This window comes from Sphaeramia orbicularis, chromosome 11 (genome assembly GCF_902148855.1).
Source record: "Sphaeramia orbicularis chromosome 11, fSphaOr1.1, whole genome shotgun sequence".
Classification (NCBI taxonomy): Eukaryota; Metazoa; Chordata; class Actinopteri; order Kurtiformes; family Apogonidae; genus Sphaeramia; species Sphaeramia orbicularis.
Window position 1 is genome coordinate 412,024 of NC_043967.1, and position 72,089 is coordinate 484,112.

At 38.5% G+C, this 72,089-nt stretch overlaps 1 protein-coding gene and 1 long non-coding RNA gene across 2 annotated transcripts; one reads left to right on the top strand and one right to left on the bottom strand.

Annotated features, from left to right (window-relative positions):
* Positions 1 to 611: 611 nt before the first annotated feature.
* Positions 612 to 48,694, bottom strand: LOC115428615 (Y+L amino acid transporter 2). Its single transcript, XM_030147746.1, has 12 exons — positions 48,587 to 48,694; positions 35,941 to 36,313; positions 35,128 to 35,303; positions 27,335 to 27,477; positions 21,886 to 22,011; positions 21,643 to 21,787; positions 13,309 to 13,432; positions 11,134 to 11,237; positions 10,305 to 10,401; positions 10,024 to 10,173; positions 5,573 to 5,756; positions 612 to 1,603 (listed from the first exon to the last, which is right to left on the bottom strand). The coding sequence occupies exons 2-12, from the start codon at positions 36,067 to 36,069 to the stop codon at positions 1,509 to 1,511; spliced, it is 1,473 nt and encodes a 490-aa protein (XP_030003606.1). The 5' UTR covers positions 36,070 to 36,313; positions 48,587 to 48,694; the 3' UTR covers positions 612 to 1,508.
* LOC115428616 (uncharacterized) lies at positions 15,258 to 16,196 on the top strand. The gene is made up of 2 exons (XR_003936663.1): positions 15,258 to 15,522; positions 16,111 to 16,196. It is a non-coding gene; the product is annotated as an uncharacterized LOC115428616 (long non-coding RNA).
* Positions 48,695 to 72,089: the final 23,395 nt, after the last annotated feature.

The following is a 72,089-nucleotide window of genomic DNA, read 5'->3' on the forward strand; positions in this document are numbered from 1 at the left end:
AAATGAAATGGTAATGTGCAAAATTGGCACACTTCACAGGTTTGTTCAAGTCCATAATAAAGCTGTGAGAGACTTCCGTGTCCAATTTTTCATCAAATCTGTCAAACCTCAGTCATATCCTCAGTATCATGAATCCGTTTGTCTGTCATTACTCACCTGAATCTCTTGCATTACGGTGAACAGTTTCTTAGTTCCATCCACCAGAAACAAACCATGTGTTTACAAACAGAGCTGGGAGGGAACTCGGGCATCTAAGGAATTTTGTCACAATGTGCATTGTGGGAAATGGAGGCTCGCGCAGCTGCCTGCAGGGGCACCAGCAGTGACACCATATGATATTATATGGATGAAACAAACATGCAGAAACGTCTGAAACGTGGAAACGGCTGGAGGAATATGCATAGAGGGAAGGGAGCTCCTGTCGTTTCCACATCGTGTCTGTTCTAGCTGCTGCTGTCAGGTGGCTGCAAGAACCTCAGTTTCCCACAATGCACGTCGCGACAAAATTCCTCAGATGCCCAGTTCCCTCCCGGCTCTGTTTGTAAACACATGGTTTGTTTCTGGTGGATGGAACTAAGAAACTGTTCATCATAATGTAAGAGATTCAGGTGAGTTATGACAGACAGACTGACAGATTCATGATACTGAGGATATGACTGAGGTTTGACAGATTTGATGAAAAATTGGTCACGAAAGTCTCCCGCACCTTTAAACTGGGGTGTTTCATGGAAACAGATCCTGGATCTACTGAACCTGCTTTGTGAGACAGGCCTCTGAATAAAGCTTTTCTATAACTAAGGTAGAAACAAACGAAATGGTAATGTGCAAAACTGGCACACGTTACAGGTTTGTTCAAGTCCATATTAAACTGGTGACAGTGAGAACCACACAATGGTTTAAAGTTACTACCTATAAACACCTATTCTGAACTGAAGCACAACCACAGGATGTACAGTAACTCATACTGGTGACCTGCAACACACCAGAAGAAAACAGAAGGCATTTACAGATCTGATCCCAGCCTCAACTCCACATTTTTCTGTAAGACCTCCTGCCTCGTGAGTACCTTGGACGTGTTTGCTGAGTCGACTGCCTCTAGATTAGGTTTGTTTCCGTGTGCTGCGGTGTCACCCTAAGGCTTTTGGTTAGCTTATGTGCATGTGTGAGCTGAAGTGTACGTAGCACGTGTAGAAGGTTCTGCCAAACCCACACTGCATTGTGTACTCGCAGATCAGTGAAGTGTCATGCGTTCGTCTGTGTAGGGTGTTGTTTTTTGGGCAGTTACGTATGAGAGCATTTTTTTTCTTTCGTTTTTCTCCGACCATTTATGAGGCGCGAGAGGGAGGCAAAGGTGAAGAGGGCTTTAGTGAGCTTCTTTTAACTTTCTCTGTCCTACTTTCTTACAAACTGAATCCTTGATTGTCTGTGCTGAATGGCGTTGCTTCTTCTGCTTTTCCTTCCTCTTTACACCCAAACAGTGCTTCACACCAAGTCCTTTGTCATTTCCACTATTCCATTTTTTCTATGTCTATATTATCCAAATCGATGTCAGGCGAGGCCACACAACAAAGGCACAACTTCTGAGTGAACAGGGAGATCTTCTCTGTGGGGAGAAAATCAAAGAAAAATTAGGGGTAGAGAAAATCTTTGAAACAGGAAAGAACACTGTACAATGTATACAGGCGATGGGAGCTTCACAGCATTCTGAACAGTACCAGGAGAACACCGAGTTAGAGCTGAAACGATGAATGGATTAATCGACTCGTACCTTCCTTAAAGGGTACCTGTAGTGAATTTTCATTGCTAGCTATTTCAAAAGATCACGTATAATTTTTTTTTTCTTTTTTGGAATGTTCATGGGTTTGGGTTTGGGTTAAAAAAACCAAAAAACAATGGCTGTATTTTGCTTTTCTGTGACTGGATATGTAATAAAAACACTTTGAACAAAAAAACCCCAAATAGATCACATATAATACTAGCAGTTCCATCAGGTAACTTTCATCATAGCCCATTGTCAGGTACGTGCTTACCAAGTCGCTGCTCTGTCAGTCAAGCATGGTCAGCGACATGTTGCCTCCTTCACGGGCTGTTCCAGCACCAGTAGTGACGCAGACTCGTTTATTTATCTGATTAGCTGGGCTATGATGGACTGGTCACTGACTGCAGCAAACACCAGTCTAATGCCGCATTTCCACTACATGGTATTGGCTCAGCTCGACTCAACCATTTTGTGTTTTCATTACGCAAAAGGACCTGGAATCTGGTACCTGGTACTACTTTTTTGATATCACCTCCACCAAGGTTCCTGGACTGGGGACCAGACACTAAAAGGCGACGTGTGAACACTGCAGACCACTGATTGGTCAGAGTCGTCTCTGTGACCCGCCGTTTTACAAAAAACAGATGCAGAAGTTTACAGTAAATGTTGTGGTAGGTTAATCAACATGATGACAGCCCGCAAAATTACACCATGGTTGGTCCAGGAGATTCAGTCCTTGGTGGACGACGTAAAAATTCAGCATGAGTTTGATGAGACAACGGCCAACGAGCGAGTTTATCAGCAACTCTGAGCAGACGACATGGAAGTAACGTGCTGCATCGCTATGACGTAAAGTACTGTAAAGTCTGTAGTAGCCTGTAATGAAACGGTCTCCAGGAATAGGACCTGGTACAAGCGTCGAGTCGAGCCGAGCCGGTTCCACATACTGGAAACGCGGCATAAGATGACACATTCTCAGCCAGTGCTGGGTCACATCTCTATGACGATGGTGGAGTGCAAAGCTTACAGCTGCACCAACAAGCACAGAAATCCAGGTGATCCGCTCAATCTCACTTGCTGACTGCTGCTCGTTTACTTGTACTCGATCACCTGGAATCAATGATGGCACGTCACTTCCAGCCGGCAATGGCTGCTCCCCATAGATTCTGCATTTATGGCAATTTTTATGGCGATTATTTTTTAAACAGAATTTGCTTATATGTTATACACAAAGCCCAGTTAATGTGGTAAGCATGACCAGTACAGGTACACTTTAATTTCACTGCCACTAAACACTTGTTCCGCTGTTTCACACGGATGGGATCAACCAGGATCAACACAAACATGTTTCGTTTCAGCTCCACATCAGAGTAGTTGTTTTCTGCTGTAGGATATATTGTTTAAAAGCACAGAACAAGCCTCAGTCTTGAGTATGTTGATACACTCATTTTTCTTTTCTTTGTTGGAACCATTACTCACTCCTTTAAATTTTTAAGCTTTCAATATAAAAAAAATTTTGTCTCCTTTTTCAGTTGTACATTTCTTCCATCTTCAGTTTGTAAGTTGGATCCAAATGTGCTGCAGACTGCAGTGCACATATTGTTTGGACTTATTTGTTGTCGTCATTTCTTCATACTATAGGACTAGAAATCAGATACATTAGATTTTTTATAAATACTTTTATACTGTTATTGTTATTTTTTTGCAGATATTTTTTTAAACACTTTTGTGGTTTGTGATTTTCAAATTTTGCCAATTTAAATGAGTTAATTGAATTGAAGAAAAATAATTGATAACTGCAGCTCTACAATGAACATGCTGAGCTTAATCCCTAATCTGAGATAATGCTATGAAAATTCTCTACATGCCTGTGGTAGTTTTTTAAAACAAAATGACCTGAGCACTTAATGATTCGTTAACAATGGCCTGTACCAACGTCTCCAGGGTTTCTACATGCACAATCCTTGAGACCTTTTGAAGACCCTCATGAGCACAGTTTAAGACCTAACTGCTTGTCCAGTACAAGGCTTCTGTACAGTTCTACAGGCAATATATCAACCTTTTACATGCTCTTGACTGTCACTGAAAAGTGCAAATTTTTTACAGTATTACACATTGTTTTGTTGTAGAAAATCTGTTTCATAGGTTCATCTTCTGTTCCAGACAAGACAACATATTTTGATCTTGAAGCAGCAAATACCCCCTTTTTTTTTACCAAAAGGTGAGAATTTTACATCTGTAAAAAAAAAAAAAAAAAAAAAAGGTATTCCATGACTTTTTTAAAAAAATTCCATGAATTAACCTTAATTGGTCACTTTTGTGGCCCTGAAAAATGAGATTTTAAAATTCCATGACTTTTCCAAGTTTCATACACCAGCATGATCAATTGCCTTATTTTCTTTGTCCTTCTTGCACAATATACAGCAGTTTTTTTTTGTTTTTTTTTTCCATTTTCATTTTCAAACAAGCACTCAAAGTTCTGTTCTGGAGACAGACAATGGTAAAATTAGACTTATCATAAATAACTTAGATTTATATTATAATAACAGTGTTAACAAAAATTATTTTGACATGTTTTTCTAAAGGCATTTTTTTTTTTTTTGTTTATGAAAGGCACGTTATGAACACAACATCATGATACACTTGGACACTAAGATTCTGACCAGACTGTACAGTTTGTATCAGTGCTTATGGGTTGTTATTGGTGGTTTCATTTTGCAGCTTTGGTATAAATCTAATGAAGTGTTTAAGACATTTGAAGGCCTTAACCTTCCGGTATCCAGGCAAGTATATAATACACACCTTGCACTTCCTGTTATAAAAGGTCATATTATTTTTCACAATATGTATAAGGTCAGCGTTCAAAAGTTGTTGAGTTTTGCATGATTTTTAGAATTCTAACTCAGCCACTAAAATCAGCACATGGTAAACATTGGAAAATTACTACACTAGCATACTTCTCCGATGTGAGTATCATATCATATCAGACCTCTTCTCTGTCTGTTTTTAAATCCCTTCTTAAAACCCATCTTTTCTCCTCTGCTTTTGAAACCATGTGAGATGTTTGAAGGTACTGTCTTTATTCTATTGTTTTTATTTGGTAGTGGTTTATTGTTCTTATTTATCTATTTATTTAATTAATTTATTTATTTTGTTGTTTTTAATTGTGTGGCTTATTTTTTTAATCTATTCTTGTATTTTATTCTTCTATTTGGGTTTTATTTATTCTTCTGTATAGCACTGTTTTTCTTTTTTGTACAGTTTCTATGTCTTTAAATCTATTCTGTATTTTATTCTTCTGTTTTGGTTTTGATTATTCTTCTGTCCACTGTGGTTGTTTTAAAGTGCTTTACAAATGAAGTTGGATTGGATTGAGTAAAAAATGCATGTTGACACATTTTAGCACCTAACATTTGACCTAGCACAAAAAAACCATATTAAATAATAATAATAATAATAATAATAATAATAATGTCACTGTTAATCACTGATACACAACATGCAGCAGAAATATAAAAATAAGTGTAACTGTAGTAACTATGAAAAAAATGTTGACATTACTATGGTGCTGCACAGATCACACACTTTTGGTGGTCAAGAGGGACCTCTCTGGGCAGGATACCGGAAGGTTAAATATGAATTATTGTATTTAAACTTTAAAACCTGTGTAAAATATAAATCCAGGAGTACAAAACATTCTGTAATTAGAAATTAAAAGTGAAATGAAGGCAGCAAATTAAATATTGCTTTTGATCTAAACAGGAAGGCTATCAACACAAAATCATTTTGATGACATGTATGACTGGATCTTACGGAGAATCTTGGCAAGAAAGGCTGGTCTGGAAGTAGGTGGGAGGTGGAGACAGATGTAGTAGACTGGAGCTCCAGACAGCGCCACAGCGATCCCCACCAGAGAGTTGATGGTGTCACTGTAGAGGGGCACCACCACCAGGAATATACTGCACAGACAGTACACCACTGGGAAGAATAAAGACAGCTGGAGGAAACACAGAGACGACAACAAGATCAAGTTCTATCCATCTGAAGTAATAATGGCATGCTGATACACTTTTCCTTTTGTTAGATCCTGCAAAGTGGATGAATAACCAATTAAGTTATCAAAGACAACTATATTAGTTTCAACTCTATTTCTCTGTTAATGTAATTATGTTCTACTTATCCTGCATTGCCAGTATAGATTGACCTTGATTGGCTGGGGGGGGGGATCAAATTAAACCACATTATCAAATTGTAAACATCATGGGGCTTTACTATTGTCATAAGTCATCAGTAAAACTCATGATAAACAGATAGAAAGTGCTCAGCAGACCTACAATTGATGGGAACCATCTAAACAACAGTCTATACTACAAAACGGCTCATAACCCTAGAATAAGAAGGAACCAGCTCCTGGATCTGCCCCTTTTAAAAAAAAAAAAAAGGTTAAGATAGCATCTTACCTCAAAGTCCAAATCAAGGCTCACGGATTTTGACCTGATTACTTTTCTTTTCATACTGCAGTTCTGGAATCTACAACATCCCATCAACATCATTGCCCATGAGCTACATTTCCTTATACTTGACACTGATTGGTTTATAGACACATCTGATGTTAGTACGTTAATAATTAAGCTCATGTTTAACCTCCGTGTGTTTTCTTTGGGTTTTGTTTAAACCAGCTGAACAGACTTTCTGCATGATCTTGAAAGAGTCTCATTTTTATATATATGCCTGACTGTAGTCTGCAACTTGAAATGAGATTATCAGCACCAGAATAGGTTATTTCCAAATGCTATTTCCAGCGTCCCTGGTCAGGTTGGACAAGACTGGGCTTGCTTTACGGCAGACTTATGTCACTATGACAACACCACACCAACTGCAGAGGTTAGCAGTGAGAAGTAAGCTGAACGAGTGAAGAGTCAGATCTGTCCTTTTTCCTAAAGAAAGGGATTTCTTGGATTTATTTTGTTGTAATGGTGGACACTGGAACTGGAGCTGGACTGGCAGAAAGAAAAAAGAAAACTGAAAGGGAGAGCGATAGAGCACTGGCTGAAACACCTCTGTATTGAAAGGATGGATAGAACTAAGGGAGTTAAATGAATGAAAACAGAGCTGCAGTTGTCCCTCTTCCTTCTACACTGGTATAAAATGCGTCTGTTCTTTCTCCATATGCACTGGAACATTGGACTGGACAATAGTGTCTGTTGGTAGCTCAGTCAAACACTTAGTAAATGCTTCTGTGTTAGCCACAGGGCTAACACAGGGCTCTGTGATGTGGGTAATCTGTTTGATTTGGAGCATTGTTTCAGTCCAAACTAAGGGCTTTGTAAGGTCAGACTGAAATGGTGCTGTATAGATTTTAATGTTCATGCCGGGGCCTGGACACTAAACTGTCCTTCAGGAACAGGACAATTCTAACAGTAGAATACTGTGAATGCAGAAGGCTGAAGCAGCTAGTGCTGAACTGCTAATGCAGAGTGATGAAGATGTTGAATGACAGAAGTCATTTATGAAAATGACTGAATACTTTGTGTTAAACCGAGAGCAGATGTATATTATTGGGACATATTTTAGAACACCGGTCTGTGAGGAACACTGAGGAGCTCCACAGTAAAACAGACACAGAAGCAGGAGTCGGACTTCCAGTTTGGTTTCACTTTCATTTTCACACCAGTTACTAAACTACACTACCAACTGACTTTATGAAGATTGTTTGTTGTCTCGTTTCAAATGTCATTTTGCACCTGCAAGTTACTGTCTGGAAAAAAGAAACGCTGAGTTGTAAAGAGGATCCGCTCTTCAGTCATTAGCTTCAAACACACGCCTTGCCTAGAGTAATGCCTTTACGACACTAGGCGCTAGTGCTCGTGGGTAGCGGAGTCTTTGTCCCTTATAAACACCACTGATCCCGACTGAAGGTGTCAGTGAAATCCACTTTAAAGGAATTCTCTGTACAGGACCTTTAATGGTGATGCTAGGCATGCCTAATTCTGGTCTAAGAGTCTGTACCAACCATGGCCCGATTTTAATCTACGCGTCAGTCCATCTCAGTTCACCCAATGAGTTAAACCTCACCTCCTCCAATTTTGATGGAAGTTGGTGTATAGGTAATTCATAGCCAGAAAACCTGAAATTTTAAATTTTAAATTTATCAGACCAATGATTTTCGAGATATTTTTAATTATATTTTTAATTTATATTTTTATTATTATTTTTTTTTTTTTCACTTTTTTGCAAAAAAGGCTGCGGCAGCCAAATTTCAGATTGCTGTAACTCAGCAACCACTGGGCCAATTTTGAAAAGCAAGGTATTTCTGTAAAGAGGAGACCATAAGAAATCTAAACCTGGCATTATTTTGTGTATTTGGGTGCTTTTGAGTTGGATGATCTTTTAATATATATTTTGACCTTGAAATTGACACTGTGGGACATGCCCAAGCTCTTTGACACCAGTATGAAAAATGTAGTCCTATGTGTGAACTACAACATATAAAACAATTGGAGGGGTTTTCTTTTTCATTTTCATGCATTTCCATGTAGAAGCTGACATGCCCATTCCGTCACAGATCCATTCAGTGTCCTTTCTGTATACTTTTTTTTCCAAGTAGAAGAAAAAACTAAACTTTTATGTGTACAAGGAACTAATAGCAGAGCAAATATATTAATAAACAGAGGAAAATATAGCAATTGACATGTACACTAGTAATAACAAAATAACAAGATAAATTCAATAAGTACTGCTCGAAAAGGAGTGGGAAGAAGAAAACATTAAATCCCACCCTCACCTGTCATTTATGCAACATAACACATGACTTTTGCTTCCTTAATGATAAAGATATATCTGTTTAGAGTCCTAATAATGTAAATAACAGATAGTAAACACATTAGGAAAACTGATGTATATTACACATAGGAATGATCTAAATGATAGTCTGCATAACTTAAAATACAATATACAGTATTTCAAATGTAACCCCATACCAACAATGGTAATGAAAGTGACACATATCAACATGGTAAACATCGACAAGCACAAAACAACAATGGTAAGAGAGAGCCAAGGATGGAATGGCCCAGGAATTAAGCCCTGCCCTTCTTGTTTTAATATATATTTTGACACTTAAATAAACACTGTGGGACACACCCAACCTCTTTGACACCATTACGAAAAATGTAGCCCTGTGTGTCAACTACAACAATGTTCTTCTGTTTTCCTATGTACCTTCCGTTTCCTATGACTTTAATTGTTTTTACATATGCGCAGATGTAAAAGAACAAAGAAATCAGATTAACTTTTATACATGCAGGAAGACATCGGAGTATTGAGGAGATATCCAAGTGTGTTAATCAAATTTCTCATAATCATTACTGCTTACATTATTGATTACTGCTGTTACCTAATAAAGCATATCAGATTATTTGCTTACATGATCACTAGAATAATCCGATAAAAGAAAAAGTTTTATTGTCACCATATTAACGCAAGGCATCAACATTACGAAATTCAAGTTGCTCTTCAGGTCAGTGCAAATTGAGCTCAACATAAAACAAGATATATACTATATCCAAAAATAAAGGTAAGTAAAAACAATTAAAAGCAGCTAAGACAATAAAAGTATCTTAGATAGAATAAAAGTGGCTAGACAATTAAAAAACACACACCTATCAACACTTAACTACACTGAGGCAGACATAAACACAGCATAAAAACAACATAGGTGTGATTGGCAAAGGACAGAAAAAGCAGAAAAATATACGGCGCACCTACTAGTGGTGCAACGGAACAGGTAGCCTATGGTTCTGTCCATACCGCGGTTTTTGGGCCACGGTTTTGGTACGCGTTTTGTGTGTAAAGAGGACTGTTTTTTTTCCTCCCAAAATTATATTTTAATTTTGCTTGTCAGCAAAAACTGATTTTCACAGTAGGAACAAATTCTATCACTGTACTGAATAAAATAACACCTTCTGTACTGAACAATAGAACCCTTTCTTATTCCTTTACTACTTGTATACAGTAGTATAAAACAGGCACATGCACACATACATATATGAGAGAGAGACAGAGAGAGAGCCCGGATTTATCCGGAGGAATCCCACCATTTAAAAGCTTATTGGTGGTATTTCTGTGAAACAGGTAAATAAATAGGAGGTATTATTGCACATGAGGAGGGACGTAGCAGCAGACTACACAAATCAGATAATGATCAGCGTATTAGTGCGCATGTAAATTGGCTGTTTGTTAATCATGCTGCATTTTTCTGATACCTTAACAGGTCGTTGTAGATCAGGGGCTTTGAAGCGAAGGTAGATAAGACTGCCTATTGACAGGCCAATGAACAACCAGTAGTTAAAACTGAAGTAGTTGATCAACTGGAAAACATCAGGAACGGACAGGTAGAACAGGGACATGCCACCCTGAAAACATATGACAAAAAACGTGTGAAAATACATTGCAATTAGTATTATACCACACTGACATTTCCCATCCCAGTCACATACAGTTCACTAAGTGCATTTTAAAATCCAGTAAAGTATTTGATACGAACATTGAAAAGCAACGCCGGAATTGGAGTGTAACGGGTGATGTGGATCATACACAAGACGTTTGGTAGGTGGCCTTCTCTGGAACCCACAAAAAACAACCTGCAAGCAGAAACAATGGAAAGACTTTGCTTATAGTCTAGACCAGAGGTGTTAAACTTATTTCAGTTCAGGGGCCACATCCAGCCCAATATGATCTGAAGTGGGCCGAACCAGTTTAATTCACAGATCACAGTGGATTTACAAATACATACAACAGACAAACTATTGTTAAAATTGCATTGACTTCTTTTAAGACATTTCAGATTGTTCATATTTGTTCAGGTTATTCCCATTTTTTGTGAAAGGGTAATTTGTAAATGTAAACATTTTCATGTAAATTTCATTGTGATTTTTGGCACTAAAACAAAGGGACAATCTTTGAGTTGTCATTATTTATAAGTTATTATGATGATATTTTACTGGTCTGATCCACTTGAGATCACACTGGTATGTATGTGCCCCCTAAAATAAAATGATTTTAACATCCTTGATTGTTAATATCTTCAGTGTAATTTTGGCATCTCACAAATTCATCCAACAGGCCAGAATGGACCCTTTGGCGGGCCGATTTTGGCCCGCAGGCAGTATGTTTGATACCTGTGGTCCAGACATTGAACCTTTAAATATCCAGGGCCACGGTAATAAAAGAAGTCGTCTAAGGACAACATTCATTTAAAGGTGAACATGGCACTGGGTTAGCTGTAACCTGGTACCTAAAGTTCTAACATTACCAGCAGAAATGATTTGATTTAAGTAAGAGGACTAGTTCCAGACCTGGTTGTGTCCACAAACCTGGAGGCAGCGATGATTGATGAGTTGAGGCCACCGTAGCAGGATATGGCCACAGACAGAGGAATGAGCCATCTGGCCCAGCTGAGCACCTCATCTGCAAATGTCTGAGGAAACAGTCACCAGAAGAAAACACTCACAACTACAGACTGGACGTTTTAAGGAGAATCATGATGCACAACCTGAATTATCATTTCAGACGTTTTTTTATATTCCCTAGGATTCAGGAGGCTTATGCTCTGGTGTGTGATAACTTCTTCTTGTTACTTGACTAAAAACTCACATTTGCATTTTGGAAAGACATTAATTGCAATATTTAGACAATAGGTAGAAGAAACAATTACAATGGTAGTCAGTCTAAAGTAACTAAAAGTGGAAGAGCAAAGTTTGGACAGTGCTTTTATTTATATTTATGTCACAATTCCATGATCCCTGTGAAATACAGATCATATGACCAATTAAGATCATCCACAATGTAAGACCACTAATGTTTTGGCAAAATCAGATTTGTTTGGTCAGTTATTGAGCAGGTTGTAAGATGAGACAACAATGATTAAATAACTAAATACCAAAAAATACTAAGTAAACTGGTGATAGTACATACTATAGTACATATCTAATGGGTCTGAGTAATTTTCATATAGATTACTCATACAGACACATTTCCAACCACTTGTCATTAACAACTACCAAAGACAGTGTGGTTCCTGATAAACCTTCCTACAGTTGAGTTCCGTTTCAAAAGAGATTCTTCTATTGAGCAACTCTAAGTTCTGTTCTCAATCTCTATTCAATCCATTACATTCATTAATAAAGGCAATATTTAGAAATAACGAGGCAAAAATAGTGGCATCCATTAACATTTTCAGAAATTATGCCAACTGTGCAGTAAGACAACTACTGCGTGGCAACTGGCCCAAAGCAAATGGTTTTGAATTATGCTTCAAATTTCCTCTACCAAACATGATAAAACAGAGGCAGAACCATCTACCCCTTTGTTAAGATTACAATACCATATACAGATTTTCAATTTCATATATAATTTCAAACATTTTTGCACATTTGTCATACTTAAATCTTTCAGATGAAACAAATATTATTAGACAATGATGACCAGAGTACAAAAAAATGCAGTTTTTAAATAATGATTTCATTTATTAAGGGGGGGGGGGGGGGGGGGGGGATCTGTAAACAAGCTTGGCCCTATGAGAAAAAGTAATTGTCCCCTGTCGTTACATCAAAAATCAACTGTGACCAGGATAACATTTAAAGACTTGCAGGCCTCACTTGACTCAGTTAAGGTCAATGTCCATTCAGATACCCCAACCCAGGTATCTCTGGTCTTTCAGAACTGGATCCCGGGGCCCATTTACTACTGGGGTTCAGTACCTACCCCTATACTGCAGTCTTTTGGGATAATGTAATTGCACAGGCTGACATTGTCATTTGATTAATGGTGCAGCTCTAGCCATCTATCCTGTTTTTGAAATGATGAAATTCAACCCACAGCAACACCCACTGAAATGAGGCTGCTATTGGCTTTCTCAATAGTCACATTTCCCAGTCAGCTGTAGTAACTGCTTAAAAAATACAGTCATACAATCTTCAGTTTAAATACGACATCATTAGTATGCCTTGAATCTCCACAAGTGAAAATAATTACCAAAGATTCTGGTCTTATTATGTGACAATTTAATGCCAGTTTTGCTCTGATTCAAACAGAGCCCATGTCTTCCTTACACTATTAAACTCAAAACTCTGATAGGAATGATGATCAAATATCACTGTCTACAAGCCTGAGCACAACTCTTCCTCCTCCCTTGTACTAATTACATCATGAACTTCTTGTTCCTGTGTGGGGCGCTAACCTATTTAGCCTAATGAGGTTCCTGTCATCACTTTGACTCCTACAGCCACAGAGGACCTAAGGGGAGTACCAGACCAGGCTTGTGCCAATGGCTGCATGCCAGACTGTCCTCTGCTGACAGCAGATGACAGCACAGACAGATCCAAACCTATGAGGGTGAGCAGATGCATTCAATTTGGCTAAATCTTGTAATGTACTCACAGGGTTTATCAGAGGACATTAGTATACATATATTGGGGCTGTCAGTTCAGTTCTTCCAAAGTATACAGTTTAAGTTGGAGCTGAAAGCCACAAGATGTTCAAATACTCACCACGGCAACAGCTTCACTGCTCAGCACCCTGTCTGCATCCAAGACGACGTAGTAAGCTATATTGGTCAAAATGTAGATCACTGTGACGATGGGCATGGAAATTGCAATAGACAAGGGGAGATTCCTACAATGGAAAATGATTGAATAATGAATACTCGAGTTAACAAGGACAAGTGGTGGTTGAGCAAAAAGCAGACTGAATGGGGGCAGCAAGCAACACAGCAAGAACAAAGCAATGAATTATTATTATTATTATTACTACTACTACTACTACTACAACTACTACTACTACTATAAATGTTGCAATTATATCATGTTTAAACAAAGATTAACCCTCTGGTATCTGGGGCGAGCATATTATGCACACCTTGCATGTGATGTTATCAAAGGTCACATTTTTCACAATTTGTATTAGGTCAGATCCAAAAGTTGTTCATTTTTGCATGACTTTTAAAGTTCTGACTCAGCCACTAAAATCAGCACATTGTAAATTATAGACAATTACTACACTAGCACCCTTCTCTGGAGTGAGTAAAAATGTGCATTGACACAATTTAGAACATTTGACCGGGCACAAAAATCAATAACGCATATTAACTAATACTGCCGTTGACATACCAGGCTTCAAAAATCCATAAAAAACTAACAACATAAAAAATATGGTTTGTTAACATTACAAACATGGCATTTAAAAGGTCAAAAATATGAGAGATTAAAAAACACATTGTATGAAAAATATTTTGACATTCCTATGGCACAACGCAGATTATGCCCTTCTGGTGGTTAGGAAGGACCTCTTTGGGTGGGATACTGGAGGGTTAGGAGACAATGTTTTGTTTACAAGTTTTAAGTTTCCTTTCATAAATATTGAAGAAGCAGAAAGCAAGGACTCTGCCAGCTCTGATGGACGTTGTAAGCAACATTAATTCCCTCTTATATAGCATGCAGCAAACAAGGTCATTTATGTTGTTTAACTGTTTTATGTTTGTACAGTGAATTTTTACTATTATGCTGTGCATGTCATTATTTTATTTTTGCTTACAGTGTACGTTTATCATATTTTGCCATCTGTATATTGTTTAGTTTTCACAGTGGATTTAGGAAAGAAGTTTCAAATAAACCTGCTGCAAGAAAGCCACTTGTGTCTGCCCGTGTTTGGAGGGAATTATTATTATCATTACATTCGGATTCAGAACACTTTATTTATCCCCAAAGGGGCAATTCAGTTTGCAGACATGGGTCGTGGCAAAAGCACAGAACATCAGACACACATTCCAAAATTTACACAGATTGGTCAATGTACAGGACAGCTGAAAGGTCCAGCCATAAAGTGCAGCAGTTTCAGCATCAGTGACGAAGTGCAACAGTAGCAATAAATAGATAAATAGATTTTAAAACCTAAAAAAACAACACATGTACATGAACAGTGTACACCTCACACTAAGCACTGTCACTAGCATTTAAAAGCCTGATGGCAGGAGGAATAAAAGAATTGGCATATCTATTTGTTTTCCTGCTGGGGGCAAGATAGCGCCTCCCAGAGGGCATCAAGGCAAACCTCTCTTTGAGCACATGATCTGAGTGAGCACTAATGCTCTTTGCTTTCTAGAGCACCTGCCTGCTCTACAGAGTGTAAATCTGGAATCTGCACACCCATGATCCTGGCACAAGTTTGGACAATGCTAGACAAGCTGTTTTTGTCTTTCACTGACAAACCCATAAAACCAACACATAAAAGAAAAGGTTCAAAGACTCTCAATTAGAGGTTGGCGATATACATCACCTATGATAATATCGTAAATGTTGATTTGGCAATGTGCAATTTTACATTATCAAGTATTCATACTGTCTCGAAAAATAAACAAAAAGATGGTGCATAGACGGTAAAGGAGAGGTGCATAAAGTCCTCATTGGCCGAATGCGTGCCTCAGAAGTCAACCAGCGGACAGGATTCAGTCTGGTGATGACTGGGCAGCACCCAAAACACAACATGGTCTCACATGGAGGAAATCTGCAGGAGTCTACCGTCTCAGCGGATGATTTCATAGTGAGACGTGGGTCCACATCACTAGTCTGGAAATGGTTCGGTTTTGACAAGACTGATGTCAGTCAAAATAAGGTTATATGCAGCTGGGGCAACGTAAAGGGGGGTTAACATGACAAATTCATGTGGAGGGGGTCCAGTGGATACAGGTTAGAAGTTTTGAAAATTTTGTGTAAGATCCTCTGTATAACAGAGGCATAGAAGCTGGGAGTCGGCTGTGAAAGCATGATACATTTCACTTTCGTTTCACCCCAGCGTTAGTTACGATAGTTATGGACCGCACACCCACATCTATAACTACTGCCCTTACCCCACGTACATACCCCACACCCCCACCCCCACATGTTTTGCAGACGATGTATTAAGCACTTTAAAAACTAGAAGAACTCAGAGAGCGCAGACCTCTGCCAAGACAGATCAGTGCCCCGGATTTGGATGAAAATTTCAGGAAATGTTGATACTGGCACAAGGAACAAATGATTAAATTTTGGTGGTGATTGGGGGTGAGGGGGCCACGGGGGCCCACTGATCTGCCTTGGTGGAGGTCTGCACTCTATGAGTGCTTTTCTAGAAAAGACAGCGCACACCAAATCCAAATGCAAATCCAAATCTGTCCATAACTTTTTGAGTTATCTTGCAAACAAACAGACAGACAAACCAACGCCAACAAAAAAATAACCTCCTTGGCGGAGGTAACAAACAAGAGCTGTTGTTCTGAAACACTGTGTCTATCCGTAAATGTCCTGGTAAGCACGAAGTTTTACACCATTTTTTGTTAAAAAAAAAAAAAAAAAAAAATTCACATTTTAAAGGATATCATCAAATTACCGTTATTGGGAAATTTTAAAGAACAATCAAGATTTTTTTTTTTTTGCCCATATCGCCCACCCCTACTCTCAATAAAAGAATGATAAAAACACATAAAATGGATTTAGATACATTAAAAGACTTCAATTTCCACAGCAGGTAGATACATTGTTGGCCTTTTTTTTGCAATAGCCTTGGTGTTCTTGTCAAATTTGAGTTCGGAGTCAAATATGGTGCCAGGTATTTATAGGCATCAATATTTGGACCTCTTCTCCATTGATGATACTGACATCATGCTTTAAAGGTTTTTTCCTGAAGTCAATCATTTCTTTAGTTTTTGTCACATTTAGATCCAGATAATTGTCTCCACACCATGTGACAAAATCAGGTAGGAATCTGCCACGCCCTGATTCAGGGCCCTGTAGAAGAAACAACAGAACGCTGCTAGAAATAACAGATATTGGCCATTCACTAAAGCCCACTGAACTCTGTCCATCAGAAATTTTTTAAAGCAACAATAAAATCTGCTCCGATAGATTAAAATAACATGCTAGACGTTCAACTAAAATATGTGGTTGTATCTTATTAAAAGCAGAAGAGAAATCAGCAAATAAAATTCTGACATGGGACCAGGGTTTTCCTAAACGTTCATAAATTTTGTCCAAAATAAAACTCTTGGCATCATGCACTCCTTTACCTGCCTGGTATGCAAACTGCAATGGATCAAGATTGCCATCAATAAAGCCAAGGATCATTTCTTTAAGGATTTTCTCAAAGTTTTTCCATCACAAGGGATGTGAGATCTATGGGCCTGAATTCATTCAGTTCTTTAGGTTGTTTAGATTTAGGCAAGGGACAAATGTTGGAGGTTTTCCACAATTTTGGGACATATCCACAGGCATAATTGAAACAGTTTTGTGAACACCCCACTGAACTGTTAAGAACAGTGGTGCAATATTCTCCCACAGAAGAAATCAGGGCAAGCAGCTTTACAGACATTCACCTTTTTAAGTTGTAGTGACCAAAAGAATGAGAACGCAAGTTCAAGTGGCTGAAATGAGTTTCTTTCGTATGGTGGCCAGGCTCAGCCTTAGAGATGGGGTGAGGAGCTCGGACATCTGGGAGGGACTCGGAGTAGAGCCACTGCTCCTCCATGTCGAAGGGAGCCAGTTGAAGTGGCTCGGGCATCTAGTGAGAATGCCTCCAAGACGCCTCACTGGGGAAGTGGTTTTTTTTTTTTTTTTTTTACATGTCAGTTGCGTAGGAGACCTTGGGGGCCGGCCCAGGACACACTGGAAGGATTATATCTCTCAGCTGGCCTGGGAATGTCTCAGGATTCCCCCGGAAGAGCTGGAAGAAGTGGCTGGGGAGAGGGCTGTCTGGGCTTCTGTGGTGAGGCTGCTGACCCAGCGACGCAGACCCGGATAAGCAGACAAAGATGGAATGGTATGGTATCTTTCAAGCTGTTTGGTGACACTTTCCTGAATTATCACAACGTCATTTATCATTTCATGTTCAAGACCATTTTTGAGGTTTGAACAATTTTCATATAGGTCTGTCCTTTCAAACCTACAAAAGAATGAATTAAAGACATTTGAAAGATCCCTGTCATTTATAGTGATCAGCCGTTTGGGCCCACAGTCAGAATGGTTGAGTGATGCCATGGATTTGATGTCCTTCCAGGCAGCTCTAAGATCACTCTTAGCATACCGATTTTCAATCTTCTTTTTATAATTTATTTTTGCTTTCTTTATATTATTCTTAACTTCCCTTGAGAGAGTCTTTCTTTCTAAAAGATCACCAGAGGAAAAGATTTGCTTCTTTTTGTTAATTACAGATTTAAGTTCCTTAGTTATCCAAGGTTTGTTGTTAGGATCACTTTAGTCTGAATTTCAGAGTCTGCACAAAAAGTGATATAGGAAGAGACTGTATCTGTCAGTTCATCCGTGCCATCGCACGCATTGAAGAAACAGTCCCAGTTGGTCCACTCCAAAGAGGCCTGGAGACTGGCTACATTCTCCTCAGTCCAGACATTGACCATCCTCTCTTCCCTCTCCAAGCACCTGAAGGACAGCTCATACACAGGAACTAAATGCACTCTGTTGTGGTAAGATGAACCAAAGAAGGGCAGAGTCAATGACTTGAATTCCCCCAGTACAAAGCCATAACAGAGATCCAGTGTAGTGTTCCTGTGCGGGTTTGGACACTTAATGTACTGCTCGTGGGTCCTGAGCATTTCGGCCAGAGTACAATGGTTAAAATCACCCATTATGAATTTTGGTGACTCTGGGCTGATTGTGTCCAGTTTGTGCATGACGTCAGTGATCAGCTCGGAAGCCGCTGTCACATTGGCACATGGATGAATATACATGAGTGTGTAAAAAACTGCTGAAATTCTCGAGGAAGGTAGATAGGGCATAGAGAAATTGACAATAGCTCAATGTCAGCAGTGCATATTGTTTCCCGAACCACCATGGTGTTACAGTAGTTTGATTTAAGTAAAAGCACACAGCCTCTCCTCAGCTCTTCCCAGTTGCCTCTGGGTCCTAGTCCAAACGTATGGGGCTTCCAAATCTGGTTAAAGTTAGTTCAGAATCTTGATCCCATTCTGACAGCCACGTTTCAGTAAAGGCAAGCACACAAGTGTCCATGAATTCGCTTTTAAACTTAGTGTGAGTCTCCAACTCATCAGTCTTATCCCTGATGGACTGAACATTTGACAGCAGGACAGAGGGGAGGGGCAGAAGCTTATGGCGATGGTCTAGCCGAAAAGTTTTAATCTCCAGCGAAAGCCGCGTCTCCTTCCTCTTTTTCAATGTTTAGGCTTTTGTCCTGGTCTGCAGAGCTCCATAGGAATGTTTGGTGGTATGATACCAGTTGTAGATGTTAGTAAGAGAAAAGAGAAAGTCTGGGCTGTGAGTGACAGGAGAGCAGACACCAGGCTCTCCAGCATGACAGCAGAAGTCACAAAAAAGCAAAATTACACATAACAGTGTGTAGATCTCAAAGTTTTTGTCACATCCTGAACATTGACAGTTCCAGTACTCACTCACAATAGTACACACCATGAGACGTCTAAAAAACAGACATAAAGACGTTAAAAAGCACACTCGCTGCGAGCAACAGACTGTGGGGTCACACACTCACTCACACACTCACACCTTATTCTGTCATTGCAGTTGTATTCTAAAAAAGAAAAATAAAACACACACATACCTTCACAAAATTCAGGATCACAGGAATGTTCAAGAGATAATATGAAGCCTGCTGGGTGTGTCGCCTGTAGGTCTGTTAGAGGCAAAAGGCTCAAAGGACTGTGTATTGTTTGTGCTTTGCGCTGAGTTTTGTCTCATAGACAGAAAAGTGCAGCAAGTGAGAGGAGCAGAAAGAGGGAAGAGTTGTGTAACCAGCGTCACCTCATTTTTATATTATTATTTTTGCCCATGCTGATTTTGATTGCCTGGAAGTACAAACCTGCTGCCTGAAGCCAAATACCCAGAAATGTCCTGAACACAGTAAAACATGGAAAAATGAAAGAATCCAGGCAGAAGACAGGGCCTCTACTGGTAAGTAAACATACATAAGGTGCATTTCCACTGCAGGAACTTTGGGGTAAAAGCAGGTAAGGGGGCAATTTACAGGAACGTCCTCTCACTTGTCCCTCATGGCTGCCGTGGTCTCCACTGCAGTTGGACCCACCACCGACGTAATTAACTGCGTAGAACACCAGCAGTGTCCCCACATCTGCGTCAGTCCACTTATAATACCTTATTCTTTCGACTGTAAAATCTGTCAATACTCCTGAAATCTACTATTTACTAAGAAAACAAAAAAACTATTTCACAGGGAGCCACTGGTACTCAACAAACCAAAGGTGCCCATGAAGAGGGCATGAACCTGAGCCCCCTGGAATCAGTTTTAAAAGAGCCCCTACCATCAAGGAAAAGTTAGTGAGGATTACCTTCCAGCCTCAAGGCCCAACACTTGGCTCACTTGTCCAAAAGGAAACCTTTGCTGTTGCCATTGTAGGTATCGTGAGAACATGGTCAAGACTGATGCTTTTAAGGACACTGTTAATAATTGGACATATTCAATTAACAGTTCCATAAACTGCCACACAACTCATGTAGTGTACAGCCGTGAATGCCCCTGTGGGTGTTTTTACGTTAGTCTAACTAAAAGCAGGCTTAAAGATAGGGTGGCTGAACATAGGTATGCCATTCAGTCTAGGAATCTCAATGACCCTATGGTAAAACATTTTGTGGAGGCTCATCATGGAAATGACTCAACTCTGAAGAATCCAACGCCTCATAGAGAAGCCAATTGGATTTATGTTCTCAAGGCCACAGGACACCCGGGCCAGAATGAAGATTTTGATTTATCATGTCATTTATGAGTTCAAAATTCATTCATTCATTCATTCATATTCTGAACCCGCTTTATCCTCACTAGGGTCACGGGGGTCGCTTGGAGCCTATCCCAGCTACATAGAGGCGAAGGCGGGGTACACCCTGGACAAGTTGCCAGTTCATCACAGGGCTGAACATATAGAGACAAATAATCACTCTCACATTCACACCTATGGGCAATTTAGATTAACCAATTAACCTATTAGTGCATGTGTTTGGATGGTGGGAGGAAGCCGGAGTACCCGGAGAGAACCCATGCAGACACGGGGAGAACATGCAAACTCCACACAGAAAGGTCCCACCCCCCGTCGACTGGTGTTGGAATCGAACCCAGGACCTTCTTGCTGTGAGGCACGAGTGCTAACCACTGCACCACCGTGTCAGAGTTCAAAATTAATTCTTCAAATTTAGAACTCTATTATTGTATTTTTTTCCTCATTTCAATAAATTCTGTCCTTTAAATACAAGAAAATGCCAAATTACTCTCATCTAGTGCCTAAAAACCTTTTTACAGTTGCCTCACTGGCTGCCACATCAGCAGTCTGTGAGTATAAATCAGTGTCTTCCCCTCTCTTTATAATACCCTGAAGAAGGCGCATGCCAACACGCATTGGTGTGTTTTTAACTCCATTCCCTATGAACTAATCTACGGGCCTAATGATATAAAGGCTTTTTTAAAAATTTTCTAACCAAGAGAGTGCCTGAACTTTTGTCTTTCTACCAATTACTACTTGTCTTCTGCAGGGCTTTAAAAATACTGCTTGTTTCCTTTCCTGCTGTGGGTCTTTCCAATCAGCATTAAATAAACCTTTAAGCTCCGCCCAGGAGTTTTCAGGGCCATTTCGAGTATCTGCCCCGGAGCAAGGACTTAGTTGGAGCCTGTAAATATTCCTGTAATTTGATCTGTGGGGGTGGTTCTTGCAGTAGAGACACACACCAATGGTACTACCCCGGTAAAACTACCCCAAAGTTCCTGCGGTGGAAACGCATCTATACTTTGCCTTTAAATAAAGCAAGACTCATCAGGTTAAAAATAATCATTGTGACAACTGTGTGAAAAGCCAGACTTATTACCTCTCTGGGTTCTTGATCTCCTCTGTGATGAAGTTCAGCGTGTCCCAGCCAGAGTAGGAGTAGAGCGCTGAGTAAAGGGCCAAGGCCATGTCACCAGCGTTCAGTTTTGAACCTTTGAACGAGTCCTCAAAATTCTGGTCAAAACCTACAAAACAAAAATGTGGGCACAAAAACAAACTAAAGAAGTGTTGGGGTTTTTCCTCACTTTAAGTGTCCTAGAATGGACATCCTTAGTGACCCTACCTTGTGCCAGCTTAGCCAGACCAGCAATGATGATGACGATGAGAGCCAGGACTTTTGCTACAGTGGAGATGACCTGAAGAATTGCCCCCCATTTTACTTTCATACAGTTCACACAAGTCAGCAGACCTGATTTGTAAGAGAAAAACAAGAAAGAAACCCACTGAACCAAAATTATAGTTACATTTTATGAAAAAAAAAAGACTTAATACAAAATTAAACATCCAGTCTTAAAATGAAGAACTCCGATAGAAAATATTAAGATTTTCTTTCACCATTATGTGGTAAATTTATGTGTATCAGGTCATTTAAATGGTACTCATGGAAATATAAAGCGCATTTGATATACTGAAACGTTAATCAGTGAAGTGGATGTGCTCAACAATTAAATGCACTGCTGATCCTGGGGCCCAGACATCCAGGTCCTCTTTTAGTACTTCACATGTAACTATAGGTCACATCCAAACAGCTCCAACAGCTTTGAAATTCAACAGCTATGTTTACCCTGGACATGGAGGCCTTGGAGATTAAATGTTGTTACTGCAGTTTTTATCTGTATATGACCTCTTAACACTGCCTGAAACAACTACTGTACTTGTTTACCTACTGTACTTAGTGAACAGTAATCCTTATTCCGCTTGACCAAAGGCAATTAAGGGTTCGCTATGCAAGATCTGTGCATGCTTGTGTGTTTATGTCAAGTTTGTGTTGCAGTCTCTATTGTGGTTGATGTCTGTTGATGTTACCTGACAGCATTTTTAAGCTAACAGACGTGAGCGTTGAACACTCTTGAGGCTGTGAAGAAACAGAAGAGAGACGCTGGAAAACTTGAGAGCAAGTGTTAGGAAAAACCTACATGTAGAAATTAGTGCATTGTGGCTATGGACAACTGTTACCTTAGGAAAGGTGTCAGCTCATGTCTACAAAAACAGGATCACAATGCAAAACAGATTAAATTTGTTTGAAGTGCACACAAATTTCATACAGTGCGTCTGCAAATTCCTTGCAGAGTAGATTCAAAGGCAAACCCTGCAAACCTCACCTTACATTGTATGTGCGACAGGTCAGGTAGGCATGCATACCACATGTGTCCACACCAGCAGTGCGTTTCTGCTGTGGAGATGCCATCAACCATACTTTAAACCAGGGGTGTCAGCCTGTGGACCAAAACATGCCCGCCAAAAGGTCCAATCCGGCTCTTTAGTGCAAAAATTAAACTGAAGATATTAACAGTCAAGGGTGTTGAACTTGTTTTACTTCAGGGCCATATACAGCCCAATGTGATCAAGTTAAAAAATAACATAATAACAGGGGTGGGCCATATACCAAATATTAGGGGTGTAACCGTACTGCAAAATTTTGGTTTGGTACGTTTTCGGTACGGGGGTCGGTGGTCCACTACATTTTCGATACGTTTTTGGTGCAGTGAAGGAGACCAGTGACGGGTGCACTGTAACTACCAAAAACCGAAAGTGAAACTTAACATGTTTCGAACGTCCAACCCGGCTTCTGTGCCTCTGTTATACTCTCTGTTGTCAGGTTTTTTGGGTTTTTCTTCGGCCGCCACCCCGCTTCCTGAGTGTTTACGTTCTTCACATAGGCTAAATGTATTCATTCGGTACACCTCCGTATTGTATCAAAGGCCCCAAACAGAAACAGTTTGGTACAAACGAGTGCACCGTTACACTCCTACTCGCAGCACTTGCTCCCCTGCCCGTCCAGGAAAGTGTCTTGCACATGTGCATTTGTATATCAGGAAAGGAGAGAGAGCAACATTGAAAGTGCGGGAAAAGTAAAAGATACCATTACAATGCTTCCTATGCTACATTGGGGTAATCACGACTACAAAGCTAAGTGGAAGATTTTAGAACTTAACACTTCTCTGGATATCCCTATACAGGCCATGATAGCAGACAAAAGGCTCATAGATCAGCTAAAAGAACTAAATCCATGGCTACAACATACCCTGAAAATATGACAAAAAGTAATAAAAATATGTGAAATTGAAAACATGTTAAAAACCTTCAGGTGGTGTCCATATTACATGGATTTCCTACCTAATAGAAGCAATAAAAGATTCCACTCCTGGGAAAAGAAGGGACTTACAGCATACTTATCTTTTACACATAAGGGGACATTACAAAGCTTTCAGGCCCTATAAACCAAATAGGGGTTAGAATAGATGGACTTTTTCAGGTTCCTCCAAATGCGTGATTATTTTAATAAAGAATGTAAAATCACAAACTTAACACCAACTGAATCTGTTACAAAATCTTAAAACAAGCTTATAGCTCCACACTAAAGAGGGCCATCTCTCAGTTATATAATGTGTTAATGCTGGCAACCAATGATAATATTCTCCATATCAAAAATAAGTGGGAAAAGGAAGGAATTTCGGATGAGAAATGGGAAGAAATCGTGGAAGAAAAACGCAGTTCGATTTTTGAAGACACCCCATCAGGGTAAATACAGACGTGGTTCTTCTGAGTGTTGGAGACAGTGTGGATCAAAGGAGGCCAATCATTATCATGTGTTCTGGGACTGCCCCAACATGCACCAATATTGGAGGGATATTCACGGGACTTTAATGTCGGTCTTCAAGGTTCATGTTCCCTATAACTTTGTAAATCTATATCTTGGGGATGTCTCAGTACTAGAATGGAAGGAGGATACAAAATTATTACAGGCACTTTCAGCAGCCAGCAAGAAATCTATTACAAGAAGGTGGTTAAAGCCAACTCCACCAACATTAGAAGATTGGTATGAGACCATCTTGCAAATTTTCAAAATGGAAAAATTGACTTACTCTATCCGTATCCAGATGGACAAATTTTACCCTATTTGGGACAAATGAATGAAGTTTGTATCCTCTAGCCGCCCTGAATTCGTATCACTCCTCTAAAAATTTCTTCTTTATAATCTCCCTGTCTTTATTCTTTGTTTATGTTTTACTTTTGCATAAACGTGTAATGTTTAAAGAGCACAGCTTAAGAGCTAACATTGATTACAACAACAATCATCTAGATTCTAGACCTTCACTTGTACAAGAGACAAGTATCGTACAACACCAGCTAAGATCCAACATCAAGGCTTGTTGTTATGCCAGTTGCTATTCAGATGAAACAAATTAGACATGGGTCATATAATGAACTACATACATCTCACAAAAACTAGATTCAACTGACAAAATTCTGTAGCTAGTAATAAAAACACACTCCTGAGTAGGGCTGAGTAAAAAAAAAAAAAATCAGTTTAATCAGTTTTGGATTGACGGCTTTTTCATTTTGCGTCATCGATTAATACTGGATGAGATCAATTTTTCAGAGCAGGACCCTGAGTAAATGACCCCGAAACCGCTGACGCGGAAGCGCAGCCGGCTCCATCTCGCGGGGCTCGTCTTGGTCATGCTTGCGACAGTTCTGGCACAAGAGGAACATGGAGGAAGGGTGGGGAAAACCCCTCTGTGGGAGGTCCTCCCGGCCTCAAACTGGAACCCACAGTGCGGAGGAACTGGCCGGCGGAGGCGGGTCACTGAAAGCCAGTCGTTCTAGAAATATTAACTTGGATCACCTGTGGCTGAGGGCGGAGTTAGAGGAATAGTAAAGCGGAAATCATGAAGCTCCGCCCACCCTCCTCCTCCAGTGAGTTTCTTGTACCAAGGGCCCAACATGAGTGTATCTCAGGAGGGGCAAACTGGTGTCAGTGCCCCAGGGTGATAGTAATGTGCCTGAAGGCTAGAAGCAGCAGGTACAAAACAGAATAAAGATGACGAAGAAGTCTGATCTGAGCCACTGGAGAAACATGGACATGTTCGTGTTCATTATTTCAGAGCAGATCCATCTGTTTACTGCTGAAATGTCATTTATTTCCTTTCTAATATCAGTACTGATTCTGTGTTGCATGGCTGCAGTAGTCAAATGATCAAGTCACTACTCAAAATTGTACTTTGGTATCACTAAATGAATCTGAATCAATCAATTAATACTGAATCGAAATTAATCGATTCAGAATCTTACGAATCGAAATCAAATCGATTAAGGAAATTGGCCATGATACATAGCCCTACTCCTGAGGTAGACAAAGGGCAATCTAGTAAACTGAACAAACATACACCTACGTGACACAAACAACCGTGATTACTAGCGAGTATGCCAACATCTGTGCTAGCCAACAAGCATCCAGGCATCGTACATAAAATGAGTTCATGAACGAGTAAACACCTTTAGAGCCAATAGCATCATCAAGAGTGCACAAATCCACTGAAATACATAGAGTATAAAGAATTCATCTCAGTGATACTTAAAAGTGACGCAGCAACAGCGCCAAGTCTGCATCCGTTTTGATGCTTCTTTTTCTTTAAGGTTTCACCATTCATCAAAAGCTGGACCAAGGCAGACTGTTGTCTTGTTTCTCATTTTTGTCACTCACTCTTTTCTTATTCGTCCATCCTCTGACAACGCCCACCTATTCCTTTTCTCTGCTGGCTCTGCTATGGTAAACACCTGTGAAATGAAGGCATGGCTGGCTTGTGTTTACAGCTAGCTGGCCGTACCTGGCTGGGGATGTGTTTGTGTCATACTGCATTAAACCATGACATTTCTCACACAAGACGAGATCTAGGCCACTGGGATGAGATCTAAGCCACCGGGACAGTGTAGAGAAGCTACAAGTAGCATATGTGGCCATAGAGGTGCTAGTGGGAAGGCAGAGGGCTTCCATTCTCCCCCTAACAAGCCATTTAACCATTGCAATTACTTTGAAACTGTTTAATTAAGGTAAAAAGGCTGCATAATTCTCCTTTAATATAGACACTGAAATTTAAATAAATAGTAAACAAATATATAATATCAATAGGCACATGGTGTGTCTATCGTGTGTCCCAGGATTTACATACTGTCCACAAGGCTTATGGCAGTGTTAAGAATTTATAAGCAGGTATAGTTGTGTGACAATATGATTTCCACATTCCACACATTCTTAGTGCAATGTTAACAACAATGTTTACTTATGGTTAATCTCCAAGGCCTCAGAGCTCACCACATAAAACAGTCTTATTTAAATGCAACAGGGATTGATCAGAATGTAAAAATTATGGTAACACAGAGCATACATGTGAATTTAAAATGCATCAATCAAGCTATCACCATAAAACAACAGAGCCCAAGTACAGGAAGCAAACTATATCGCAATCTATCTCACATTAAGAACATCAGAAAAAAAACAAGTAGGTGGTGACAGATGTGATTAGCCCTGTTCCTTTCATGATAACGGAGTTCAATTTATGGATGAGCCTCTCAGAGAAACCACTGTTCAGACAAAGTCGTCACATGGAACTTGAAACATGAGACATATTCTACAGTCTGGCCCAGCATAGGCAGTGTACTTTCACCACTAATGTCAACACACATACAAAAGGTCAAATACTGTGTGTTTTGGTGAGGGAGGACCTTACATATGATGACGGCAGCGATGAGGCGAACAGCGTCATAGGGGGCAACACAGGTGGGGTAGAAGGGTTGGACCAGGTAGTTGGAGAATGTCAAAGCGATCACTGCTTGACAGGCTGGCTCTACGATCAACAACGATGTCCACAGTCTACAACAGGAAGAAAATGTCATGATTTAAAGCATAAAAAGTGTACATTTGTTTTGCTCATGTTAGTAGACAGCATTACACATACTATACTTTATCTTATCAACAGGAACACAGCAAATGTAATCTTTGTTTGCAGACTGCTTCTATCATTCAGAAGCAAGTGATACTTTTATCATATTAAGAGATGTTTGAACATTATTTCCTTTACTCTGCATTGTCGCTTTCCATGATGGTTGACAACCTTTTAAGTACAGGAACAGACGTGAACTTCTGGAAGAAACAGAAGTGGAGGCAACCTTTTTACCTACTGTATGTTTTTGTTATGTTTTTGCCAGCGTTGGTCTGTCTGTCTGTGTGTGTGCAAGATAACTCAAAAAGTTATGGACAGATTTGGACGAAAATTTCAGGAAATGTTGCTACTGGCACAGAGAACAAATGATTAAATTTTAGTGGTGATCGGGGGGGGCTGATCTGCCTTGGTGGAGGTCTGCACTCTGAGTGCTTTTCTAGTTTTTGTAATTATCTATCAGTTATTTACATATTCACTTCAAATAGCCACTAAACTGTTTTCTAAGGATAGTTTAGTATAGACTATATAAGAAATAATCGACAAAAACAAAAACATCTATGGTTTTAGACTAATGATGACACAAAAAAGCATTCCCAGTCTAAACCGCCTCAAATATACAGAGAACTCTGTGGTTGGCTCGTCCTTATATTCCATTACAGATAAAAATGAAAGAATGAAACAGTAAAAAGGTGACAGAAATGCTAACATTAGGCCCTTTTCCACCGCAGGAACTTTTGGCGGAACTTTGAGCATTACCCTGACCTTTGAAAAACCCTGGGGCATTTGCACCGAAAATTATCCGGGTAAATAACTTTCCCTCGGCCCCAAATTTTCCCTGAAGAAGTTCCTGGTAGGGAGGTAGTACTTTTCAGATTACCAGGAATTCTTAGGGGTGGGGCTGTGTGCTGCAGAACACTGAGTGGTGGACTACACTGGTAGCGTTTCTGCATTCTGTTCACCTGGCATAATCTAATTCATTCTTTATTTCCACAAGCTTTGTATTTTGATAATTCAGAAAATGGACCAAAAGAGAAGCTATGACAAGTGGACGGATGACGAGGTCCAGGTTCTTTAGAGCGTTTTTGTGGAGGAGGAAATTCAGACGGACTCTGAATCGCCGACACGAAACGAGGGAGGTTCAAGTAAAAGCTTTTGGAGCCAAATGTAAGACACAAGACTAAAGAAACACGAGAAAAGAAGAAGAAACTTATGCAGGATTAAAAGAAACTAAAGGACCACAATGGTCGCAGTGGATTCGACTGTCTAACAAACCAATAGTATGTATATCACAGAAATATTCACTGTTTAGTTGGTTCCCTGCTGTAACAGTAGTCAGAGGCACATCAGCTGTTTAGTCAAAAGTCGGGTTAACCTAATGCTAATGCTAATGCTAACTGGTCAATAGTCTGACACTAAACCTAAATCAGAGAACTGGACGTATTCATGTTGTCGCCGTGAGCTGAACACTGATTTATTATTTATGTTTGTGATTTCCACCTGAAATGGACCCGACAGACTCGCCTCTTTTTCCGAACCTGCGGCTCATTTGTGCGCTGGTCCATCTTCTCCTGCTGTTTACAACGGCCCAGGTCAGACATCTGACAGGTCACATCATAGTAGAAGGAATCTGTCATCATGTGTTCTGTTATTCAGTTATGCATTTGTATGAATGTTCATGTAGGAAAGCGATAAAGGGACCAGGACCGAGGAGTTCCAGACCGGCTGTCCTGGACCAGCTGGTCCAGACCCTGGTCCAGAAGCCTGAACCTTTCAAACATGTTTATTTCCCTTTCAATCTCAAGGCACCTTGTTTTTGTTTTTGCACCTTTTGTTTTGTTTCAATTTTTAATAAAAAAAATTCTAACCTAATACTGTCTGTTCATTTACAAGGCATCAAAATATAAGTAGTCTAAGTACTTTTATCAGTAATATGCAGTCGAATTAAATGCAGGCATTTGAGTAAATCTGTCTGACTTTAGGGTTGAACCTGGACTATATCTGTAAAACAATAGAAATGAAACAGAACCATCCATCACACTGTAAGTTAGATGTGATTGAGTTTAAAGAATGAGAAGTTGAAAATACATGGTGTACCGTTTTTAAATAGAAAATAAGGATATGTAATAATGGTTAACTTCATTTCAAATGTATTCCAGATGGATTAAGTGATTCAACAACCTGTAAAATGTTAAACCCAAACCGCCCACTTAAAATACTGTGTCATTTTATTGAACTAGAGTTAGTTTGTCAATGTACATGAACTGGACTACAGTTTCTTTTACTGCTCCCCCATACATGAACAACTTGATTTGAATAAATTACCCTGAACTTTGGGGTGAGATGGAAATGCAAATACCAGGAATTCTTTTACTCAAGTAAGTTCCTGGTAAATTAGTTCCTGGGATTTTGGTGGAAAAGGGCCTATTGTACTGTAGAGGGGTCAGGGTTATCCCTTTGAACAGAATTTTTAACCCTTGCGCCCTCCTCAAATTTATTACCCTTTGATTACCTTCATGGCAAAAATGTACACGCATAAAAAAATGCTATAACATCATACATCAAATTTTTGGGGGCTTTTTTTTTTTTTTTTTAAATCTCTTAAAACAACTTAAGCCCTGCTCAAAACTACCAATCATTCAACAATTTTCAGGATTTTAACCCTTTAAATGCCATTTATAGCAGTTTTTTATGCATGGACATTTTTGCCTCCGAGGTAACTAGAGGGTGCAAAATGCATCAACAGAGTATAAAACACATGTAAGAGTAAGTAGTCAGGGAGCCAAAGTCTCAGAAATGGGTTGAACCTGACATGGTCTGCTATACTTTTTATTTGTGTTTTTTTTTGTTAATTTTGATCCTAAGGACCAATAATTGGAGGGTCTGCTCTGCTGGAAATATTGCAAAAAAAAATTGTGGCCTTATTAGTGTATGTACCCCTCATTTGTTGATATAAAATTTTGAAAAATGAAAGTTTTTCTTCAATCCTCAGTGGACTGGGTAAGCTGTCAATAAATGCATTCCAGATGCAAAAAACACATATGGTGACAACCTTCAAGGAAAAATTATTCTTAAAACACACTTCTGCATGATTTTGGCTCAATTTAATGCAAAAAAATTAGGTGTTTTTCTCACTTTTTTCCAATATTTTCAACTTGACTTCATTGGCAATCAACTATTCCCCCAAGTTCTGACATCAGCCAATATGCCACATCACAATCACATTAACCATTACTGTAAAGGGATTCCATTGTTTTATGGTCAGTTATAACACCTGTGTCTATTTTTTGCCCTTCTTCCTCAATGAAATCTTAAGTAAAACTGAAAAAAAAAAAAAAAAATCCCCACTGTTATAGAAGCAAGATGTTGAAATTGATCGGTGAATGTCAGGGATCATAGATAACCAGGTAATATATACAAGTGTTGAATAGCACCTCCTAAACATTTACTGAAGCCACACAACAATAGTCTACAAGGAGTTAATGCTGACACTGTATTCTTATTTCACTGAATTTGTTCTTCCCTTTTCGTTTGCCTTCTGGCACTGGTCACTTTCTGTTTAATAGTACAATGTGTTTTTCAACCTTGAGGTTGTGACCCCATGTAGGGTTGCCTGAAATTTCTAGTAACTGATAAAAAAAAAAAAAAAAATTACTAATAAAAAATATTATTTAATGATTTGATATATATTTCATAATAATTAAATCACCACACATTTTTCCTAGTAAAAATTAAGTTCAAATAAAATGCAGGATTTAATATCTGAGAGGGCATATATTGACTGACCCAATCATGTGAGCATGTGCGTTACCATCGCTTCAACACAGTCGCAGTCACAAGTGGCAGCTAACATATCTCCAAGAGAAATTGGGAAGCAGTCACCAAAAAGGTGCATTAAATATAGTATATAGCCAAAATGTTGTCTAAAATTAACATTTATTTGCAACATAGTATAGCAAACTATTACATGATCAAAAACAAATCAATTTTGGCAAAAAAATGTCTCTGTTTTGACTGTCTGGGGTCGCCAGAATTTGTGCTGTTAAAATAAGGTCATGAGCCAAAAAAGGTTGGGAACCACTGCATTATGGTGCGATTTTTTGTTATTATCATAAGGGCACAAATACAGTCTACCATGAAGCACAACAAACAGGATCCCAGAGTCACTTATTCCTATTGTGATGAGCCTTGTAAATGACGCAGTGTAATTCACTCAGAATTATGTCTGTATTTGCTGTTGTTGAATGACTGATGCTGGTTACTGTCAATACTGGATTATTTTTTTAATTTACTGACTAATACTGGGACTATTTACTGGGACGATTTATGAGTAAAGATACCTTGACGCTTAGAAGAATGGAAATAGTTGACATAAATCCACTGAAACTCCACTAAACACTGACTCAACATCCTTTGGTCACTGCTATACACACCTGGTCATCTGTGACCAGGCCATGTCTTTAGAATACCACTCCAAACACCTGGTGAAAAACTGTTTCTTCCAACTCCGCAACATCTCCAAACTCAGGTCTATGGTGTCCATCAATGAGCTTGAGATGATCGTTCACGCTTTTGTGTCTTCTGGCTTAGACTACTGGAACAGCCTGTTCACATGCTTAAACAGAAGGAGCTGGCCCGTCTACAGTTTGTCCAGAACTCTGCTGAAGGCTTCTGACCCGCACAAACAGAAGAGCCCACATCACATCACTCCCATTCTTAAATCTCTCCACTGGCTCCTGTTTTATATCGTTTTCATTTCCAAATTCTGGTGCTAACTTTCCTGGCTCTACATGGCCAGGCCTCTGCATACATTACTGCCCTGATTCAGCCTACAGCTGGGCTCGTAGCCTGAGGTCTGCAGAACAGAACCTGCTGATGGTTCCACACACCTGTTTGAGCACACGGGCCGACAGGTCTGTTACAGCTGGAGCACCACGTCTGTGGAATGAGCTGCCTCTACACCTACGCTCCAAGGACTGTAGAGAGTTTGAAAAAACACCTCAAAACTGTCATACCCGCAGCCAGACGATAGTCTGGTCTTGTCTGTCTTTTATGTTTTGTTTGTCACTTCCTGTTTTATTTTGTTAAGTATTCCCTCATGTGTCTTGTCTGTCGTCTTTACTTCCTGTTCCCCGCTCATCCTGACCTCTGTCCTGATTACCTGTCTCCGCCCTGATTTGCTTCACCTGTGTCTAGTTGTCTTCCCTCCCTTTTGTGTATTTAAACCCTGTCTCTTCCCCCTGTCAGACGCCAGTTTGTAACTCTTGTAGTTCTTACCAGCGTCTTGACCTCGTTTGTTCGTTTGTCTGCCTGTTGTGACCCTTTTTGGATTCCTCGGTTTTTTGCCTACTGCCTGCTCCCTGTCGGTTTTTGTCTGCCTCATTGGATTTCCTGGTTTCGATCTTCTCGCCCTGACTTTCTGGTACGTGAGTATTTGTCTAGCCCTTATGTCCTGTTGCCTGAGTGATAGCCTGCCTGTGCATGACCTGTTTCCGTCCCTGACCTCCCTTTGCTTTTCCCCAGTCGGGGAAAATACCCCAAACGCCGCTCGGGGAGACGGGCTGCCGCCCTCGAACCGGAGGACGAATCAGAGGAGGATATCTCCCACCTTTATCCTCAAGATTCTGTCATTATTATTATTATTCTTTCTCCTGTGTGTGAATAATAAATCCTTTGAACCTTATTTTTGTGTCCGAGTTACTGCATTTGGATTCAGTGTTTGTACTAGCCGCATTACAAAAACACTCCCGTTCAAAAAGGCTTTTTAATTTCCCACCTGACTCAGGGCTGCTACAAACTGATTACACTTTATGTATTCATCATATTTTAAACTGTTTTTAATGGTATTTTATTGTGTTTCACGGGTATTCTAATTGTATTTTATTTATACTGTTTTATTTGTTTTTCGCAATGTAAAGCTGCTACTTTACAGTGTTGCATGTACCCCATGTGTCTCCCCCTACCTCCCCCCTTTCCCCCAGTCTCTCTATATCTCTATCACTCTCTCTTTTCTCCTCCTTTACTCTCTCTCTTTAACCCCAACTGGTCCAGGCAGACGTCCATCCTTCAGGAGTCTGGCTCTGCTCCAGGTTTCTGCTGTTAAAGGAAGCTTTTCCTTCCACTGTCACCAATCACAAGTGTTTGCTCCTGGAGGATTCTGTTGGGTTTCTGTACATTTGATTTGAATTTGATTTGATAAAGCACTTTGTGACTGTCTGTGAAAAGTGCTCTATAAATAAAATTTACTTACTTACTTTTCTAAAGCACTTTAAGGAGGCTAATATTGTAGAACTGCGCTGAATAGAGAGAGAAAAGACAGAAACCGGCAGTGACGGCAGATGCACACACATATAACTACAAATCTTTTTAATGAAGCTGTCTCTTTTTACTGAACTACTACTTGGGTTTCAGTGGCAGTCTATGGAAATCTTCATCAATGCAAAACCAGTATTATATGTGTGTATTCAAACACCTCCAAAGGTTTATTGAAAAAACAGTTAATTTAAAGTCAAAGTCCAGCTCCATTAAAGTTATATTTGGGTTTATATTTATTATGCACCAACAACAGAACTCTGTGTGCTGGTATGTTTTTTTTTTAATATAATTATTCTTTTATTATCTTATTTAGATATCTGATTTTACATCTTCTTCAAGCACTGTCAGAAATTTGCTTCTTTATTTTAGTTTGAAGCATGAAATCTTAGCGCTTCTTGGACTGCATATTGCGTTTACAGATTTAAACCTTTTCACAGTCTGGTTTTGTCTTGTTTGTACGTTAGTGGATCAAACAGCTCGTTGTTATTTGCTCAGTGTGTATTTCTCACATTTGTGTGGAGTGAGGATCTCTTTCCTTGGACATGGATCAACTACACTGACAATCTGATCTCAGTGAAATTCATTTTTCAGTGCCGTTGAGCTGAAACTTTAAAATTAAAGTTAAAGTTAAACCAAACTTTAAAATTAAAGTTAAATTAAACCAAATTAAAAAAAAAAAAAAAAAAACACTTAATAAAATGTACAAAAATGCACAAGGATGACCTAAGAGTTCAAATACAACCTTTAAAATGTGGGGCAAAAAAGCCTATAACCTATTTTGATATCAAATGAGAGATTCTGCATTACTTAAATTTTAATTCTATTACATTTGCATAACCTTGACTGGTTTTAGTTAATTTCATGGCTTTTCTTAGCCTGGAAAATGACATTTCAAAAACACTATGGAAATAAAGTATATTATTTTCATCATCTGTATTGAGCCCAGTCCACCAGTTTAATATTTAATCAGAGTGCTTGTGTTTGAATAGGATGAAATTCTTTCCAGATATGGCAGACCTGAAGGAGAGATTAACTAGTTGCTTGACTGTCCCTTTACTGCAGTGCTATTTGCCATTCAACAAGGACATTGTGTTGTTGCAAAATCTGAGCCATAAGAATGTAATAGAAACCACAACATGGACATCATCAGGGTTTGGGTTTGTTTTTTTGCTTAATGCAAAACAAAGAAGTTGTGTTAAAGGCCTGAGCATTGTATGTATTGGAGTGTTGTGTATTTATAGACAGAGTAAAAAACAACTACTTTGTACCGTATAAAAGCCAAGAATCCTCCAAATGCTTCTAGGATGTAAGCATAGGACGCTCCAGATTTACGGATGGTGGTACCAAGCTCTGCGTAACATAATGCCCCAAAAACAGAAAATACTCCTCCGATGGCCCACACTATCAGTGACAGGCCAAATGAGCCTGTGTACTTCAGGACCCCCTGAATAAGACACAAAAGACAGAGAAGGAGCACACATTACATTTAGAAAAAGTCATATCACACATTAAGTTGCATCATGGGGCTTTTTCAGATCGACTGCATTTTTTTCCCCATACAAATCACTATCAATATTATTTGAACTGCACAGTTTGGTGAAAAAGTCATATCTGCAATTAGATTACTCTAAATCATCTTAAATCTGGATGTTGCAGTTGAATAATAGTATAAGCTGACCTTGTGATAACGTTGCCGGCTTTTTGTTGATTATGAAAATGAATGATTTTTTTATTTATTTATTTTTATTTAACCACGTAAGTTAATGGAGAACTAATTCTCATTTCCAATAATAACCTGGCCAAGAGGAAGCACACAAATGATGAACAATTACTGTTAATCTGCAGGTCTGGCTTTTGAACTTTAACACTCATCTGATTTACACAGATACTTTAGAGATACACTAGAATGTTAAACTCAAATAAAACAAGTTAGAGTGTCACAGTCTGGGTAATGAATGAAAACACTTCATGGACTAGTGTTGAATGGATCATGAAACTGTCAATATTGTACTAATACAAGTTCAAAATGATGCAAAAATGCAGTTTCTACTGAGGTGGCACAACAAAGCATAGTCTCAAACCTTAGGTGAAACAAAGATGCCGGATCCGATCATGTTTCCCACAATGAGACAAACCCCATGAAGGAGTGAGATCTCCTGTTTCAGCCGCACACCGCTGCCTTGAGACGCTGTGTCTGCTTCAGCAACCATTGTTGAGGAGTTACAGTCTGAAGCCTCGATGAAGAGTCGCGATGGGGAAGTGATAAAAATAATAAGACAAGTCTGCTGGCAGCCTCAGAAACTTTGAACAAATTACAGAAATACTGGGAAAAAATTAACATGGGGTGTGGACAGATCCAAAAGAAAGAGAGGGGAGTGTCTCTGACAAGTTAGGATTGTGCCAATCTCAAACAGACTTTGTTTGGTATAAGATAGACTTCTTCATTGGGACAACCTGTAAGACAAAGAAGAAAACAGAGTCAGAAAAGTCCAAGTGAGAAATGATTCAGTGAATTAACTCCTATGTTAACTAAAACATTTAAAGACAAAAGAATACATGTCAGCAGGGAAACTGCAAAACTATGAATGAAACCAGTTTTGTGGCTGAGTAACTTGCCTTCGCATCTCAAACACCCATTACAAACTGGCCTGCCCTGACCTGACAGACAAAGTCTTAGTGGCTTGAAAACAACGCAAAACATAATCCCGACTTTAATATTAACATTTAAAGAGCATCACTATTTTCTTTGAATGTATACTACTATTAAATCCAGGGAAGTGCAGTGAACAATATGTCTCTGACTCTGATCTGTCAGGGATCTTTCATTCTGAAAGGAAATATTTGTATTTGACTACTATGAAAAAAGATACAGGTTACAGATTTAATACAGATATTCTAAAATAATGTTTCATATTTGTTGTTGTCATAAAAAATGATGAACCACAAAATAACATTGGTTAAGCAACAGTGAATGCATTTGAAGAACGATTAACTGTGATAGCAACATGTGGTACAGAATGGAGATCGACAAATTATTGGCTGGGCCGATTATCGGTGTCAATATTTGGAAATTTGACGGATATCGGTATCGGCCTTTTTTAATCCAACGGGCCGATATCAAGAAATCAATTTATTTGGGTTTATTTTGGGTTATTTCGGCTCAGATGCAGCCACGCTTCTCTCTCTCCTGCCTTCTGTCTCCAGCACTATCCACCCCGCGCCCTCTGATTGGTTAAGCGGCAGAGGCGGACCCTCTGAAGCAGAAGCTGTCCTCACACACACCACAGAGAGGGAAAGTTTCCTTGTACGAGAAGCTCCGGAGAAAAAACACGTGTCGAAGGTAAACGCAGAAAACTCTTCCGAAATTGTACTAAACATCCTTGTGCTCTACATCTCACAACTACTAACGTTCCAGTGAGCAGCAGAATAACGTCAGAGCAGAGTAAACATTAGCAACAGCTCTGCTAACTCATATTACCTCCTGACATGTCTGTGAATTAGACTGCTGATAATATGGAGATGGAAACAGTCCGTGATAGAAAAGCATGTGAGTGGGATTAAGAGAGAGCACAAAAAAAACTCTGTTCACTTGTTTTAGGGAAGCACGCTGAGGTGGAGGCTCATTAGCTTTTACCATAACATTAGTTCATCAGTCTGGCTCAAAATGCTCTGCAGACTATGGATTAGTAATAGGGAAAATGTATGTAATGTCGAGAATAGTGTGTGTTTGCGTTGAAGTCACATGAAAAACTCTACGCCTCACGACTGCTAACGTTGTTGTGAGCTTTCTAGTCCTATGATCTGAAAATTAAAGTGAAGATGAGAGAGTAAAATTCAGAAGTGATTTATATGAACAAAATGGTGGAACATTTTAAATACTGTGTGGGCTCATTAAAACCCTAAAGGCTGTTTGTGTTCTGTCAGGAGTTTCATTACACTCATAGCAACTATTACACTTTTTTATGTAGCTGTTGTCATATTAATCATTAACCCTTTCATGAGAGCCTTAATCAAGATTTTTTTTCCAGAGTGTTTTTATTCCTCGAGGCATTAAAAAAACAATGCAATTGAAATTAATTTTATGACCCTATTTTTCATGGAGTTGCAAAAATGTCCACTCAGCTGGACACCATGGATTTAATTTCTGAAGCCAAGAAACATATTTACTGATAAACTGTGTGAAAACTATGAAATGAAAACATTTTTAATGCAGCTAATCTAATGTTTTCTCACATTTGAACACACACTAATACTAGTCATTACTCTCTATATGGAGATAATATGCAAAAAAAATTGTTAAAAAAAAAAAAACCCTGTTAATTATAGTTTAATAACAATAACAAGCAATTGATGTACACTCAAACATGTTAGTGCAAGTTTATCAAGAACAGCAAAGTTACAGTAACAGTATGAATTGCAGTGTATGAGACGGTGCATGCACTGCAAAAATCTGAATCTTACCAAGTGCATTTTTCTCATTTCTAGTCAAAATATCTCATCACACTTAAAATAAGACATAATCACCAAAAGAGTAACTTTTTTTTTTTTTTATTAATTCCAGCAAAAAAAAAAAAAAAAATCTTCCAATGGAACAAGTAAAAATTATCTTGGTAAGATTTCTTGAAATCAGATTTTCCAGATCTATTGTCTATAAATCAGTTCTTCTATCTCAGTGAAAAGTTCCTCTTTAGGTGATTCTGTCTTATTTTAAGTGTGATGAGATATTTGGACTAGAAATGAGAAAAATACACATGGTAAAATTTAGATTTTTGCAGTGTGAGTGTCCACTGTGTTCGCTGATATGGAACTAAAACAACAAAATCCATGAATATACAAGAGAACAGCTGTCCACTGTAGTGACCACTTTGCATGAAAGGGTTAATAATGTAGCAACATAGTTTTGAATGACCGGGCCCCTGCATGGTAAAATATAAAATTTAATAATGAAATCAACTTAAGGCTTCCCAAATGCTGTAATAAATTTAGCATGACGAGTTGAGCATATGTCAGCATGTGGCCCCACCTTTAACACTTTCTCTTCTTTTTTTCAAACCCTTGTTACAGATGGATGGACATAAGTCTACAAGTGCAGTCTGGCAGTATTTCAATCAACCAACAACACCAGGGAAGGCTGTGTGCAAAACATGCAATGATGAAGTCAGCATGGGAGCAATATTAGCAAAAAGTAAAAACACTTCCTGCCTGTGGTCCCATCTCAGAAATCATCACCCTGACTTATACAAAACTGGTCAGAAGAAACGCGAAATTGAATCAGCATCTCATACAGATGTGGCAACTTCATCGCAGCCAACAGTACTGGGCATGTTTGATAAACAAAGAATGTGGACAAATTCAGAAAACAGGTCTAAACTAATGGACAAACTAATCATAGAGATGATAGTTACTGATAACCAACCATTCTCAGTGGTGTCTGATGTTGGCTTTAAGCACCTTATGGCTGCAGCAGAGCCACGATATGCACTGAAAAGTGAGAGGTATTATCAAACTAAAAAGCTGCAAGAAGTTCACCACAAGGTTGTGGACAAGATCAAAGCCATGATTCAACCAGAAAATGCTGGCTACTCTCTCTCCTTCACCACAGACTGCTGGTCTGGTGTGACAGAGTCTCTCATGAGCCTGACATGCCATTTTATTGACAATGAATGGACAAGAAAGCAGGTTGTTTTAAATACAAGAGCGATGCAAGGGTCCCACACTGGGGAATACCTGAAAGACACATTCCTCAGTATGCCTGAGGAATGGAAGATAATCAAAGATCGTGTGACACTAGTGCTTCGAGACAGTGGCGCAAATATTGTTAAGGGAATGAGGCTTGCTGAACTCCCAGACCTCAGCTGCACAGCTCACACCTTGCAACTTGTTGTGCACGATGGTCTGTCAAGTCAAAGAGCCGTCACAGATGTCACTGCAATGCTTAAGAAGTGTGCTACACATTTCCACCACTCCATTTTGGCCAAACAGCATTTGCAAAACATTCAGAGGGAACTTGGCCTACCAGAACACAACATAACCCAGGCTGTTCCAATGAGGTGGAACTCAACGCTCCAAATGCTGCAAAGAATGCTGGAGCAGAGGCGTGCGCTTTACCTCTACAGTGGTGAACATGGAGGATTTTCAAGTCCCACTGCTCAACAGTGGGACCTTGTGTCCAATTTAATTCAAACTCTTCTACCAATAGAGGAAGTGACACTACAGGTGAGCCACAGTAACTCATCAACATCCTGCATCATTCCATGCCTGACTGTGTTGAAGATGCTACTTCAAGATAATGAGGGGCCCTCCACAAAAGGCATTGTAACGCTCAGGCAAGCTATGAGGGAGAGCCTGGAGAAGCGTTTCTCAAAATTAGAAGACACAAAGCCTGTGGTGCTGGCCTGTCTCTTAGATCCTCGTTATAAGAGTCATGCATTCTCCTTTGCCACAACAATGAGCAAGGCAAAAGTGTGGTTGAAAGAGGAAGAGGACGCTGCCACACAACAGACCTCTCGAGTAGAGCATGCTGTAACAGAATGAGCCAGTATGGAGGAGCAGGCAGCTGCTGAGGAGGCTAGTGTGAAGGAGCAGGCCGCTGCATGTGGGACACATGAAGATGACGGAAACGCCCACAAAAGGCAACGGAGAGAACACACATTCTTTCGTAGTCGTGTTGATGAGATGTTCATTTCTCTGCTGGCACCCCACACTGATGACCAGCTGCCCAGCAGCTGCGTTGAGGATAAGCTACAGCTGTACCTGAAGGAGCCAGTGATCGACAGGCGGAATGGGGATCCACTTCAGTGGTGGAGACAGAATGAAGCGCACTTCAAGCAACTTTCCAAACAAGCAAGAAAATTTCTTGGTGCACCACCCTCATCAGTCCCAAGTGAGCGAATCTTCAGTGAAGTCTCTGCAATTTTTGAATGCAAGAGAAGCCGTCTCACTGGAGACCACGCTGAACAACTTTGCTTTTTGCACCACAATCTCGTGCTGCTCAACTGGGACTACTAATTGATTTGACACACACACTTCTATGCAAATTTTATTTAACTTTGTTTTATATACTATTACTTTATAAAACCTCTGGAAGCAAGTTTTATTTAACTTTACTAGAGATACTGCTGAGCCTGAGAACTCCCTGCACTTTTTGTTTTTGTTTGAAGTTAAAACAAAGATAAATAATTTCCGTTATATTGAAATTTTACTTTATTTACTGTAGAAAAATTCAGGGAGCTATTTAATTTTTTTTTTTTTAAACTTTACAAGAGTTGCTGCTGAACCTGTTAACTCCCTGTATTTTTGTTGTGTGGAGCTGTTATTTTCTGTTTGATTAAATGAACATGCTTTAGGCATTTAAATGAAGTTCAGTGTTTGCATTATTCAAAATTTTTTACGCCAATTTTCACACTTTTACTGCAAATGAATATCGGCTCCAAATATCGGTTATCGGCCTCCTCTAACTACTAATAATCGGTATCGACCCTGAAAAACCCATATCGGTTGATCTCTAGTACAGAACTCTGCTTTCAATCCACTTAGATCTGAAATCTGCTTGACCAAAAGTCTCCAAAGAAATAATTTTATTTATTAGCTGCTGTCAAATAACAAAGACCATCATGCCATCAAGGTCAGGCTTCATGTGCATGTTTAGTTCTCAGACATGAAAAGCATGCAATCACATATTCAGTTAGAGACAAAAGGCTCTAAAGATATATTACTCTTTCGATTGTAAAATCCATCAATATTCCTGAAATATAGGCTACTATTTACTAACTAGACTTCTCCAGAGCTTAAAAGTGCTGCTTGTTTATTATCCTGCTGTGGGTCTACCCAGTCAGCATCGAGTAAACCTTTAAAGGTGCGGGAGACTTTCATCGCCAATTTTTCACCAAATCTATAAAACCCCAGTCATAGCCTAAGTATCACGAAGTCACTAAGTATAACTATCACTAAGTATTCCGTGTTTCAGCCGTTTCCACATTGTGTTTGTTGCAACCATATAATATCATATATGGTATTGCCAGGCAGCTGTGCAAACCTCAGCTTCCCACAATGCACGTTGAGACAAAATACCGAAGATGCCCAAGTTACCTCCTGGCTCTGTTTGTAAACACATGGTTTGTTTCTGGTGGATGACACTAAGAAACTGTTCACCGTGAGGGAAGAGATTCAGGTGAGTAATGCCAGAAAGACTTACAGATTCATGATACTGAGGATATGACTGAGGTTTGACAGATTTGATGAAAAATTGGAGATGAAAGTCTCCCGCAGCTTTAAGCTCTACCCTGGAGTTTTCAGGGCCATTTGGAGTACCTACCCTGAAGCAGGGACTCTGTTAGACCCTGTAAATGACCTGTGGGGGTGGTTCCTGCTGTGGAATGCACACCTATCTATGGTCCTAAACAAACCTCATGGGCAGCGACTCCAACATAAGGCTGGCACATAGATGTAACACTCATTACATAGGGTGCAATATTCTGATGCAGTCCAGCCTCATCTTTGACCACACTGGTCTCCCAGGTTCAAAAAGACCATGATAGCACACACACCCTTGTTTTGCTCTCCTGGTAAAACTCTGGCCTCCCTAGGCGGACACACTGGTACCTGCAATTAATCTTGGTTCCAACTAGGACTAGGCGATAAAACAATAACAATATATATTGCAAAATAACTTTTCCTCGATAGAAATATGAGCCATGCTTGATAGGGCTGGGTATCATGGCTAATTTCCTTAATCGATTCAATTCCGATTCATAAGGTTCTGAATTGATTAATTGTGATTCAATTCAATTCAGTATTAATTGACTGATTCAGATTCATTTAGTGATACCAAAGTCCAATTTTGAGTTGTAACCTGATTATTTGACTACTGCAGCCATGCAACACAGAATCAATATTGATATTAGAAAGTAAATAAATCTGACATTTCAGCAGTAAATAGATGGATCTGCTCTGAAATAATGAACAGGACACAAACATGTCCATGTTTCTCCAGTGGCTCAGATCAGACTTCTTCGTTATATTTATTCTGTTTTATACCTGGTGCTTCCAGCCTTCAGGCACATTACTTTCACCCTGGGGCACTGACACCAGTTTGCCCCTCTTGAAACAGACTTATGTTGGGCCCTTGGTACAAGAAACTCACTGGAGGGGGAGGGTGGGCGGAGCTTCATGATTTCCGCTTTACTATTCCTCTAACTCCGCCCTCAGCCACAGGTGATCCAAGTTAATATTTGTAGAACGACTGGCTTCAGCGACCCACCTCTGCTGGCCAGTTCCTCCACACTGTGGGTTCCAGTTTGAGACCAGGAGGACCTCGAACAGAGGGTTTTTACCCACCCTTCCTCCGCATTCTTCCCGCAACAAAACCGTCGTGAGCACGACCAAGACGCTCCATCTCCGCGAGGGGCTCGCGAGATGGAGCCGACTGCGCTACCACGTCAGCGGTTTCTGGGTCATTTACTCGTGGTCCTGCTCTGAAAAATCAATCTCATCCACCATTAATCGATTATGCAAAATTAAAAAGAAATCGATCCAAAATCGATCAAATCGATTTTTTCACCCAGCCCTAATGCTCAATACAATTTGGATAGAATTCATTTGTCCATGTTTTGACAGACAAGAGAACAGCCAATCATAATTAAGTCATGCTGCACCGAACCAATCACGCTAGAGCCACATCAAGTTAGGTTGACCCACACAGCACAGGCGTAAGAGTCAGCTGCAGCACACATGCTAATGTTTGGGCTGCAGTGGAGATAGAATGAGAGGTAGATGGAGAGAAGAAGGAGAAAATGTGACCAAGAACCCAGGCGACAAACTTACTGAAAAGTAGGGTGCGAACCATTTCGATTCAGGGCCTTCAATACAATGTGGAGGTATACCGAACAAATACATGTAGCCTATGTGAAGAACGCAAACACTCACCTTTCCTAAAGTTTCACTTTCAGTTTATGCCAGTTAAGGAATGCACCCCCCCATATATACCCCCGGTATTGTTTTGTGAATATGGTCTGTTTCGTTTGTGTTCTTTCTTAAAACTTGAAAGCTTTTGCCTGCTGGTCAGACTTTTACTTTAGTTTTAAATATATTTACCTGTTTTATTTATCTGAAACAGTTGTATATTGTTCTTCAGCACATCTGTCATGTTCAACCTCTGACAGACAATAAATCATATTTAAATAAAAAACAACCTTCTGATGTCTTCACAACTAACTTATGACTAACAGAAAATTTTAGTTTGACAAAAACAGTGATTCAGTTTACATCATGATACATATCGATATCGTCCGATATAAATAAAATTATTGAGATAGGATTTTTTTCCATATTGCCCAGTCCTACTTCCAACTCAGAAGTCTGACCCAGGTCACCTTTAATACAACATCCAGGGAACATAGTGCCAGTTGATGAGTGGAACTCCCCTGAACTAATGAACTGCAATTTTTAATTCCTTGATCCTTCTGTTCTTAATAATTTTAGGCCAATTTCTCAGCATCTGTTTTAATCTAAAGTTTTAGGGAAAGTGGTTTCAACCCAGCTTTTAGCTTTTATGTGTCATAACAATCTCTGAGAAATTTCAGTCTGGTTTTAGACCTTTACACAGTACAGAAACAGCCCTCCTCAAGGTAACCAATGACAGTCTTTTAGCAGCTGACAGGGGAGAGAAGCGCTATTTTAATTCTTTTAGATCGAAGTGCAGTCATTGACACTGTAGATCATGCCATTTTAAACAGAAATAATAATAACAATAATAATAATAATAATAATGAACAGGACAGAAACATTAGCATGTTTCTACAGTGGCTCAGAAAGGACTTCTTCGTCTTTATTGTGTTTTATGGCCGGAGGCTTCTTGCATTAAGGCACATGGCTATCACTCTGGGGCACTGCTACCAATTTTGGCCCCCTTGAAACATAATCATGTTGGGTCCTTGGTACAAGAAAGTCACTGGAGGGGGGGGGGGGGGGGGGGGGTGTCTGTGATTGACGCTTTACTATTCCTCTAACTCCACACTCAAGTTAATATTCCTAGAACGACTGGCTTCCACAACCTGCCTCTGAGAGCCTCCGCTGGCCACTTTCTCCCCACTGTGGGTTCAAGTTTGAGGTCGTGGGGACCTCCTGCGGAGGGGTTTTCCACACCCTTCCTCTGTGTCCCTCCCACACCAGAACCGTCACGAGTGCAATTGAGACACTAGCCTCCCCCAGGGGCTCCTGAGACTGAGCCGGCTGCGCCTCCACGTTGCGGTACCCGGGTCAGGTACTTGTGGTCCTGCTCTGAAAAATCTATCTCATCCACTATTAATCGATTACGCAAAATTAAAATGAAATCGAGGGCAACTCGGTGGTGCAGTGGATAGCATTCGTGCCTCACAGAAAGAAGGTCCTGGGTTTGATTCCAACACCAGTCAGCCGGGGGTGGGACTTTTCTGTGTGGAGTTTGCATGTTCTCCCAGTATCTGCGTGGGTTCTCTCTGGGTAGTACGGCTTCCTACCACCATCCGAAAGACATGCACTAATAGGTTAATTGGTTAATCTAAAACGCCCATAGGCGTGAATGCGACAATGATTGTTTGTCTCTATATGTCAGCCCTGAGATGAACTGGCAACTTGTCCAGGGTGAACCCCGCCTTCGCCCATAAGTAGCTGGGATAGGCTCCAAGTGATCCCTGTGACTCTAGTGAGGATAAAGCGGGTTCAGATAATGAATAAAATGAAATCGATCTAAAATCACTCAAATCAATTTTATTGCCCAGCCCTGTCCATAACTGTACAAGGGGACATCTAATTCAAACTAATAATATGTGGATGCGGAACCGGATGCTGAGCCAGACGGGTGCAGGTCACAGCTGGCCAGAGCCCCAGCCTATTTGACTTATACGGAACTCGGATTGAGTTATGAGTAAGGGCTCATTTATGCTCTATGTTTAAGACAGAGACGGAGAATTTTGTCTGTCCCTTGTGTACATTATGTACATAATTCTGTCTATTGTCCGGGAGCTTTTGGATCTGTACCCAGACGGAGAATAACAAAACTTTTCAAAGAGCAACTGTGTGAGTTATTGAAAAACTACCAACATATGTATGACAACTACCCTTCTCAATATTAACATTAGTATTCAAATTAGTAATACCTCCTCTGTCGCTGCCATGTTTGTTATTATTGACTTTCTTCTTCTCAAAAAACTTTACCCTTCTTCGTGATATTCAGCCGGTATGGAAATTAAGAGTGGCACCCTCTGGTAGATTGATTGAGAAATGCTCATTGGAATGTACAGGACGCATGCAAGTATGAAGACAGTGATGCATGACCACGTTAGAAACAGACGTACCTATTTATGTACATAAAGCAAGCAGAAATGAGCTTTAAGGCTCTTTCAAAAAGTGACTATGTGAGTTTGTGGAAAAACTACTAACATATTCATGACAACTACTCTTCTCAATTTTAACATTAGTATCCAAATTAGTAAAACCTCCTCTGCCGTCATCATGTTTGTTATTGGCTTTCTTCTTCTTAAAAAACTTTAATCTTCTTTGTGGTATTCAGCTAGTATGGTAATTAAAAGTAGCGCCCTCTGGTGGACTGATTGAGAAACGCTCATTTCGACATATGGGATGCACAGAAGTATGAAGGCAGTGATGCATGACAACGTTACAAACCTATTTACGTGCATGAAGCGGGCATAAATGAGTCTTAAGGCTCTCCATCAGCTCCCAGTTACGTTTCAGCACACAGCTGGGCTCTGCATCCGAATCTTACCATGAACCATGACTCAAGAACCACAATACTTTCCAAACCGTGGATAACCTGTATCGTTGCATCCCTAATGGACACCAACAGGAACCATCATCAAGAACAAAGGCTACTCTATTGACTATTAAAAAAAGCCATCGGACTTAGTAAACCTGGGGTATGAACAACTTTGAACATGGTGCTTTTTGGAAATCCATTAATAAAATACTCCTGAAATAAAGTAACTCCCTAAGTATAATTTATTGTTATTCCCTCCCTAATTTTGAGGACAACTGTACATACTTATTTTGGCAGCTGCTTAGACTCAGTAAGCCTGAATTTGGGTGCAATGGATATGAGTAACAACACCCTACAAAAAAAATATATAACAGTATATAATATTTTCCATAAGGACAGTAGGGTAGCAAAGCGAAAGAGGTGGATTTCTTTATGTCTGCTAATAAATCAAATTTTATTAATATAGCGTCAAATCATAACAAAAGTTATCTCATGATGCTTTACATATTGAGTTGGTCGAAACCAGACTCTAAGCCAATTTACAGAAACCCAACAGAATCCTCCAGGAGCAGACAGTTATGACTGGTGACAGTGGAAGGAAAAACCACCTTTAACAGCAGAAACCTGGAGCAGACCCAGACTGAGGAGGATGGATGACTGACAGGAGCAGTTGGGGTTAAAGAGCGAGAGTAAAGGAGGAGAAAAAAGAGAGAGCGATAGAGATATAGAGAGAGACTGGGGGAGAAGGGGGGAAAGTAGGGGAAGTAGGGGGAGACACATGGATGGAAGTGATGAATAGAAAACTGAACTAGGACTGATAAAAGTAGATCAGCTGGTGTTAGTATAAGTACTAGAAACCAGAACAAAGGACCATGACTGTTAATACTACTACTACAAATACAAGTACTAACAGTGGATATACTACTACTACACATACAAGTACTAACAGTGGATATACTACTACTACAAATAAGAGTACTAACAGTGGATATACTACTATTACAACAGTTAGTACAAATAAGAGAAACCTCTACCATCAATGGAAGTACATAATAAACACTTTCATAATTAGATGGACAAGTGAGTGATGACGCTGAAGGCAGGAGAGGGGCTGATGAGTGCACAGCACTAATAGGTCTGTACAGACACATGTTCCGTGTACACTCCAAACCTGACTTCACCACCCGGATATGCTCTGTGCTTTAAGCAAACATGGCTGCTCAATGTATGTGCCCACCATCATACAACAGAGCCATCAGTGGGGCTGTCAGTTTACTCCTCAGTCTCACTCATATTACTGCATTTCCAATGTGTTCGTGAACAAGTGGACGGACTGACGGACATCTTTTAAGTTATTAGACTTTGTTGATATGCCTAATAACACAGGGAAATAAGTCCCTCCCGTATCACTACCCTCTAACAGTAAACACACCATGAAGGGACACCGGATAAGGAGCTGAAACGCAGACACACGACCACATTGTTTCTGGTGAGCTCCACACGTGCCGTTAAAACCGGTATTAATTAACTACAGGGCTAACCCGGTTTGGTTCGGTGCATCCACAACACACTCTCCTTTAACTCCATTCTGCCGGAACCATGTCCTTTGGTTAATGCTTAGCCGGCTCAGGATGGCTGATAGCCTTGTTAGCAGCTGCCTGATTAATGTGATGGACAGGATATTAGTGTACGGATAAATTAATAATATTCCCCCAACACTGTGAGAAGACAAAGGTAAAAAGTACTCATGTCTTACAAGTCCAGCGGCGTACTTGTGTCTGAGAGAAACATGCTATCATAGCCAAACTAAGCTAGCTAAGTGGAAGGGCTGCTGCCTCCTCACATGTATGATGTACATCTGAGTGGGTGACAGTCCTGAGGCACAGCTTACCCATAGTTCCAGTGGAAACAAACCACTAACGGAGGTTCACAAGAGATGTATATCTGAAACTGACTCCCACAAAAGCGGTACTTACCCGCGTCCTGTTTCCTCTTCCAGTCCTGGAGCAGGAGCCCTGCAGCAGCCTTTCAAACACGGTCCAACTTCTGCGGATCCATCAGCTGCCAACATCTGCCGCTGCTGGCTCCTCCCCCTGGGCGCGGGCCAACCGCCAAAGCAAGCTTAGCTCCGCCCACCCCGAAACCGGACGGTGGGCGTGTTATCTTGTCAACCGGTTGCACGAGTCTAAAACCTTCCTCTAATCGATAACGGCACGTGTAGGTATGTTAAATAGTAGCCCAAGGGCAGAACTTATTATAAATGCATATATGCCCCTGTATCTGTGCGCGCGGATCTTATGACATAAGTAATATGGTCACGTGGATCAATGGGCGCATTGATCTTAGCAGTGATGCGGTTCTACAGGTAGATCCCATCCAGCATGTCCATGTGGGACCTGAAGGGTTCCATTTGGGCTGCACAGGAGGGTCCCATGTGGGTTTGTCTGCAGTTTCCATGGTGACCCCACTTATGTTTACCCAGATCAGAATCAGAATGAGAGATCTGAATATATCATATTATTTATTCTTCACACTATTTATCTTTCATGTCATTTGCACTACTTCTCATGTCATTTGCACTACTTAAATCTGGGCTCTCAAACTCATTTTCTTTCAGGTTCCACATTCAGCCCAGTTTGATCTGCAGTGGGCCGGAGCAGTAAAATAACAGAGTAACCTATAAATAATGACAACTCCATGAAAATACTTACTTTTATAAACTATCCAAAAAATGTAAATAACATGAAAAAAACTGAAATTTAAATTTAAAAAATTAAGCAAAATAAGAGCAATTTTAACAATATTCTGCCTCAACTTATCATTTCTATATGTGCATTATGGATCAGATCTACAAAGACACTAAACATTTAGTAAAAGGCAGAAAATGGTTCAAATCGTACTTAATTTTCTTTAGACATTTCAGGTCGTTCATATTTGTTCAGGTTATTCACATTTTATTGTTACAGGATAGTTTGTACATGTAAATATTTCCATAATTTAATGTTTTTTTTACCCTAAAACAAAGAAAAGAATTGAAGATTGTATTATTTATAGGCATAATGTAATATTATTTTTCTCACATCAAACCAGTAGTAAATCTGCAGTCATTCTTTTTTGTCGGTTCTTCTGCTGTTATTATTTGACTGTAGATCATATTGGTCTGTATGTAGAACCGCAACTAAAATGAGTTCCACAGCCTGGACTGTGCAATTTTTACACTTTGCAAATTCATCCCAGGGGCCGGATTGGAACCTTTGGTGGGCCGCATGTTTGAGACCCCTGACTTAAATTCTATGTGTTACAAATATCTTATTTTGCAATACTTTTAATATTTTAATGTAAATAACTGTGCCTTTTACTGATATGTGTTGTTGTTTTACTGATATTTGTTGTCTGTCTGTAAATTCTTGCACTGAACCGGAGAGCTTTGCCTCAGTTCGTTGTACTTGGTACAATGACAAAAAAAGAGATTCTGATTCTGATTTTGGTTCTGACTGTAACATGGGCAAACACATGTGGGGTCACCATGGAAACTGCAGACAAACCCACATGGGACCCTTATATGCAGCTCACTTGTAACCCTTCTGGGGCCCACATGGACATGCTGGCTGGGTAACAGTCTTGGTAACATATTTTAAAGGATTCTCATATAATATATCCTAGCAATATAATAATTGTCAATAATGCCAAGATGATGAGCGATTTGCGCCCTAGCTTTGGCCTCAACTTTGAGAGAAGCACAACGCCACGTATTTTTCTTGGATCAACATAATTTATTTAATTATTTTTAAAATCCTGGGTTATAATGACTTACAGTTATTATTTATTGAATAGAATCTGCATAGGTCTGTTTACAGCCTTGACATTCACATGTGAATGTCTGGGAGGAAGTGGGTAAACACTGAAATGACTCCTATTAAGTAAGTCAGGTTTATTTATATAGCACAGGGGTGTCAAACTCATTTTAGTTCAGGGTCCATATTTAGCCCAATTTGATCTCAAGCGGGTCAGACCAGTAAAATAATGATTTAATAACCTATAAATAATGACAAATCCAAGTTTTTCATTTTGTTTTAGTATGAAAAAAACCCCAATTAAATTATGGAAATATTTACATTTTACAAAAAAGCTGTGAGTAACCTGAAAAAACAGAAATTTCATTTGAAAAATTAGTGCAATTTTAACAATATTTTGCCTCGACTTATTATTTATACATGTGCATGTGCACACAGTGTTGCATAAACATTTGGTAACAGGCAGAATATTGTTAAAATTTTGGAGTTTGGAACTAAAATTTGAACAATTTCTCCAATATTCCATCTGTTTTTATGAGCACAACTCCAGATCCCAGTGGATCCATAAATGCACCAAACATTTATGAACAGACACAATATTGTTCAAATTGCACATTTCAGGTTGTTCATCTTTGGTTTTATGTATGTATTTACTTGCATTTTATTGTGAAGGAATAGTTTTGTAAATGTTAATATTTTCACAGTGTAATGTTATTTTTTTCACTTAAATTTTTTCCACATAATTTTTCACAAAGAAAACTTGTCATCATTATTTATGGTTTATTGTGTTGTTATTTTGACTGTAGATCACATTGGTCTGTATGTGGAACCTGAACCAAAATTATTTGGACAACCTGGACTGTTCAGGTTCATTTTTGCACTTTCATCCTGCAGGGCCAGAATGGAACCTTTGGCAGGGGGGCCAGATTTGGGCCCCGGACCGCATGTTTGACACCTGTGATATAGCACTTTTTACAGACAGAATTCACAAAGTGCTTTACAGTAAAATCAGAAGTAAAATACATGGACAAACAAAGACACACAGCTACATACACAGGCATAAAAACTTACAGCTACACATAAAGGCATAAAAACATAAACACAAATTGTCATAAAACCCACACCTAACTAAAATCCTGTCTCAACAACAAGGTCTTTAGCTGTTTTTTTTTTTAAAGACTCAACAGCATTTAAAGTGTGAATTGACCACTCCATAGTCTGGGAGCCATTACTTGAAAGGCTTGATCTCTTCTAGTTTTGGATGCAGGGGATGACCACCATTATATCCCAGACTGGTACAGTTTGTTATGTAACTACTTTGACCAGTGTTACATCAGCACTACAAAGTACAGATTTAAAAAAAAATAGAAAGAAAAAAAAAAATCAAGTCACATCCCTGTTATTTATGGAAACCCACAGCTTTTGATGAAGACTGTGCTTTTTGCACTTTGTAGGCTGATGTAAGAGTTGGACATCATGCAGAAATGCATATAAGGCCACACACAGATACAGCTTTGGAAAATATTCTTGTGACGTGACAGTATCCAATCCAATCCAATCCAACTTTATTTGTAAAGCACTTTAAAACAACTGCAGTGGACCAAAGTGCTGTACAGAAGAATAATTAAAACCAAAACAGAAAAATAAAATACAGAATAGATTTAAGGACATAGAACCTGTACAAAAAAAAAAAAAGTGCTATACAGAAGAACAAATAAAACTCAGATAAAAGAATAAAATACAAGAAAAGATTAAAAAGCCATACAATTAAAAACAACAAAATAAATAAATAAATAAGATACATAAGAGCAATAAACCACTACCAAATGAAAACAATAGAATAAAGATAGTACCTTCAAACATCTCTCATGGTTAGTATCAGTCAAAAGCCTACAGTTATCATAGATTGGATTTACAACGCAGTAAGGGTTTTCTTGTGTGCTAACCATGATCCAAACATTGGACAGAGCATAGGCTACATGACATATTTGCAAAGAAGTATGCTGTATTTAAATGACTGTGATTGCAGAGCTAAAAAGTTACATGTTTAAAAAAAAAATCATTTTCAAGATCAGAAATCTTGAGCTTTGCTGCCACCTAGTGATCATTATTGATATCCACATGTGACATCAGGATGTGTTACAGTTTTTCTGAATTGCTAAAACACTAACCCCATTCTCTGACTCAGCTAGTTGCACAAAATCATTTATCAAATCAATCACTCTTTTGGCACAACTTTAAACTGATTCTCATATTTGGAGACAATTTTCACACCTGTAACACACTTTTTGCACAACTCTACACACATTCTCACTCTGTAAAACACATACCTCACTGTGATGCACATGAGCTGCAAAATGGTGAACACAGGAGGCAAATGTTCAACATAAATACAGCACAGTTGTCAACAAGTAAACACAACCACTCAAAACTGAACACACCATTTCCCCCCATTGCCTGGAAAGGGACAGTATAACCTGTGATGTGGATGAAGTCCTCAGACTGGATGCTGAGGCAGAATGAACCTGTGATCAGTTTGATTTGAAGATGTACGTGATTTATGAGTGTTTTGTAGTGATGGGCTTTTCATTTACAGTTTTCTTTGGTCTTTTAAGAAATGCTAAATGCATTTCCAGTATGTAATAATCCTTCTGCCCTGCATGTGCCGGCTGCAGTGTTTTCCATGTTGCTGTGTAGTGTTCACATGTTGCCTGGCTGTGTGTGTGAGATCTGAAAGCATTGTTTGTTTTTGAGAACAAATAAAATAGTTTTGAAGCAATTGTTTGCTTTTGCAAGAAGAGAAACAGGTTTTGTGAATGTAGTTTGAATTCTGAGTTTTTTGTTAACAGTCTTGAGGAAAAGGGGTGCAGCTTTCAAAAATTTATCTTAGCGATTGTAAAAAAAAAAAAAAAAAAAAAACTAAGATCAGAACAGAACTACATTTATGAGATTATTATTAACCTTCATTTAACCAGTGAAAAACCTCTGAGATTTAAAAAAAAAAAAAACACCTTTTTTGCAAGAGTGTCATGGCCAAGAAAGCAGCAGCAGAAGTTAAGACATGACACTCTGGCGTGGACCCAAATGCTGGACACACATGAGGTAGAGTTTAAAGGATTTTAATTAAACAATGAATCAAAAAAGTACAAAATCCAGAGAACAAAAGGAGGGAGCACAACACGCTCAATATTAAACTAAAAAGCCAGAAGAACAAAAATCTCAAGGAGCTAGGAACAACATTCAAAAACCAGATGATCTTCACATGGGAAACAAAATGACTCACTGACAACAGACGAAGGGAGAGAGGAGGATGTACAGGGAAGGCAGGGATCACAGTCAGGGGTGGGCAATAACAGGAGGAACACCAGGTGAGGGCAATGAAGGAATTAGGGAAGACAAAGACAAGACCCACAGAGCGCAGAAAAAAACAGGAAGGAGACCACCACCACCAAAATAAAACAGGAAGAGACAAAACCACAAACCCTAGACTAAATCAACACAAGCGTCGACACATGACAGAAGTTACAAACAAAGATTTCATCCATACATTCACTCTAAAAACAAACATAAAAAGCAGGGTAAAACTCAGTTCTAAAACCATACATAAAACGCTAGTACCATTAATATAAAACACCATCAATAATTTAAAAGGTATTAAAAGTATAACAACAATGTTCCTTAAAAGCATCTCAAAGCAGAACCTGATCCAAGCAGTTCGAAAGCCATCTACATCCAGATTTATCCATTTCCCATTCATTTAAAATGACTTCAGATGTATTTACAGAGACCAGTTCCTTCAGTTTGATCTCTTCTTCTTTCCTCTGTTCTGTTCTGACTTTTGGAACATGTAGGGATGACCGATCCATGTGATCCGATACTTTAATAACCTCTACTTTAAACCGATACTTTAAAGCCCGCGGGCCTAAAAAATTATATTAATCTTCATCTACTATAAAAAATATAATAAATCAGGACAATGGATGTTTTTTTCAACTTTTGCTCAAAGTTTAGACCCTAATGTTAATAAAAGTACATCAAAAGTGTATTTCAGTGCAAACTTTAATGTTCAAACATGATTTTTAATCTTTGTGGGATGAAATATACGCTATTAAAAATCTCCGAAACGAACAATTAATTTATGCATATCATTGTCAATCCAGCCAAAAATAAACAGGCGAGGATAAAAAAAAAAAAATCTAATTTCTCTTTTAGTTTGTTCCAGTTTACTCAGGCATAGTAATAGATACAATATTTTAGACAATGGGAATAGATTCTGTGAGGTCTGTAAATGTCCACAGACTCCAAGAACATCCATATGAACCTTATTATTGTGAAGGAATTCTACATTTACTTTGGGTATGTCTGTTTAGACGTTTTTCCCCTGAAAAAAGGGTCAGGGTTAAACAGGTTACAGTCATTCCAACAGCTGTAGACCAGTAAATATGATGGAAGCAGACCTAAAACACATTCATAAATAAAAGAATACCATTGTTTTAGTCTGTGCGTAGAAAGATCTGTCCATCCAACTGGAGCATATAAAAGACAATGATGAGCAGGAGCTCTGAGGCCCGTAACAAACCTCAGAGCACCGTGACAGACGAGTACTACTCAGCTGGGTGTTCGGAGGTTTGGATAATTTAGAGTTTTTACGACATTACATAAGACAAACGACAAACGACAAACGCTCGGCATATTTTTCTGCTGCTCACACACTGAAAGCAGAATCTAGATTTGCCTGTCTGGAAATGATAGAGATTAGATGGATGTGAAACTACAAAAACTGAACAAATTAAAAAGGCAATGACCTAATACTGATCAATTTAATTTCCCAGGTCTGAAAGGCTGTATACAGGGTCTGCACGTGACGTCAGCGCTAGCAGAAGTCACCATAGTTCCGCCCACTGAGTGTCAGACAGAGGCAGATGAGTGACAGCGTTGGCTTCAGTCCTGTCTAAACTGAAGAACAATATTGAATCCAAAACTGTCATATCAGTACTGGACTCTTGTATGTTTTGTCTGTCTTGTGTGTCACTTCCTGTTTTATTTTGTAGTTTCCCTCATGTGTCTTGTCTGGTGTCTTTACTTCCTTTTTGTGTTTCACCTTTTACCTGATTACCTGACTCCTCCCTGATTGTCTCCACCTGTGTCCAATTGTCTTCCCGCCCTCTTGTGTATTTAAACCCTGTGTTTCCTCCTGTTAGTCGCCAGTTCGTATTCCTTCCTCGTGTTGTGTTTACGTACCAGCGATTCTCTGAACCTGTTCGTTCCTGACCCGGTTTGTTCCTCGACTTCTGAGCCTGCCTGATCCCTGTCTGTACCTCTGCCTGATTCTGCCTCACTGGTTTTCGACTTTTTGCCTGGACCCACTGTTAGTGCTTTGCTTTTTCCCCATGTACCGTTGCCTGTTTTTTGGATCCTCTGTGTATGACCTGGTCTGTCTCCTGACTCTTCTCTGCTTACTCCTTGTCGAGTTCCCCTGGTGTGCTCCCGACCTGGGCAGAGAACTCCCCTTGCTGATCTCAGACGCCGTGACGAATTCACACAGTCTGACCTGCGAATATTCCTTACAGAAACCTTTTTGTGAACTGTTTATTCTGTCCGTGTTTAATAAACACTCGTTAACCTTATTCCTGTCTGTTGGTTGTGCATTTGGGTCCAAGTCTTGTGTCTCTGGTTCTAACAAAAATGGGGCAGAGCTGTTGTGTTTGATTGTATTTTCAGGTTCTTAAAGCAGTGGGAGCTATCGTTTTACAGACACCCAAAGACAAAGAAAAGAGAAGCAGATGGATCCACAAACCCAGGAAACCAAACCTAGATCTGTGGATCCTGTTTGGTGTCAGCTAACATTCATTTCTGCTGTATTTTTGGGTCCAATCAGACCTGAAATGACCTGTTGTTTTGGCTAACGCTCCTTCTTAGTGCAGCTCTTGGTTTCATGATCAGATCTTTCCTGGTTTTTGTCTCATTTTGTGATTGTGAACCTTGTGCTCCTACATGATTAGTAAACAAACTGAAACTGAGGCCAACCTAGTTTTACAAATACGGAGGAACTGGAGAATAAAGCTACGACGGAGTATTAGGACCACAGAAGAAAAGAAAAACACTGGGCACTACCAGAAGAAAGTCAGAAAATATGGAGATAAAACCTGGAATTTTATGAGAATAAAGTCGAATACAAAAAGAATCACAATGTTATGAGAATAAAGTTGTAGTTATAAAAAAACCTCATAATTCAACAAAAATGTCATTTGTTTATGAGATTAAAGTCGTCATATTCTGACACTAAAGCCATAATATTATCAGAATAATGTGTTAATTTAAACCAGGTGGTGTAAATCTGCTAATTTCCCAGAATGCAGTGGTGCCCTGCTGGTCCACAGCAGTAGTATCTGTGTTGGATAAAGGACTGGATCTGAACTAGACTCAGTAAATCTGCTCAGTCCAAGTAGATCCTGCATAGATTCACTGGGGTCAGTCCACGGTCTACTGGAAATGACCTTTGGATCAGCTGGTTCTGGTCCTAGTTTTAGACCCTTTGGATCAGCTGGTTCTGGTCCTAGTTTTGGACCCTTTGGATCAGCTGGTTCTGGTCCTAGTTTTAGACCCTTTGGATCAGCTGGTTCTGGGCCCTAGTTTTGGACCCTTTGGATCAGCTGGTTCTGGGCCCTAGTTTTGGAGCCTTTGGATCAGCTGGTTCTGGGCCCTAGTTTTGGAGCCTTTGGATCAGCTGGTTCTGGTCCTAGTTTTGGACCCTTTGGATCAGCTGGTTCTGGGCCCTAGTTTTAGACCCTTTGGATCAGCTGGTTCTGGGCCCTAGTTTTGGAGCCTTTGGATCAGCTGGTTCTGGGCCCTAGTTTTGGAGCCTTTGGATCAGCTGGTTCTGGTCCTAGTTTTAGACCCTTTGGATCAGCTGGTTCTGGTCCTAGTTTTGGACCCTTTGGATCAGCTGGTTCTGGGCCCTAGTTTTAGACCCTTTGGATCAGCTGGTTCTGGGCCCTAGTTTTGGAGCCTTTGGATCAGCTGGTTCTGGGCCCTAGTTTTAGACCCTTTGGATCAGCTGGTTCTGGGCCCTAGTTTTGGAGCCTTTGGATCAGCTGGTTCTGGGCCCTAGTTTTGGAGCCTTTGGATCAGCTGGTTCTGGTCCTAGTTTTAGACCCTTTGGATCAGCTGGTTCTGGTCCTAGTTTTGGACCCTTTGGATCAGCTGGTTCTGGGCCCTAGTTTTAGACCCTTTGGATCAGCTGGTTCTGGTCCTAGTTTTGGACCCTTTGGATCAGCTGGTTCTGGGCCCTAGTTTTAGACCCTTTGGATCAGCTGGTTCTGGGCCCTAGTTTTGGAGCCTTTGGATCAGCTGGTTCTGGGCCTAGTTTTGGACCCTTTGGATCAGCTGGTTCTGGGCCCTAGTTTTGGAGCCTTTGGATCAGCTGGTTCTGGGTCCTAGTTTTAGACCCTTTGGATCAGCTGGTTCTGGGCCCTAGTTTTGGACCCTTTGGATCAGCTGGTTCTGGGCCCTAGTTTTGGAGCGTTTGGATCAGCTGGTTCTGGTCCTAGTTTTGGACCCTTTGGATCAGCTGGTTCTGGGCCCTAGTTTTGGAGCCTTTGGATCAGCTGGTTCTGGGTCCTAGTTTTAGACCCTTTGGATCAGCTGGTTCTGGGCCCTAGTTTTGGACCCTTTGGATCAGCTGGTTCTGGGCCCTAGTTTTGGACCCTTTGGATCAGCTGGTTCTGGGTCCTAGTTTTAGACCCTTTGGATCAGCTGGTTCTGGGCCCTAGTTTTGGACCCTTTGGATCAGCTGGTTCTGGGCCCTAGTTTTAGACCCTTTGGATCAGCTGGTTCTGAGCCCTAGTTCTGGACCCTTTGGATCAGCTGGTTCTGGGCCCTAGTTTTAGACCCTTTGGATCAGCTGGTTCTGGGCCCTAGTTTTGGAGCCTTTGGATCAGCTGGTTCTGGTCCTAGTTTTGGAGCCTTTGGATCAGCTGGTTCTGGGCCCTAGTTTTGGAGCCTTTGGATCAGCTGGTTCTGGACCCTAGTTTTGGAGCCTTTGGATCAGCTGGTTCTGGTCCTAGTTTTGGACCCTTTGGATCAGCTGGTTCTGGGCCCTAGTTTTGGAGCCTTTGGATCAGCTGGTTCTGGTCCTAGTTTTGGACCCTTTGGACCAGCTGGCTCTGGGCCCTAGTTTTGGAGCCTTTGGATCAGCTGGTTCTGGTCCTAGTTTTGAAGCCTTTGGATCAGCTGGTTCTGGTCCTAGTTTTGGACCCTTTGGATCAGCTGGTTCTGGGCCCTAGTTTTAGACCCTTTGGATCAGCTGATTCTGGTCCTAGTTTTGGAGCCTTTGGATCAGCTGGTTCTGGTCCTTGTTTTGGAGCCTTTGGATCAGCTGGTTCTGGTCCTAGTTTTAGACCCTTTGGATCAGCTGGTTCTGGTCCTAGTTTTGGAGCCTTTGGATCAGCTGGTTCTGGTCCTAGTTTTGGACCCTGGTTGTCAGTCCTGATGAAACCATGTATATTAGTTTCAGGTCCAAATAGCGCTGACCCCCTCCCCCCTGGATCAGGTCTGGATCCTCCATGTGGGTCCACATGTCAGTGTTCATGGACCACTTGTTCTTTGGTAGCTCGTACAGATCCATGTCCAGTCCAACTGTCCTTCATTTCATTTCAGATTTCCCATGGTCCTTTGCTCTGGCTGTGTTTACTGCTATACTCCGTCATGTTGAGCAGGTTGGTTTAAGACACTCAGTCTGACTGAGAGGGGCGTGGCCTCGGGGGGAAGTGACAGATGTGCAGACCCTCTACAGTCTAATCCTGCTCTTTGGCACCACGGACAGAAAATGGGAGACAGACCAGCAAAAAGAAGAGCAGGAGAACTCTTACCAGAACAAAGGTCCATGACTGTTAATACTACTACTACAAATACTAGTACTAACAGTGGATATACTACTACTACAAATACTAGTACTAACTGTGGATATACTACTACTACAAATACTAGTACTAACAGTGGATATACTACTACTACAAATACAAGTACTAACAGTGGATATACTACTACTACAAACACTAGTACTAACTGTGGATATACTACTGCTTCAAATACTAGTACTAACAGTGGATATATTACTACTACTACAAATACTAGTACTAACAGTGGATATACTACTACTACAAATACAAGTACTAAAAGTGGATATACTACTACAACAAAAAAAAGTACTAACAGTGGATATACTACTACTACAAACACTAGTACTAACAGTGGATATACTACTACTACAAATACTAGTACTAACAGTGGATATACTACTACTGCAAATACAAGTACTAACAGTGGATATACTACTAGTACAAATACTAGTACTAACAGTGGATATACTACTACTACAAATACAAGTACTAACAGTGGATATACTACTACTACAAACACTAGTACTAACTGTGGATATACTACTGCTACAAATACTAGTACTAACAGTGGATATACTACTACTACTACAAATACTAGTACTAACAGTGGATATACTACTACTACAAATACAAGTACTAACAGTGGATATACTACTACTACAAACACTAGTACTAACAGTGGATATACTACTACTACAAATACAAGTACTAACAGTGGATATACTACTACTACAAACACTAGTACTAACAGTGGATATACTACTGCTACAAATACAAGTACTAACAGTGGATATACTACTACTACTACAAATACTAGTACTAACAGTGGATATACTACTACTACAAATACAAGTACTAACAGTGGATATACTACTACTACAAATACAAGTACTAACAGTGGATATACTACTACTAAAAACACTAGTACTAACAGTGGATATACTACTACTACAAATACTAGTACTAACAGTGGATATACTACTACTACAAATACTAGTACTAACAGTGGATATACTACTACTACAAATACAAGTACTAACAGTGGATATACTACTACTACAAACACTAGTACTAACTGTGGATATACTACTGCTACAAATACTAGTACTAACAGTGGATATATTACTACTACTACAAATACTAGTACTAACAGTGGATATACTACTACTACAAATACAAGTACTAAAAGTGGATATACTACTACTACAAATACAAGTACTAACAGTGGATATACTACTACTACAAACACTAGTACTAACAGTGGATATACTACTACTACAAATACTAGTACTAACAGTGGATATACTACTACTGCAAATACAAGTACTAACAGTGGATATACTACTACTACAAATACAAGTACTAACAGTGGATATACTACTACTACAAACACTAGTACTAACTGTGGATATACTACTGCTACAAATACTAGTACTAACAGTGGATATACTACTACTACTACAAATACTAGTACTAACAGTGGATATACTACTACTACAAATACAAGTACTAACAGTGGATATACTACTACTACAAACACTAGTACTAACAGTGGATATACTACTACTACAAATACAAGTACTAACAGTGGATATACTACTACTACAAACACTAGTACTAACAGTGGATATACTACTGCTACAAATACAAGTACTAACAGTGGATATACTACTACTACTACAAATACTAGTACTAACAGTGGATATACTACTACTACAAATACAAGTACTAACAGTGGATATACTACTACTACAAATACAAGTACTAACAGTGGATATACTACTACTAAAAACACTAGTACTAACAGTGGATATACTACTGCTACAAATACTAGTACTAACAGTGGATATACTACTACTACAAACACTAGTACTAACAGTGGATATACTACTACTACAAATACTAGTACTAACAGTGGATATACTACTACTACTACAAATACTAGTACTAACAGTGGATATACTACTACTACTACAAAAACAAGTACTAACAGTGGATATACTACTACTACAAATACAAGTACTAACAGTGGATATACTACTACTACAAATACAATTACTAACAGTGGATATACTACTACTACAAACACTAGTACTAACAGTGGATATACTACTACTTCAAATACTAGTACTAACAGTGGATATACTACTACTGCAAATACAAGTACTAACAGTGGATATACTACTGCTACAAATACAAGTACTAACAGTGGATATACTACTACTACTACAAATACTAGTACTAACAGTGGATATACTACTACTACAAATACAAGTACTAACAGTGGATATACTACTACTACAAATACAAGTACTAACAGTGGATATACTACTACTACAAACACTAGTACTAACAGTGGATATACTACTGCTACAAATACTAGTACTAACAGTGGATATACTACTACTACAAACACTAGTACTAACAGTGGATATACTACTACTACAAATACTAGTACTAACAGTGGATATACTACTACTACTACAAATACTAGTACTAACAGTGGATATACTACTACTACAAAAACAAGTACTAACAGTGGATATACTACTACTACAAATACAAGTACTAACAGTGGATATACTACTACTACAAATACAATTACTAACAATGGATATACTACTACTACTACAAATACTAGTACTAACAGTGGATATACTATTACTACAAATACAAGTACTAACAGTGGATATACTACTACTACAAACACTAGTACTAATAGTGGATATACTACTACTACAAACACTAGTACTAACAGTGGATATACTACTGCTACAAATACAAGTACTAACAGTGGATATACTACTACTACAAACACTAGTACTAACAGTGGATATACTACTACTGCAAATACAAGTACTAATAGTGGATATACTACTACTACAAACACTAGTACTAACAGTGGATATACTACTGCTACAAATACAAGTACTAACAGTGGATATACTACTACTACAAACACTAGTACTAACAGTGGATATACTACTGCTACAAATACAAGTACTAACAGTGGATATACTACTACTACTACAAATACTAGTACTAACAGTGGATATACTACTACTACAAATACAAGTACTAACAGTGGATATACTACTACTACAAATACAAGTACTAACAGTGGATATACTACTACTAAAAACACTAGTACTAACAGTGGATATACTACTACTACAAATACTAGTACTAACAGTGGATATACTACTACTACAAATTCTAGTACTAACAGTGGATATACTACTACTACAAATACAAGTACTAACAGTGGATATACTACTACTACAAATACAAGTACTAACAGTGGATATACTACTACTACAAATACAAGTACTAACAGTGGATATACTACGACTACAAACACTAGTACTAACTGTGGATATACTACTGCTACAAATACTAGTACTAACAGTGGATATATTACTACTACTACAAATACTAGTACTAACAGTGGATATACTACTACTACAAATACAAGTACTAAAAGTGGATATACTACTACTACAAATACAAGTACTAACAGTGGATATACTACTACTACAAACACTAGTACTAACAGTGGATATACTACTACTACAAATACTAGTACTAACAGTGGATATACTACTACTGCAAATACAAGTACTAACAGTGGATATACTACTACTACAAATACAAGTACTAACAGTGGATATACTACTACTACAAACACTAGTACTAACTGTGGATATACTACTGCTACAAATACTAGTACTAACAGTGGATATACTACTACTACTACAAATACTAGTACTAACAGTGGATATACTACTACTACAAATACAAGTACTAACAGTGGATATACTACTACTACAAACACTAGTACTAACAGTGGATATACTACTACTACAAATACAAGTACTAACAGTGGATATACTACTACTACAAACACTAGTACTAACAGTGGATATACTACTGCTACAAATACAAGTACTAACAGTGGATATACTACTACTACTACAAATACTAGTACTAACAGTGGATATACTACTACTACAAATACAAGTACTAACAGTGGATATACTACTACTACAAATACAAGTACTAACAGTGGATATACTACTACTAAAAACACTAGTACTAACAGTGGATATACTACTGCTACAAATACTAGTACTAACAGTGGATATACTACTACTACAAACACTAGTACTAACAGTGGATATACTACTACTACAAATACTAGTACTAACAGTGGATATACTACTACTACTACAAATACTAGTACTAACAGTGGATATACTACTACTACTACAAAAACAAGTACTAACAGTGGATATACTACTACTACAAATACAAGTACTAACAGTGGATATACTACTACTACAAATACAATTACTAACAGTGGATATACTACTACTACAAACACTAGTACTAACAGTGGATATACTACTACTTCAAATACTAGTACTAACAGTGGATATACTACTACTGCAAATACAAGTACTAACAGTGGATATACTACTGCTACAAATACAAGTACTAACAGTGGATATACTACTACTACTACAAATACTAGTACTAACAGTGGATATACTACTACTACAAATACAAGTACTAACAGTGGATATACTACTACTACAAATACAAGTACTAACAGTGGATATACTACTACTACAAACACTAGTACTAACAGTGGATATACTACTGCTACAAATACTAGTACTAACAGTGGATATACTACTACTACAAACACTAGTACTAACAGTGGATATACTACTACTACAAATACTAGTACTAACAGTGGATATACTACTACTACTACAAATACTAGTACTAACAGTGGATATACTACTACTACAAAAACAAGTACTAACAGTGGATATACTACTACTACAAATACAAGTACTAACAGTGGATATACTACTACTACAAATACAATTACTAACAATGGATATACTACTACTACTACAAATACTAGTACTAACAGTGGATATACTATTACTACAAATACAAGTACTAACAGTGGATATACTACTACTACAAACACTAGTACTAATAGTGGATATACTACTACTACAAACACTAGTACTAACAGTGGATATACTACTGCTACAAATACAAGTACTAACAGTGGATATACTACTACTACAAACACTAGTACTAACAGTGGATATACTACTACTGCAAATACAAGTACTAATAGTGGATATACTACTACTACAAACACTAGTACTAACAGTGGATATACTACTGCTACAAATACAAGTACTAACAGTGGATATACTACTACTACAAACACTAGTACTAACAGTGGATATACTACTACTGCAAATACAAGTACTAATAGTGGATATACTACTACTACAAATACTAGTACTAACAGTGGATATACTACTACTACAAATACAAGTACTAACAGTGGATATACTACTACTACAAACACTAGTACTAACAGTGGATATACTACTACTACAAACACTAGTACTAACAGTGGATATACTACTGCTACAAATACAAGTACTAACAGTGGATATACTACTACTACAAACACTAGTACTAACAGTGGATATATTACTGCTACAAATACTAGTACTAACAGTGGATATACTACTACTACTACAAATACTAGTACTAACAGTGGATATACTACTACTACAAATACAAGTACTAACAGTGGATATACTACTACTACAAATACAAGTACTAACAGTGGATATACTACTACTACAAATACTAGTACTAACAGTGGATATACTACTACTACAAACACTAGTACTAACAGTGGATATACTACTACTACAAACACTAGTACTAACAGTGGATATACTACTACTACAAATACAAATACTAACAGTGGATATACTACTACTACAAACACTAGTACTAACAGTGGATATACTACTACTACAAATACTAGTACTAACAGTGGATATACTACTACTGCAAATACAAGTACTATAGTGTATATACTACTACTACAAATACTAGTACTAACAGTGGATATACTACTACTACAAATACAAGTACTAACAGTGGATATACTACTACTACAAACACTAGTACTAATAGTGGATATACTACTACTACAAATACAAGTACTAACAGTGGATATACTACTACTACAAACACTAGTACTAACAGTGGATATACTACTGCTACAAATACAAGTACTAACAGTGGATATACTACTACTACAAACACTAGTACTAATAGTGGATATACTACTACTACAAATACAAGTACTAACAGTGGATATACTACTACTACAAACACTAGTACTAACAGTGGATTTACTACTACTACAAATACAAGTACTAACAGTGGATATACTATTACTACAAATACAAGTACTAACAGTGGATATACTACTACTACAAACACTAGTACTAATAGTGGATATACTACTACTACAAACACTAGTACTAACAGTGGATATACTACTGCTACAAATACAAGTACTAACAGTGGATATACTACTACTACAAACACTAGTACTAACAGTGGATATACTACTACTGCAAATACAAGTACTAATAGTGGATATACTACTACTACAAACACTAGTACTAACAGTGGATATACTACTGCTACAAATACAAGTACTAACAGTGGATATACTACTACTACAAACACTAGTACTAACAGTGGATATACTACTACTGCAAATACAAGTACTAATAGTGGATATACTACTACTACAAATACTAGTACTAACAGTGGATATACTACTACTACAAATACAAGTACTAACAGTGGATATACTACTACTACAAACACTAGTACTAACAGTGGATATACTACTACTACAAACACTAGTACTAACAGTGGATATACTACTGCTACAAATACAAGTACTAACAGTGGATATACTACTACTACAAACACTAGTACTAACAGTGGATATATTACTGCTACAAATACTAGTACTAACAGTGGATATACTACTACTACTACAAATACTAGTACTAACAGTGGATATACTACTACTACAAATACAAGTACTAACAGTGGATATACTACTACTACAAATACAAGTACTAACAGTGGATATACTACTACTACAAATACTAGTACTAACAGTGGATATACTACTACTACAAACACTAGTACTAACAGTGGATATACTACTACTACAAACACTAGTACTAACAGTGGATATACTACTACTACAAATACAAATACTAACAGTGGATATACTACTACTACAAACACTAGTACTAACAGTGGATATACTACTACTACAAATACTAGTACTAACAGTGGATATACTACTACTGCAAATACAAGTACTAATAGTGTATATACTACTACTACAAATACTAGTACTAACAGTGGATATACTACTACTACAAATACAAGTACTAACAGTGGATATACTACTACTACAAACACTAGTACTAATAGTGGATATACTACTACTACAAATACAAGTACTAACAGTGGATATACTACTACTACAAACACTAGTACTAACAGTGGATATACTACTGCTACAAATACAAGTACTAACAGTGGATATACTACTACTACAAACACTAGTACTAATAGTGGATATACTACTACTACAAATACAAGTACTAACAGTGGATATACTACTACTACAAACACTAGTACTAACAGTGGATTTACTACTACTACAAATACAAGTACTAACAGTGGATATACTACTACTACAAACACTAGTACTAACAGTGGATATACTACTACTACAAATACAAGTACTAACAGTGGATATACTACTACTACAAACACTAGTACTAACAGTGGATATACTACTGCTACAAATACAAGTACTAATATTGGATATACTACTACTACAAACACTAGTACTAACAGTGGATATACTACTACTACAAATACAAGTACTAATAGTGGATATACTACTACTACAAATACAAGTACTAACAGTGGATATACTACTACTACAAATACAAGTACTAACAGTGGATATACTACTACTACAAATACAATTACTAACAGTGGATATACTACTACTACAAACACTAGTACTAACAGTGGATATACTACTACTACAAATACTAGTACTAACAGTGGATATACTACTGCTACAAATACAAGTACTAACAGTGGATATACTACTACTGCAAACACTAGTACTAACAGTGGATATACTACTGCTACAAATACAATTACTAACAGTGGATATACTACTACTACAAATACTAGTACTAACAGTGGATATACTACTACTGCAAATACAATTACTAACAGTGGATATACTACTACTACAAATACTAGTACTAACAGTGGATATACTACTACTACAAATACAAGTACTAACAGTGGATATACTACTACTACAAACACTAGTACTAATAGTGGATATACTACTACTACAAATACAAGTACTAACAGTGGATATACTACTACTACAAACACTAGTACTAACAGTGGATATACTACTGCTACAAATACAAGTACTAACAGTGGATATACTACTACTACAAACACTAGTACTAATAGTGGATATACTACTACTACAAATACAAGTACTAACAGTGGATATACTACTACTACAAACACTAGTACTAACAGTGGATTTACTACTACTACAAATACAAGTACTAACAGTGGATATACTACTACTACAAACACTAGTACTAACAGTGGATATATTACTGCTACAAATACTAGTACTAACAGTGGATATACTACTACTACTACAAATACTAGTACTAACAGTGGATATACTACTACTACAAATACAAGTACTAACAGTGGATATACTACTACTACAAACACTAGTACTAATAGTGGATATACTACTACTACAAATACAAGTACTAACAGTGGATATACTACTACTACAAACACTAGTACTAACAGTGGATATACTACTACTACAAATACAAGTACTAACAGTGGATATACTACTGCTACAAATACAATTACTAACAGTGGATATACTACTACTACAAACACTAGTACTAACAGTGGATATACTACCGCTACAAATACAAGTACTAATAGTGGATATACTACTACTACAAACACTAGTACTAACAGTGGATATACTACTACTACAAATACAAGTACTAATAGTGGATATACTACTACTACAAATACAAGTACTAACAGTGGATATACTACTACTACAAATACAAGTACCAATAGTGGATATACTACTACTACAAATACTAGTACTAACAGTGGATATACTACTACTACAAACACTAGTACTAACAGTGGATATACTACTACTACAAATACAAGTACTAATAGTGGATATACTACTACTACAAATACAAGTACTAACAGTGGATATACTACTACTACAAATACAAGTACCAATAGTGGATATACTACTACTACAAATACTAGTACTAACAGTGGATATACTACTACTACAAATACAATTACTAACAGTGGATATACTACTACTACAAACACTAGTACTAACAGTGGATATACTACTGCTACAAATACAAGTACTAACAGTGGATATACTACTACTACAAACACTAGTACTAATAGTGGATATACTACTACTGCAAATACAAGTACTAACAGTGGATATACTACTACTACAAACACTAGTACTAACAGTGGATATACTACTACTACAAATACAAGTACTAACAGTGGATATACTACTACTACAAACACTAGTACTAACAGTGGATATACTACTACTACAAATACAAGTACTAACAGTGGATATACTACTACTACAAACACTAGTACTAATAGTTGATATACTACTACTACAAATACAAGTACTAACAGTGGATATACTACTACTACAAACACTAGTACTAACAGTGGATATACTACTACTACAAACACTAGTACTAACAGTGGATATACTACTGCTACAAATACAAGTACTAACAGTGGATATACTACTACTACAACAGTTAGTACCCATAATAGAAACCTCTACCATCTATGGAACTATAAAATAAACACTATCATTACTATATTTATAAGTGAGTGGTGACGATGAAGGTAGGAGAGAGGCAGGACCACAGCAGCAGGTCCAGAGATGATCCAGGGAAAACCTGTGATGATCCTGGAAAAACCTGTGATGATCCAGGGAAAACCTATGATGATTCTGGGAAAACCTGTGAGGCGATAAGCACCAAGACTCCAGGGAAGAAGGAGGCTCAGTCACATGTATTCACTGGGGCATAACAGAAGACAAAATTAGGAGAGAAAAGGTCAGATAAGTGAGTGATGACGATGAAGGCCACATGAGGTGTATAGTGTGCATTTTATGCTCACCTGGATACCAGAAGGTTGAGTTGATCACTGAAATTACTGAAAATTTAGGGACAAAATGGTTGAACAAACCACAGATTTGAACCCTTTCATGCATGAATTATGAAAACGTTAGTCAAGATTTTTTTCCTGAGTGTTGTCATTCACCTGTAGACATGAAAAAAACAATGACATTGAAATTTTGGAGGAACCTATTTCTCATGGAGTTATGAAAATGTCCACTCGGCTGGACACCACGCGTTTAATTTTTGAAGCAAAGAAACATGCATTTAAAACCCGTCATCAGAAAGTGATATACTGCGTGAAAACTATGAAATAAAAACATTTTTAATGCAGTTAATCTGATGTTGTCTCACATTCTAGCATACTTTAGCAGTAGTTAATACTCACTTCATGAAGATAATAACCCAAAACATTGTGTTTAAAAAAACTGTTAATTACAGTCTAATAACATTTAGCAACTGATTTACACTACACTGTAAAAAAAATTTTTTTTTTTAAAAATCAGTAAAAAAACAGTATTTTTCTGGCAGCAGGGGTGCCGAAAAATACTGTTAAATAACGGAAAATAACCATCTCATAAAAATACAGTAATTTTCCATAATTAAAATACACTTTTTGGCCTTACTTTACATGAGATTTTGCATATATTTATTTATTTATTTTTACTTTTTAATGTTTAATAAAGAATATTTACATGTATTAAAACAATCAAATTACATATATGTGTGTGTGTGTGTGTGTGTGTGTAAATATATATATATGTATATATATATATATATATATATATATATATATATATATATATATATATATATATATATATACATATATATATGTAATTTTCAATGAGATTCAGTTGTCCAATCCACTGATAAAAAAAACTGTATTTGAACAGTTTATCAGTGCTTATACATGTTATACATTCACAAAAATACATTTATTCAACATTTTTGTTGTGAAACCTCCTGTAATTACACAAGATATTTGTCAATTAACAAACAAGTCTGGTTAAACTTACAAAACAAATACTTCTTTTACAGTTAATTGTCAGTAATTTTATCTTATTTTATTAATTTTTTTACAGTATCAAACTTTAAATTAATAGTTTAATCTCACAAATAGACAAGAAATATTTGTGAAATTACAATACATTTGCAAATGGATTTTAATTGTATTTTTCTGTGAAAAAAGAACAAAATTTCTTTTAAAAAATTTTAATTTTCTGTTTTTTCACAGTTACAGTTTCTTCATGTTATTTTACATTTGACATGTAAAATCACAGTCTGTTTTTGTCATTTCATTGACATTTTCCTGTATCTTAAAAATCGGAAAAATCTGTAAAATAAACAGTGAAAATTCTGTTAAATTACAGATTTTTTTTCACAGTGAAAAAGAAGTTACTGCGGATCAAGTTTATCAAGAACAGCAAAGTTACAGAAATTGTATGAATTGCAGTGTAAGGGATGATGCATAAGTGTTTACTGTGTTGGCTGATATGGAACTAAAACAACAAAACCTATGAATATGCAAGAGGACAGCTGGAGAATAGCTGTCCACTGGAGTGACCACTATGGATGAAAGGGTTAAGGCAGGGGTGTCAAACATGCGGCCCGGGGGCCAAAACTGGCCCACCAAAGGGTCCAATCCGGCCCCTGGGATGAATTAGTGAAATACAAAAATTACACCGAAGACATTAACGATCAAGGATGTTAAAATAAAGGTCAGTTCGATCTGAAGTGGGTCAGAGCAGTAAAATACTATCATAATAAACTATACATAATGAAAACCACAAATTTGTCTTTGTTTTTGTGTAGAAAAATGTAAAATCTCACAAAAATGTTTACATTTACAGACTAGTCTTACAAAAAATGTGGATAACCTGAACCAATATGAACAACCTGAAATGTCTTAAGAGAATTCAGTGTAATTGTTCTAATATTCTGCCTGTTATTAAATGTTTTGTGTATTTGTGGATCCACTGTGATCTGTAATGAACATATGAAAATGAGAAGCTGAGGCCAAATACTGGCATAAATTGTTAAAATTGCACTTTTTAAAAAACATTTATTTCATTTTGTTCATGGTTGTTCATGTTTTTAATCTTTTTTAAGATTACAGATCTTTTTATTGTCATTTGACAGCACAGTGTACATACAGCACAGAGTACATCTAACGAGATTTCCGTCGATGATTGGGGACATCAGGCTGCTGCAGCTGGCGCGCCTTCATGGGCTGGTGCGCCACCATAGTTTGAAAGCTTAGTTTGTAAATGTAAACATTTTGATTATATAATTTCACTCTAAAACACAGAAGTCAGACATACGAATTTTGGAACTGATATCATTTCTATGTTATTCTGTTATTATTTGAATCATCCGGCCCACTTCAGCTCATATGTGGCCCCTGGACTAACATGAGTTTGACAGCCCTGGGTTAAAGGTTTGTTATTGCTTTCTTTCTTTTTTTCTTTTTTTTTTTAAATAGGGAAATATGGTTGGCACCGAATTTTCCCTCGTAGCCGCCCAAACCGGATGTAAACCGGTGTTTTAATGTGAAGGAGTGCCGCCCTCTTCCTGTCTTCC

Coding starts and splice junctions, on each gene's coding strand:
- LOC115428615 (XM_030147746.1), bottom strand. CDS start 36,069: ATGGTTGCTGAAGCAGACACAGCGTCTCAAGGCAGCGGTGTGCGGCTG. Junction 35,304..35,940: donor GCATCTTTGTTTCACCTAAG/GTTTGAGACTAT, acceptor TGTCTTATTCAG/GGGGTCCTGAAGTACACAGG. Junction 11,238..13,308: donor GCAGTGAAGCTGTTGCCGTG/GTGAGTATTTGA, acceptor CTGTTTCCTCAG/ACATTTGCAGATGAGGTGCT.